We start from the raw sequence: 72,089 nt of genomic DNA, 5'->3' as shown, positions 1-72,089 counted from the left end.
AGACATTGACATATGAGGATCTAGACAGAAGGGGAAAAAAAGAAATGACTTTTTTGGTGATTCTAAATTTTGGCATCTTTCTACTTATTTCCATGTTATTTCTCCATGTTATATTATCTCCATGTTTTCCTATCTATAGCTTTCTATAACTACACCTTGTATATAGTTGTTTGCATTTTGTTTCTCACATCAGATTGTGTTCTTCTTGAGAGTCTTGTAAATTTCAATGACCTGCTAGTGCAAACTTTAGGTGAGTAAGTAATCCCTCCTGTAACCTATCATACATCAGAAATGATAACCCAGGTTCTTTCTGAACATACACAGTAATGAAAAATTCATTGTTTCAAGTGATGATATAATCAACACTGGGACAGCTAAGGGTATTTAGGAATGAAAGTTTTTTTTTTATTTCTTTGAGGGGGGTTCTAAAAACAAGTAGATGCTTTCTTCATATTAGCTCAAATTGTTTCACTTTTTGACTCAATTTCAGTTTTTATTTTATTTTATTTTTTATTTTTTTGGCAAAGATACTGGAATAGTTTCCTTCTCTGATCCATTTTATAGATGAAGAAACTGAGGCAAGGTTAAGTGATTTATCTAGGGTCACACAGCTAGTGTCTGAGAGCAATTTAGAACTCAGAAAGATGAATTTTTCTGGTTCCAGGCCCAAAATTATATCCACCATGCCACTTGTCGAAGTATAAAATCACTTCTCACTCTAAATCTATATTCCCATATGCTTTGCAATTTATTCTATACTTAAGTCTATAATGCACAATCTACCTTCTTGCCTACCACTCTATTACATCATTCCATTGCAAAACTTTTAATAGATGGCAATGGCCATATGAATTATGTGTATATATATGAAAATTTTCAGTATAATAAAATATGTATATAATACAATAATTTGTGTGTGTGTGTGTGTATTTGTGTATTCCATGCATTATGACTCTCTTCTACTTTTTCATCCTTGTTTCACACTGGTTCCCTTGCTGCATTCTCCCACTGTCAAAATTGATTAATTCAAAGAGGGTATAAAAGTAGTCCTAGGTTGTTTAATTGAGTCATATTTTTTCTTCCTGTTCAGATACATAGTCAAAATGTTGAGCCAATCTCTATGTCAGATTATTTTGGCAGTTACTGGTGCCTTCTGTGTAGATGTGTAGATTAAGATGTTCCCTAATAATGTGTTTAAAAAAGTATATATATATATTTGGTCTGGAGATACTTAATCATTGATGAAAAGTATAAGAAGACTCCTATGATAAATAAAATGTCTTTTTCATGATTCTATTTTATGGTACATGACATTGTTTGACCTTCTGTCTCTCATTGTAAAAATAAAAATCTGGTATAGGAAGTTCAGCAATAATATCTAAAGGTTTTCTTAATCTCAACTGGAATTGTTATTCTTTGCTGCTTTTGGCCAGGCAGTATGTGCTATACTATGATGTGAATTGTAAACATGGAGCAAAATGAAAGACACTTCTCTAATTGGGTCCATTAAAATAATCTCCATAATTTTAGATATCTAAATCTATGTGCCAAATTAACTTTCTTCCTTTCTATTCCCCTTTAAAAATCATTTTCTAAAGTTCCTAGTAAATGTTCAAAGTTGTTTGTGTTTCAAAAAATGGTTTGCTTTTTTCGATAAGTCAATTTACTAGATGTACAATATTTCAAATGGAAAATAATGAGATGGCCTAATTATCACTAACAAAGTTATGATAATTAACAAAATGTTGATAGTAATAAACCAACCTGCCATCTGAGTTATATTTGAATTTCTCAAAAAATGAATCCTAAGGAGAAATATAAGTTCATTAAATGAGACACAGAGTAATTTACTTTTATAATCAAGTTTAATGCACTAATTAGATTTTTAAGTTTCAGTATAATACAATATTTTTCATATTTTGTGGGATAATATTTCCCAAGAATGCTAGACTCATTAATAATGTATGCATAATTATAGCTATAGGATAAGAAAATAATTTTGGATGCATGTAAAGGAACAAAAACAAATGTAATTGTGATATTGTGATTATTTTATTTCATGATTAATGATACTGACATCTGCTTCATAATATTGTAAGACTTTTAGTGTGTAAAACAACCCTCTTCAAAGAAATTCAGATTACTTTTCATGTGCCACTAATTTAATTTTATAACTTGTATAAGAGGTAGGTAGTATGTAATTTCATCTTCCATTTACATACTTCGTTAAACACTAATCTTAAAAATCTTAAAAATCCTTAAATCTTTAAAAAAAAAAGGTATAATGTCTTATTCAAGGATGAAGTGGTGAAAAAAGTGGTGAATATAGTAGGTTTTCTCAGGAAAGTTCCAGATATGTTAAAAACAGTGAATGTCATGTGGAGGTTCAGTGTTCTATAATGAAATATCTCAAATGACATTCAAGTGATTATATTGTAAATTTCTCCATTGTTTGTAGTGGATAAACTAGCCAATACTCCCCATAGTAAATTATTTCCATAAATAAGGTATTGATGGATTATGCAATGTATATTATTACATGTTAAGAACCTTTTTAATTTTAAAACATTAAGGCTATTTGTTCATTTTTTTTTAATGAAGTATCTTTATCAAACAATGAATTGATGATAAAAATACAAGGAAAAAATATAAGGAAGTTATGGAATCATCAGAATTAGTTCAATGTAAATCCATGCTTAGATATTGAATCTCTTTTTAATAAATGTATTAGTTTATTTTTAACATTATTTTATTTTTAAATGCTGAGTTCTAAATTCTCTCCTTCCCTTCCAATTTTCCCTGACCCACTGAGAAAAAAATGATATTGGTTATATATATATGAAATCACACAAAACATATTACCATGTTAGCAAAAAAAGGAAGGCAAGAACTTTATGTGGCACTCAGAATTCATTATTTTTCTCTCCCTGGAGCTGAATAGCCCCCCCTTTTTTTTTCATCTCGAATACTTTGAAATTGTCTTGTACCATTGGTACTGATAAGAGTAGCCAAATTTTCCACAGCTGCTCATTATAACAATGTTGTTTCTAGTCACAAAGATATGGTTACCACTTCATTTTACTCAGTTTATATAGATCTAGCTATTTTTTGTTGTTGTTGTTGTTGTTGTTGTTGTTGTTGTTGTTCAGTTTTTGAAACCTCCGTTTTTTAGTTGGGACCTATTCTTTATGACTGCATCTGGGGTTTTCTTGGCAGTAATGAATCTTAAGTAATTCATTTTACAAATAAACAAATGGAGATGAAAATAGCCCAGGACTACATAGCTAGTAAGTGCTTAATGCCAGACTTGAACTCGGTTCCTACTAATTCCAGAACTGATACTTTATCCACTGTGCGATGTAGCTTCCCCCAGCACAAGTATACCATCATTCTTATATATCACAACTTAAGCAGTCAATTCTCCAATTGAAAAACATTCCATCAATTTCAATTCTTAAACACCCCAAAAGAATTGTCTCATATACATTTGCATACATAGGTTCTTCCCCTTTTCAATCTCTTTGGGGTGCAGACTTACTATTGGTATTATTAAGATAGAGGATATGTTTCAAATGTATCCAACAGGTTATTGTTCCAAATTATTATATGAAATGATTGGACCAACTCACAATTCCACCAAGAGTTGCTTGATATACCTTATTTTTTCACATTCCTCCCAGTATTTGATATTTCTGATAGATGTGAAGTGGTACCTCAGAGTTGTTTTAATTTTCATTTACCTAATTAATAGTGATTTACAGCATTTTATATAATAAAAGATAAATTTGTAGTTTTCTTTCTGAAAACGATCTGTTGCCTATTTGCTTGATGACATGTTTTTTTTTTTTCATTTTTTCTTTTTTTTAATTTTTAAAATTTTTCATTTCTTTTTTTTAAATTTTAAATTATAACATTTTATTGACAGAAACAATGCCAGGATAAATATCCCTTGCATTCAATTTTGTTCCAATTTTCCCCCTCTCTCCTTCCACCCCCTCCCCCAGATGGCAAGTGGTCCTATACATGTTAAATATGTCACAGTATATCCTAAATACAATATATGTTTGCAGAACCGAACAGATCTCTTGTTGTATTGGAAGAACAATGGAAGAATCATTGATCAATTGAAAATGAGTTAGATCTACTCTTTGTCAAAGAAATCTACTTCCATCAGAATACATCCTCATATAGTATCATTGTTGAAGTATATGATGATCTGTTGGTTCTGCTCATTTCATTTAACATCAGTCCATGTAGGTCTCTCCAAGCCTCTCTGTATTCATCCTGCTGGTCATTTCTTACAGAACAATAATATACCATAACATTCATATACCACAATTTACCTAACCATTCTCCAATTGATGGGCATACATTCATTTACCAGTTTCTAGCCACTACAGACAGGGCTGCCACAAACATTTTGGCACATACAGGTCCCTTTCCCTTCTTTAGTATCTCTTTGGGATATAAGCCCAGTGGTAACACTGCTGGATCAAAGGGTATACACAGTTTGATAACTTTATGGGCATAATTCCAGATTGCTCTCCAGAATGGTTGGATTCTTTCACAACTCACCAACAATTCATCAGTGTCCCGGTTTTCCCGCATCCCCTCCAACATTCATCATTATTTTTTTCCTGTAATCTTAGCCAATCTGACAGGTGTGTAGTGGTATTTCAGAGTTCTCTTAATTTTCATTTCTCTGGTCAATAGTGATTTGGACACTTTCATATGAGTGGAAATAGTTTTAATTTCATCATCTGAAAATTGTCTGTTCATATCATTTGACCATTTATCAATTGGAGAATGGCTTGATTTCTTATAAGTTAGAGCCAATTCTCATATATTTTGAAATGAGGCCTTTATCAGAACCTTTAACTGTGAAGATGTTTTCCCAGTTTGTTATTTCTTTTCTAATCTTGTTTGCATTAGTTTTGTTTGTACAAAGGCTTTTTAATTTGATTACATCAATTTTTCTATTTTGTGATCAATAATGGTCTCTAGTTCATTTTTGGTCACAAATTTCTTCCTCACCCACAAGTCTGAGACATAAACTATCCTATGTTTCTCTAATTTATTTATAATCTCGTTCTTTGTGCCTAAATCATGGACCCATTTTGATCTTATCTTGGTACATGGTGTTAAGTATGGGTCCATGTCTAATTTCTGCCATACTAATTTCCAGTTATCCCAGCAGTTTTTGTCAAATAATGAATTCTTATCCCCAAAGTTAGGATCTTTGAGTTTGTCAAACACTAGATTGCTATAGTTGACTATTTTGTCTTGTGAACTTAACCTATTCCACTGATCAACTGGCTATTTTTTAGCCAATACCAAATGGTTTTGGTGACTGCTGCTTTATAATATAGTGTTAGATAGGGTATAGCTAGGCCACCTTCATTTGATTTTTTTTTCATTAATTCCCTTGAGATTTTCGACTTTTTGTTCTTCCATATGAATTTTGTTGTTATTTTTTCTAGATCATTAAAATATTTTCTTAGAAGTCTGATTGTTATAGCACTAAATAAATATATTAGTTTAGGGAGTATTGTCATCTTTATTATATTTGCTCTATCTGTCCAAGAGCACTTAATATTTTTCCAATTATTTAAATCTGACTTTATTTGTGTGAAAATTTTTTTTTATAATTTTGCTCATATAATTCCCAACTTTCCTTTGGTAGATAGATTCCCAAATATTTTATGCTGTCGACAGTTATTTTGAATGGAATTTCTCTTTGTATCTCTTGCTGTTGGATTTTTTTGGTGATAAATAAAAATGTTGGACTTCCGGCCAAGATGGCGGAGAGGAAATACACTTCTGTGTAATCTCCGTGTTTTTCTCTCACTATTCATTTCATTTCATGCCTCTGAATTAATGCTCGACTGAAAAAAAACCATACAATTACTTACCAAGAGAAACCATCCTTGAGACTCGTCAAGAAAGGTCTGTTTTTGCGCGAGGGCGGGGACGGTATTTGGAAGCAGTCTGCGGGCAGCAGCGGCAACCAAAGCACAGATAGCAGCTCAGAACCGGGTGGAGCGGAGAGGTGGTAGGACGCGATCGCAGCCGTCTCTGCGGTGAGAGCTTTGCTATAGGAGCAAGTCAGCAGCCCAGCAGAGAAGCTAAAAACACCGGGGGTGAAGAATACAATCCCGGACAGCTGGAGTTTCTCGGGACCTGGCCACCCCTCCCCCACAGTGTCTTAACCCGCTCGGATCTCAGAGCGCTTGGATCTCAGTGCGCAGGCGCCATAGCACAGTAGGCCCTGTGCCTCACAAATACCCTGCCCCTCCCCCAAAGAAAGCAGCCTCCATTCAAGGGGTTTTTTTTTTCCTTCTGTTTCTTTGATAGTTTGTCTTTGATAAATAGACAGAATGAGCAAGAAACTGAAAAAGAATTTAACCCTGGACAGCTTTTATACAGATAAAGAGCAGACTCCAAACCCTGAGGAGACTAAAAACAAACAGTCCCCAGGTGAATCCCCGAAGGAAGAGACCTTATGTCCCTCAGCACAGATGAATCTCATGGAGGAAATTAAAAAGGCTCTCACAAGGGAGCTAGAAGAAAAATGGGAAAAGGAGAGGGAGGCTCTGAAAAAGGAGAGGGAGGCTTGGCAAAAGAGCCTGGAGAAGTCAGTTAAAGAGAGAGTGGATAAAGAAACCAAATCCTTGAAAAACAGGATTAGTGAACTGGAAACAGAAAACAGCTCTCTAAAAAACAAAATTGGCGAAATGGAAAAAAATTCCACAGAACAAAAGAACTCAATTGGACAATTAGAAAAAGATCTTAAAAAAGTGAGTGAAGAAAATACCTCACTGAAAATCAGGGTCGAACAATTGGAATTGAATGACTCCAGGAGACAAGAAGAATCAGTCAAGCAAATCCAAAAAAATCAAACAATGGAAAAGGATGTGAAATACCTTCTGGGGAAGACAACAGACCTGGAAAACAGATCCAGGAGAGACAACCTGAGAATCATCGGACTTCCAGAAAAGTATGATGAAAAAAAAAGCCTGAACACTATCTTCCAGGAAATTATCAAAGAGAACTGCCCAGAAGTCATAGAAACAGAAGGTAAAATAGACATTGAAAGAATTCATCGATCCCCTACTGAAAGGGATCCTAAAATCAAAACACCAAGGAATATAGTGGCCAAATGCCAGAACCCTCAGGCAAAGGAAAAAATACTGCAAGCGGCTAGAAAAACCCAATTCAAGTATCAAGGAGCCACAATAAGGATCACCCAGGATCTGGCAGCATCCACATTAAAGGATCGAAGGGCCTGGAATATGATATTCCGAAAGGCTAAGGAACTTGGTATGCAACCAAAAATAACTTACCCAGCGAGATTGAGCATCTTTTTCCAGGGAAGAAGATGGACATTCAACGAAATAAGCGAATTTCATCTATTTCTGATGAAAAAGCCAGAACTTAACAAAAAATTTGATCTACAAGCACAGAACTCAAGAGAAATCTAAAAAGGTAAAGATTAATCTTGGGAACTATATTTCGGCTGTAAAGATGTATAAAGAATACATGTATACCTTGTTCTAGAAACTAGTTGTGGAAAGGACATTGTACTAGAAAAAAGGGAAAGTGGGGGTACTACATTTCATGAAGAGGCAAAGAAAACCTAGTAAATCTGAGAGAAAGAATGGAGAGGAATGAAAATAGTGAGTATTTTACTGCTTTCAGAATTGGCAGTAAGAGAAGAATTTTAGACATATTCATTCTATGGTGAAACTTCTCCCACCTCATTGAAAAGTGAGAAGGGAGAAGTGAAAAAGGAAGGAATAAGCTAAGTGGAAGGGAATACGGTAACTGGGAGGGAAAGGGGTAAGTTGGGGGGGGGGGAACTCTAAGGGGGGGGAGGGATACTGAAAAAGGGAGGGCTGTGAGAAGCAAGGGGAGCTCACAAGCTTAATACTGGGAAGGGGGGTAAGGGAGGGGGTAAGGGAGTAAGAAGGGAGAAAAGCATAAACCGGGGTTAACAAGATGGCAAGTAATACAGAATTGGTCATTTTAACCATAAATGTGAACGGGGTAAACTCCTCTATAAAGAGGAAGCGGTTAGCAGAATGGATTAAAAGCCAGAATCCTACAATATGTTGTATACAGGAAACACACCTGAAGCGGGGTGATACATGCAGGTTAAAGGTAAAAGGTTGGAGCAAAATCTACTATGCTTCAGGTGAAGCCAAAAAAGCAGGGGTAGCCATCCTGATCTCAGATCAAGCTAAAGCAAAAATTGATCTAATCAAAAGAGATAAGGAAGGGCACTATATCTTGCTAAAGGGTAGAATGAATAATGAAGAAGTATCTATATTAAATATATATGCACCAAGTAGTGTAGCATCTAAATTCCTAAAAGAGAAATTAAGAGAGCTGCAAGAAGAAATAGACAGTAAAACTTTAATAGTGGGAGATCTCAACCTTGCACTCTCAGAATTAGATAAATCAAACCACAAAATAAATAAGAAAGAAGTCAAAGAGATAAATAGAATACTAGAAAAATTAGATATGATAGATCTCTGGAGAAAATGTAATGGGGACAGAAAGGAGTACACCTTCTTTTCAGCAGTTCATGGAACTTATACAAAAATTGATCATATATTAGGACATAAAAACCTCAAACTCAAATGCAGTAAGGCAGAAATAGTGAATGCATCCTTTTCAGACCATGATGCATTGAAAATTACATTCAATAAAAAGCCACAGGAAAGTAGACCAAAAAATAATTGGAAACTAAATAATCTCATACTAAAGAATGATTGGGTGAAACAGCAAATTATAGACATAATTAATAACTTCATCCAAGAAAATGATAATAATGAGACATCATACCAAAATGTATGGGATGCAGCCAAAGCGGTAATAAGGGGAAATCTCATATCTCTAGAGGCCTATTTGTATAAAATAGAGAAAGAGAAGGTCAATGAATTGGGCTTGCAACTAAAAATGCTAGAAAAGGAACAAATTAAAAACCCCCAATCAAACACTAAACTTGAAATTCAAAAAATAAAAGGAGAGATCAATAAAATTGAAAGTAAAAAAACTATTGAATTGATTAATAAAACTAAGAGTTGGTTCTATGAAAAAACCAACAAAATAGACAAACCCTTAGTAAATCTGATTAAAAAAAGGAAAGAGGAAAATCAAATTGTTAGTCTTAAAAATGAAAAGGGAGAACTCACCACTAACGAAGAGGAAATTAGAGCAATAATTAGGAGTTACTTTGCCCAACTTTACGCCAATAAATTCGACAACTTAAATGAAATAGAAGAATACCTCCAAAAATATAGCTTACCTAAACTAACAGAGGAAGAAGTAAATATCCTAAACACTCCTATCTCAGAAAAAGAAATAGAACAAACTATCAATCAACTCCCTAAGAAAAAAACCCCAGGACCAGATGGATTTACATCTGAATTCTATCAAACATTTAAAGATCAATTAACTCCAATGCTAAATAAACTATTTGAAGAAGTAGGGATTGAAGGAGTCCTACCAAACTCCTTTTATGACACAGATATGGTACTGATACCTAAACCAGGTAGGCTGAAAACAGAGAAAGAAAATTATAGACCAATCTCCCTAATGAATATTGATGCTAAAATCTTAAATAAAATATTAGCAAAAAGATTACAGAAAATCATCCCCAGGATAATACACTATGACCAAGTAGGATTTATACCAGGAATGCAGGGCTGGTTCAATATTAGGAAAACTATTAACATAATTGACTATATCAACAACCAACCAAACAAAAACCATATGATCATTTCAATAGATGCAGAAAAAGCATTTGATAAAATCCAACAGCCATTCCTAATAAAAACACTTGAGAGCATAGGAATAAAAGGACTTTTCCTTAAAATAGTTAGGAGCATATATTTTAAACCTTCAGTAAGCATCATATGTAATGGGGAAAAACTGGAACCTTTCCTGGTAAGATCTGGAGTGAAGCAAGGTTGCCCACTATCACCATTATTATTCAATATTGTATTAGAAACACTGGCCTCTGCAATAAGAGTCGAGAAAGAGATTAAAGGAATTAGAGTAGGCAATGAGGAAACCAAACTATCACTCTTTGCAGATGATATGATGGTATACCTAGAAAACCCCAGAGATTCTACTAAAAAGCTATTAGAAATAATTCATAATTTTAGCAAAGTAGCAGGATACAAAATAAATCCCCATAAATCCTCAGCATTCTTATACACCACCAACAAAATCCAAGAGCAAGAGATACAAAGAGAAATTCCATTCAAAATAACTGTTGATAGCATAAAATATTTGGGAATCTACCTACCAAAGGAAAGTCAGGAATTATATGAGCAAAATTACAAAAAAGTTTTCACACAAATAAAGTCAGACTTAAATAATTGGAAAAATATTAAGTGCTCTTGGATAGGCCGAGCAAATATAATAAAGATGACAATACTCCCTAAACTAATCTATTTATTTAGTGCTATACCAATCAGACTTCCAAGAAAATATTTTAATGATTTAGAAAAAATAACAACAAAATTCATATGGAACAATAAAAAGTCGAGAATCTCAAGGGAATTAATGAAAAAAAAATCAAATGAAGGTGGTCTAGCTGTACCTGATCTAAAATTATATTATAAAGCAGCAGTCACCAAAACCATCTGGTATTGGCTTAGAAATAGATTAGTTGATCAGTGGAAAAGGTTAGGTTCACAAGACAGAATAGTCAACTATAGCAATCTAGTGTTTGACAAAGCCAAAGATTCTAAATTTTGGGATAAGATTTCATTATTTGATAAAAACTGCTGGGATAACTGGAAATTAGTATGGCAGAAATTAGGCAAGGACCCACACTTAACACCACATACCAAGATAAGATCAAAATGGGTCCATGACCTAGGCATAAAGAACGAGACTATAAATAAATTAGAGGAACATAGGATAGTTTATCTCTCAGACTTGTGGAGGAGAAAGAAATTTGTGACCAAAGATGAACTAGAGACCATTACCAATCACAAAATAGAAAATTTTGATTATATCAAATTAAAAAGCCTTTGTACAAACAGAACGAATGCAAACAAGATTAGTAGGGAAGTAACTAACTGGGAAAACATCTTTACAATTAAAGGTTCTGATAAAGGCCTCATTTCCAAAATATATAGAGAACTGACTCAAATTTATAAAAAATCAAGCCATTCTCCAATTGATAAATGGTCAAAGGATATGAACAGACAATTTTCAGATGAAGAAATTGAAACTATTACCACTCACATGAAAGAGTGTTCCAAATCACTATTGATCAGAGAAATGCAAATTAAGACAACTCTGAGATATCACTACACTCCTGTCAGATTGGCTAAGATGACAGGAAAAAACAATGATGAATGTTGGAGGGGATGCGGGAAAACGGGGACATTGATGCATTGTTGGTGGAGTTGTGAACGAATCCAGCCATTCTGGAGAGCGATCTGGAATTATGCCCAAAAAGTTATCAAACTGTGCATACCCTTTGATCCAACAGTGTTTCTATTGGGCTTATACCCCAAAGAGATACTAAAAAAGGGAAGGGGACCTGTATGTGCCAAAATGTTTGTAGCAGCCCTGTTTGTAGTGGCTAAAAACTGGAAAATGAATGGATGCCCATCAATTGGAGAATGGCTGGGTAAATTGTGGTATATGAATGTTATGGAATATTATTGCTCTGTAAGGAATGACCAGCAGGATGAATACAGAGAGGCTTGGAGAGACCTACATGGACTGATGCTAAGTGAGATGAGCAGAACAAGGAGATCATTATACACTTCGACAACGATATTGTATGAAGATGTATTCTGATGGAAGTGGATTTCTCTGACAAAGAGACTTAATTGAGTTTCATTGGAGAAATGATGGACAGAAACAGCTACACCCAAAGAAGGAATACTGGGAAATGAATGTGAACTATTTGCATTTTTGATTTTCTTCCCGAGTTATTTTTACCTTCTGAATCCAATTCTCCCTGTGCAACAAGAGAACTGTTTGGTTCTGCAAATATGTATTGTATCTAGGATATACTGCAACATGTTTAGCATATATAGGACTGCTTGCCATCCTGGGGGGGGGGAGGAGGGAGGGAGGGGGAAAAAACGAAACATAAGTGATTGCAAGGGATAATGTCGTGTAGAAATTATCCTGGCATGGATTCTGTCAATGCGAAGTTATTATTAAATAAAATAAAATTTATTATAAAAAAAAAAAATAAATAAAAAAAAAAAAAATAAATTTACAAATAAAAAAAAAAAAAATAAATAAAAATGTTGAGGATTTATGGGGATTTATTTTGTATACTGCATCGTTGCTAATTATTTCTAAGAACTTTTTAGTAGAATCTCTGGGGTTCTCTAAGTATACCATCATAGCATCTGCAAAGAGTGATAGTTTGGTTTCCTCATTGCCTACTCTAATTCCTTTAATTTTTTTCTCAAATTTTATTGCCAAGATTAGTGTTTCTAATACAATATTGAATAATATTTAAGTTCACTTCATTTAAGTTGTTGAATTTATTGGCATAAAGTTGGGCAAAGTAACTCCTAATTATTTTTCTAATTTCCTCTTCATTAGTGGCAAGTTCTCCCTTTTCATTTTTAAGGCTAACCTTGAATAATAATGGTGATAGTGGGCAACCTTGTTTCACTCCAGATCTTACGGGAAAGGTTCTAGTTTTTCCCCATTGCATATGATACTTACTGATGGTTTTACATGTATGCGCCTGACTATTTTAAAGGAAAGTCCATTTATTTCGATCCTCTCAAGTGTTTTTATTAGGAATGGATGCTGGATTTTATCAAATGCTTTTTCTGCCATCTATTGACATGATCATATGGTTTTTGTTAGTGTGGTTATTGATGTAGTCAATTATGCTAACAGTTTTCCTAATATTGAACCAATCCTGCATTCCTGCTATGTCCTAGTTGGTCATAGTGTATTATCCTGGGGATGATTTTCTGTAATCTTTTTGCTAATATTTTATTTAAGATTTTAGCATCAATATTCATTAGGGAGATTGGTCTATAATTTTCTTTCTCTGTTTTTAACCTACCTGGTTTAGGTATCATTACCATGTCTGTGTCATACAAGAAATTTGGTAGAACTCCTTCAATCCTTATTTTTTCAAATAGTTTATATAGCATTGGAGTTAATGGTTTTTTAAATGTTTGGTAGAATTCAAATGTAAATCCATCTGGTCCTGGGGATTTTTTTCTTAGGAAGTTTGTTAATAGCTTGTTATATTTCTTTTTCTAAAATGGGACTGTTTAGTCTATTTACTTCTCCTCTGCTAATCTGGTCAAACTATATTTTTGAAGGTATTCTTCTACTTCATTTAAGTTGCCCAATTTATTGGCATAAAGTTGGGCAAAGTAACTCCTAATTATTGCTCTAATTTCTTCTTCGTTAGTGGCAAGTTCTCCCTTTTCCTTGTTAAGACTAACAGTTTGATTTTCCTCTTTCCTTTTTATAAATCAGATTTACTAAGGGTTTTTTTTTTTATTTTGTTGGTTTTTTCATAGAACCAACTCTTAGTTTTATTAATTAATTCAATAGTTTTTTTTTAACTTTCAATTTTATTGATTTCTGCTTTTATTTTTAAAATTTCAAGTTTAGTGTTTGATTGGGGGTTTTTAATTTGTTCCTTTTCTAGCATTTTTAGTGGCAAGCCCAATTCATTGACCTTTTCTTTCTCTCTTTTATGCTACCCTTTAGCAAGACAAAGTGCCCTTCCTTATCTCTTTTAATTAGATCAATTTTTTTTTTTTGCTTTTGCTTGATCTGAGATCAGGATGGCTACCCCTGCTTTTTTGACTTCACATGAAGCATAGTAGATTCTGTTCCAACCTTTTACCTTTACTCTGTATGTATCTCCCTGCTTCAGGTGTGTTTCCTGTAAACAACATATTGTAAGATTCTGTCTTTTAATCCATTCTGCTAACTACTTCCTCTTTATGGGAGAGTTACTCCATTCACATTTATGGTTAAAATGACCAATTCTGTATTACTTGCCATCTTGTTAACCCCTGTTTATGCTTTTCTCCCTTCTTTCCCTCTTACTGCCTTCTTAAGTATTAAACTTGTGAGCACCACTTGCTTCTCACAGCCCTCCCTTTTTAGTATCCCTCCCACCACCTTAGAGTTCTTCCCCCTGTTTTACTCCTTTCCCTCACAGTTTCCGTATTCCCTTCTACTTAGCTTTTTCCTTCCCTTTTAACTTTTCCCTTCCCACTTTTCAATGAGGTAGGAGAAGTTTCACCATAAATTGAATATGTCTAAATTTTTTTCTCTTTAAGTCAATTCTGATGGTAGTAAGATACCCACTATATTCTTCCCCCTCCATTCTTTCTCTCAGATATAATAGGTTTCCTCTGCCTCTTCATGAGAGGTAGTATCCCCACTTTACCCTTTTTCTGGTACTACGTCCTTTCCACATCTAGTTTCTAAAACAAGGTATATATGTAGTCTTTATACATCTTTATAGCAGAAATATAGTTCCTCTTGAGTTCTATATTTGTAGATCAAACTTTTTGTTAAGTTCTGGTTTTTTCATCAAAAAAATAGGTGAAATCTGCTTATTTCATTGAATGTCCATATTCTTCCCTGGAAAAAGATGTTCATTCTGGCTGGGTAAGTTATTTTTGGTTGCATAATAAGTTCCTTAGCCTTTCAGGATATCATATTCCAGGCCCTTCGATCTTTTAATGTGGATGCTGCTAGATCCTGGGTAATCCTTATTGTGGCTCCTCTATATTTGAATTGGGTTTTTCTAGCTGCTTGCAGTATTTTTTCCTTTGTCTGAGTGTTCTGGCATTTGGCCACTATATTTCTTGGTGTTTTGATTTTAGGATCCTTTTCAGTAGATGATCGATGAATTCTTTCAATGTCTATTTTGCTCTCTGGGCAGTTCTCTTGGATAATTTCCTGGAAAATAGTGTCCAGGCTCTTTTTTTCATCATATTTTTCAGGGAGTCCAGAAATTCTCAGATTGTCTTTCCTAGATCTGTTTTCCAGGTCTGTTGTTTTCCCAAGAAGGTATTTGACATTTTTTTCCACTGTTTGATTTTTTTGGTTTTGCTTGACTGATTCTTGGTGTCTCCTTGAGTCATTCAATTCCACTTGTTCGATTCTGATTTTCAATGAAGTATTTTCTTCACTTACTTTTTAAATATCTTTTTCTAATTCTCCAATTGAGTTTTTAAGTGAATTTTTTTGTTCCATGGAATTTTTTTCCATTTCACCAATTTTATTTTTAGAGAGCTATTTTCTATTTCCAGTTCACTAATTCTATTTTTCAACAATTTGATTTTTTTATCCACTCTGTCTTTAAATTGGTGGGATGACTTCTCCAGACTCTCTTGCCAAGTTTTCCTTTTCTTTTCCACTTTTCTTCTAGCTCTCTTGTAAGAGCCTTAATTCTGCTTAATTCTAATAAATGTGGTTCTTTTCAACAATGAGATGTTTCAGGTTAGTTCCAATGGTCTTATCATGGAGAGAGCCATCTGCATCCAGAGAGGGGACAATGGGAACTGTGGATGACAATACATTATTTTCACTTTTATTCTTGTTGTTTGCTTGCATTTTGTTTTCTTTCTCATTTTTTCCATTTTGATTTGATTTTTCTTGTGCAACATATTTGTGAAAATATGTGTAGAAGAATTGAACAATGTTTAACATATATTGGAATACTTTCCATCTAAAAAAGGGGGTGAGTGGAAAGGAGGGGATAATTTGGAACACAAGATTTGCAAGGGTGTATGTTGAAAATTATCTATGCATATGTTTTGAAAATTAAAAAAAAATTTAATAAAAAAATTAAATATAAGGAATTGGTAAGAATTGTTGTGCTGGTTGAAGAGAAAAGTGTAATCTCTGAGTCACTGAAAATAAGTATCAGTGGCATAGATTTAATCAGTTGCCAGATTAAATAACTTCTCAGTCTTGATATTCCTAGAAAATCAACATACAAAAACATGCATGAAATTAGAAGACAGATTTAAAGTAATTATAACATATTACACAAGAAAAGGAAGGCAGAACCCTAACAAAGTAAAATACTTAGAAATTGATACCAAAGAATTGATAATTCTTAAAGCATTCCTGACCCTTCCTCAACTGGACTCCACTCTTACCCTAGTAATAATGTATACTTGACAGTCAGACTTGGAAATGGTTTTGGTTTCTCTCCTTATAGCTGAGACTCTCACAGCACATATCTCCCACTTCTAAAGTATTTCCAAAAAATCAAATCATTTTAATGTACCATGTTTCCTTCTTTTATGGACTTCCCTTCCTTTCAAATGAATCTAACAAGAGAGATTCAGTGTTTCATCATCAGTTCTCTTGAAAAATTATTAATCATTGTATTTGATCAGAGCTCTGAAATCCTTCAATGGTATTTTTCTTTACAATATGCAAATTATGTTCACATATATATTCATATATGATTACATCTATGTATTGTGCATGTATTTAGACAGATACAGGTTTTTGTCTTACACATCTTTTTTATATGATTCATTTTCCTTTTTCTTTGTTCTCATTGGATGATAAATTTTGGAGCATGTAATTTGTTTAAGCTTCACAAATTTGACATTTGGAAGCAGAGGGAAGTTGGACCAAATTTAAATGGAGCAAGCCAAATCTTCCCTGCAGATGTACAATGAGATTGGCCCATAGGTAGCTGCTGTACTTCTAGAACAAGATGAAGTCTTTACAAAAAGGGAAAAAAATATTGTATATAGGACATACAGAATATTTATCATAGGTAAAGAAAATAGCAACTAGGTAAATGAGAAAAGTCTTCCAAAGCACTCATTGTGTATTTGGGGAAAAGCATATACTATGCATATAAGAGAAATATTTGTTACAAAATTTGAATGGAGCTATTAGGTGATCATTGCCATTATTTTTTATCTCTAAAAAATAAATTACTAGTTGGTGAATAATTGAAATGAAATAGTTTTGGGTATTAAGGATTTTTAAGTTAAATAAAAATTGTTCTTATTCTTTGGTTAATCAATCTGTACAGAAACATTGATTTGCTTTCATGAAGACAATTATTTTTCTTTGTCATACGGTTAACAACTTTCATATTTTTGTCTCTCTTTGGGTTCATGGACAAAATTATAAAGCATTTCAAGAAATTATTTGTTATCTGGTGTTAGAATAGGATAACTTCATTTTAATTAGGAATCCACTCAGCATTTTTTTTTTCATAAATTGCACCATAAAAATACAAGTAACTATTCATAAAGCAAAGATTTTGCCCAGAAATGATTATAATCAGAGATTGTTGGAGACCTTAACTGCACAGAGATAAATGAATCTGTTTCCATGGCGAGAAATCTTTGTTATTGAGAGAATGTGCCTGCAGTAAAATGTATTGAATCTTGGAAAATGGATGTGTGATAAAATAACTACCTGTGTCCCAGTGGGGATCTGAGGTCTTGCTGAAGCTTGGGTGAGGCAGCCAGGAATGTCCATCAGAAAAATGTCTGTCAGGAACAAAATAGAAAGGCACTACCACTCAAGACTTTAAAAAGTGTATTTAATGATAGGCTTCTTTTGAAATCTAGACAGTTTCTGAATCATTGTGTATGTGTAAGGCAATGCAGAAAGAGATAAATGTCAGAAGAAACAAATAGGACTAAAAGTAAGAAACAAAGAAAGAAAAAAATATTGATTACAATGGAACAATAATAATTAATAAAGATAAAATTATTAAAATAGCATTATTTAAATAAAGTTTGTTTTTTAAAACATGATTAAATATAATCTAACACCTACTAGCATGACATATTTTTATTGAATTCACACTAAATTTAAACAAAAACAAAGAGGAGTCCTTTTTAAGTCTTTAAATGTAATTGACTACAAGCAAATATACCTGCTTATACAAATATACTTCGCATGCATATGCATTTGTTATAATGAAAAATCATCATTTTATACAGAAATTCAGATGTTGTTATAACAATAAGTGATCAAGATTTTATTCTGTACAATTATAATATAGGAGACATTTTATATATTTCCATGATCTAATCATCTGAAAATTGGCATTTTCATTTTAAAAATAGTTTGATTTAACTTTACAGATCTGATATTTAGGACTAACTCACCTGACTAGTTATTGAGCTCTACTAATAAACAAGCAATGTACAAATGTGTCATAGGTGAAGGGAAATATTTCTCCCAATGGTTTAGTCTTCCTTTCTCTTATTGTATTACCAATGTAGGAATGAGATTTTAAAAAGTACTTTCATTATTTCATACTTTTGTCTATTATTATTATGAATTCCTCATATAAACTAAAACAATTCCCACTGTTTTTAAAGGATGAAATTGAAAGGTTTATCCCATTAAGAAACAAAACTGGAACATAAAAGTAGGAATCTTTCAGATACTACAATTATTTTTTTCCAATAGAAGTTTCAATAAAATTATAATCATGCACTTTTTATCACCTTAAATGGACTTTTTCACTATCTCATTTCAAATTGTTATTTTACCTTTTCTCCCTTCCAATTGTTTCTTTTCAATGAATTGTCTCATTAAAAGAGAAAATATTTTACCTCAGTGAAATGGATTGTTTTTAAAACTATGAAACATGCAAATTCCAAAATTTAATGTGATTTTTCTGAAATTATTCAGATCTTTCAGAATATTTATCTGTACTTATTAGAAATTCTTACTAGTTTTGTCATTTCCTGTTGCTAACATCTTATTATAGTTTACAAACTAAAATCTGAGAAAAAGAGTAAAAGAACCCCCCTTTTTAGCAAAAACATAAGTTAGAATAATTTATAATATCTATAGGATTTTATTTCTTTCATTTTTAGTCTTTATATAAAATCAGTTGTCCTTTTGAAGATACAGTCTTCTGTGGACCTAAAGCAAAAGTGTTATCTCTATTCTTTATTAGCACTTGTTTTTCTTAATGGGAACCCTAAGCCCTTGATAACATTTTATTTTATAATGTTTTGTTTTTACCAGTCAAAGAAAATATTTTATATTTTATATTTGTTTTTAAAATTTTGAGTTTCAGAATCTTTCTTTTCTCTCTCCTCCCCACCTCTTCTCCAATAGAATTGGTATATGTGAAGTTATGCAAAGCTTTTCTATCAGTCATATTCCAAAAGAAAACATAGATTCCCCCTTCCCCTCCAATTCTCAAGGAGAAAAAAAAGTAACAAAAGTTATGCTTCAATTTATATTAAGACACTATCAGTTCTTTCTCTGAATATAGATATTTTTCATTATTTCTTGAGCGTATTATTGGATAAATTGCATTACTGAGAATAGCAGTTATTCATAGTTGATCATCCCACAACATTGCTATTACTTTATACACAGTACATTCACTTTGCATGAACTCTCAGAAGATTTCTAGGTATTTCTGAAAGCATGCTGCTCATATTTTTTCCCCAGAACAACAGTATTCCAATAAATGACATAACTTGATGGGCATTGCCTCAATTTTCAGTTCTTTGCTATACTTTTTGTACATATAGGTCATTTTTCTTTCATTTTAAAAATCATTTTGGGATACATGCATACTAGTGGTATTGTTAAGTCAAATGATGTGCATTATTTCATAGCCCTTTGGGCATAAATCATCTTTTGATCATTTGTCAATTGGGGAATGGATCATTTTTTAAAAATTTTTATAAAATTCACCAAGTTACCTCTAGATCTGAGAAATGAGGCCTTAATCTGAGAAACTTGCTGCAAAATTCTTTTCACAATTTCTATTGCTAAATATATCTCTTGCCTGTATATTTAGTTTTCTTTTTCCTTTCACCCTATCCCTCCTCAAAATAATGGGAAAACTTTTATGAGTTGCAAGTATTATGCTGTCAATATGTATTATGTATGTATGAATGTAAATAAATTAACATTTAGTAAGTGCCTTATGATTTCCCTTTCCTGATTATCACCTTATACATAGTCTGAGTTTTGTATTCGAAAGTAAAATTTTCTATTCAGCTCTGGTCTTTTCATCATGAAAACTTGAAAGCCCTCTCTTTCATTGAGTGTCAACTTTTGGCCCTAAAAGATTAGACTCTTTTGGGTGGGGAAATGATTCTTGATTGTAATTCTAGTCTCATTGCTCTCTAGAATATAATATTCCAACCTCTCTGATCCTTTAATGTAGAAGCTGCTAAATTTTATGCTATTCTGACTGTGATCCTGCTATACTTGAATTGTTTCTCTCTGGATGCTTGAAATATTATCTCAGTGACCTAGGAGTTTCAGAATTTAACTATAGGGGCAGCTAGGTGGTGCAGTGGATAGAGCACCAGCCCTGAATTCTGGAGGACCTGAGTTCAAATCTGGTCTCAGACACTTAACACTTCCTGGCTGTGTGACTCTGGGCAAGTCACTTAACCCCAACTGCCTTAGCAAAAAAAAAAAAAAAAAAAAAAAGAATTTAACTATAATGTTCCTTGAATTTTTCATCGATAATTTGTTCCACAGAAACCATCTGTAGATTATTTTAATTTCACACAGCTTTCCCTCTTTATTATCTCTCCCTCCTCTCTTTGAATCCCTTCTCCTTTCTTGTACCCTTCCCTTATTACTCTTTTTCCTTCTCCCTTTTCCTCTCCCACTTTTTAATGAAGTGAGAGAAGAATCTCTGTAAAACAAAATGTAAATTGTTTCCTCTTTGAGCCAACTCTGATGAGAGTAGGATTCACACCATGTTCCTCCCCCTCTCTAAGTTCCCTCATATATGATAGGTTTCCTTTGCCTCACTGTCACATGTAGTTTTCCTCTTTTTATCTCCCCTCTTCCCTTTTTCTGACACTATCCCCTTTCCATTTCTACTTCCCTTTTTTATGTTATAGATTATTTTAATTTCTATTTTACCTAGTGTTTCTAGATAATTAGGATGATTTTGCTTTGTAATTTATTTAAAGTTGATGTTGAGACTCTCTTTTGGGTCATGGCTTTCAAGTAGAGCAAAAATTTTTAAACTATATTTCCTGGATCTATTTTACAAGTCATTTTTTTTTTTCTGATGAGATGTTTCACATTGTTCTCATTTTTTTTTTCATTCTTTTGGTGTTGTTTTAATGTTTATTTTTATAAAGTGATTAGCTTCAATTTGCTAAATTCTAATTTTTAAGGAATTATGTTCCTTAGTGAATATTTATATTTCATTTTCCATTTGGCAATATTTTTGATTTTTAAGGCATCTCCTCACTAGCTTTTTTTAAAAAAATTCTGTATAAATCTCATTTCTCTTTCCAATTTTCCTTTTACCTCTTTTACTTGATTTTTAAAATTCCTTTTGGGTTGTTTCATAACCCAAGACAAATTATTTTTCTTGGACTCTTTAGACATAGCACTTTTGACTTTATCTTCTTTTGATTGTATATTTTGATCTTCCTCGTCATGATAGTAATTTTCTATGTTCAGAATCTTTTTCTGTTATATCTTCATTTTTCCAGCCTATTATTTTGTTAAGAGGAGTTGTGCATCCAAAATGAAGAGTGCAATGTGTCAAGCTTAAAATGTTTTGTGCAGCTGTTTTCAGAAATCTTTTTAAGGACGAACACTTTGAGCCCAGCACTGCTACCAAGATCTGTCTATGGACAAAACAATGTTTTGCATCAGTATCAGCTGAGAACCCTGTAATCTCCTTTTAAATAGCTCTTTAATTCCCTTACCAGTGATCTAAGACTTTCAGACACCACCACTGTTGTTGCAACTGCTCCTGACATCACTATTAATTAAACGAATCCCAATGCCTGTTTCTGGTTTACTGAGGTTCTCTTCACAGCCAAGTGTGACTAAAATTTCCTCATACACTTCCAAGTCTATGGTCTAAGAAGTCTGGAAATCTCTGCCACTGCAATTGATTTTGAAAATCCTAAGCTCCAAAACCCATTTCTGATTTGCTGTGCTGGGAGGCAGAGCCATGATATGGAGAGCAGGCATGATTTTCTGTGACCTTCTCTGAGGTTCTCTCAAACCAACAGCAAATTAAGTCTCTAAATTGGTCTTGGAGTCAAAGAACCTACAAATATTTGTAGTACAACACATTTCCAGAAGATGATGCCTTGAAAGAAATTCAGAGCAGGTCTGTTCCAAACATAGATGGGCACAGTCTGCCAAGCCCAGTCCTCAGCACAGGGAGCCCAGGGCAAGGAGTCAGCTTTGCAGCTTCCCTGAATAAGGGAATATTTTGTGAGCTTCTTAGTCTACTCTGTCCTGGTTGCAAGTGGGTGATCTAGCAAATTTGCTCTCAAAGGCAAATTGTGAACCACTGAGCCCTGGAAGAACAGAGAGACCTAGGTGCAATTACCCAGAACTGGAAGTTAATAAGCAGAACTGCCCCAGGGCAAACTAAAGCAGCTGTCACTCCATTTCATTAAAAGAAGATAAAAAAAAATTATCAAATTGTACATATACATTGATCCAGCAGTATTTTACTGGGATTATATCTCAAAGAGATCTGAAAGGAGAGAAACAAAAATGTTTGTGGCAGCTCTTTTTGTAGTGGCAAGAAAATGGAAACTGAGTAGATTCCCATCAACATGAGAATGGCTGAATAAATGTTGGTATATGAATGCAATGGAATGCTCTTGTTCTATAAGAAATGACTAGCAGGATGATTTCAGAGAGACCTATAGAGATGTATATGAACTGATGATAAATGAAATGAACAGAAGCAGGACATCATTATACAAGGCAACAATAAGATTACATACAGGTCAATTCTGATGGACATGGCTCTCTTCAACAATGAGATGATTCAAACCAGTTCCACTTGTGTAGTGATGAAAAGAGCCATCTCCATCCAGAGAGGATTATAGGAATTGAGTGTAGAACACAACATAGCATTCTCACTCTTTCTGTTGTTATTTGCTTGCATTATGTTTTAATTCTCAGTTTTTCTTTTTCTTCTTTCTTGATGTGATTTTTCTTGTGCAACAAAATAATTGTATAAATATGTATACATATGTTGGATCTAACATGTATTTCAACATATTTAACATGTATTGGACTAGCTGCCAGCTAGGGAAAAGTAATAGGGAAGAAGAGGAAAATTTTGAACAAAAGGTATTGTAATGGTCAATGTTGAAAAAATTACCTGTGCATATGCTTTGTAAATAAAAAAAAAAGTTTTAATTAAAAAAGAGCAGACCAAAAGCCCTTTAAAATGAGCAAAAAACCAAAAAGAACTCTCATCATAAACAGCTTTTATACAGAGAGAAGAACAGATCTATCATGAGGTTCCTAAAGCAAAATAAACTGCAAATTAAGGTCTAAAGTGAGATATGAGCTGGTCCCCATTTCACGAGGTTTAATTGGAAAATTTCATAAAGAATCTTAAAAGATAGTAAAGAAAAATGGGGAAAGAAAATTAGTTCTTTGCAGCACAAGATGAGAAAAGCATATAATTCCCTACAAAATAGATTTGATGAAATGGAAAAAAAAAAAACAAAAAACATATAACTCCTTACAAAATAGACAAGAAAAAATATTGATTCATTGAAAAACAAAATTTGTGATGTGGGAAAAAAAGTACAATGAACAAAACAATGCAATTACTCAAATGCAAAAGAAGCTAAAAAATGTAACTGGAGAAAACAACACATTAAAAATTAGAATTGAAAAAATGGAAGTAAATGATGCAATAAAACTTCAAGAATCACAAACAAAAACAAACAAAAAAAATGAAAAAAAAAAAAAAAGAAGAAAATATCAATTACCTCCTAGGAAAAACAACTGATCTAGAAAATAGGTCCAGGAGAGACAAACTAAGGATTATTGGACTTCCTGAAAGCCATGAAGAAAAAAAGAACCTAAACATTATATTACAAGAAATCATAAATGAAAACTGCCCTGATGTTTTACATTAAGAAAGTAAAACAGTCATAGAAAGAATTAACCGATAATCTCCCAAAAGAGACCCCAAAATTAAAACCCTAAGCAATATCATGGCTAAATTTCAGAACTATCACACCAAGGAAAACATATTGCAATCATCCGGAAAGAAATAATTTAAATATCATGGAACTGCAATCAAGATAACCCAGGATATAGCAGCTTCCACCTTAAAAAGATCGAAGGGCCTGGAATCTGACATTCCGAAAACAAAGGAACTTGAATTACAGCCAAGAAGAAGCTATCCAGCTAAAATGAGCATTATCTTTCAGGAAAGGAGATAGACATTCAATGATATAGATGCATTTTATCTATTTCTGATGAAAAGACCAGAACTGAATAAAAAACATCATCTTCCAACACAGAACTCAAGAGAAGAATAAAAAGGTAAAAAGGAACCATATTTCTCTTATGAATATACTTAGATAATGTGGATATAATTTGATGTTATTATGATAACATGAAAAAATAAATTAGAATTGGAAAGGGGAGCCTACTGGAAACAGATGAAAAAAAGAGGTAAAAATAAGGGAAATTACATCTCATGAAGAGGCATAGAAGACCTATTGTAATTGAGGGAAATAAGGGAGGAGATGAGCATTTTGTGAATCTTACACTCATGAAATTTGGCCCAAAAAGAGAATATCAGACATATATGTTTCACAGAGAAACTTGCACCACCTCAAGTAGGAGGGGAAAGGAGAAAAGAAAAAGAAAGACTAATAGAAAAGAAAACCAAAGTGTTAGCACAAAGGTGTAAAACAGGGGAAGGGGATTTAAAAGGGGAGGGCTGTTTGAGGGAGGGGGGGATCAGAATAAAATACTGGGGAGGACTGGGAAAAGAAAAAGATAACTATAATTTAGAGTAAATGAAATGGCAGGAAATACAGAATTCGTTGTTTTAACTGTGAATGTGAATGGTATGAACTCTCCCATAAATCAGAAGAAGATAGCACACTGGATTAAAAGCCAGAATCTTACAATATGTTGTTTACAAGAAATATGTTAATAGCATAGTGATATATACAGAGTGAATCTAATGGAATGGAGTAGACTTTATTATGCATTAGGTAAAGTAAAAAAAGCAGGCCAGCAATCCTGATCTCAGATTAAGTAAAAGAATGATAGATCTAATTAAAAGATATAAGAAAGGAAATGATAATTTATTAAAGGGTACCATAGAAATTAAAACAATATTAACACTAAACATGCATGCACCAAGTGGTATAGTATCCAAATTCCTAGAGGAGAAGTTAAAAGAGATGTGAAAAGAAAGAAATAGCAAAGCTATACTAGTGAGGGATTTCACCCTTGCTCTCTCAAAACTAGTTAAATCAAAAAAACATAATAAATAAGAAAGAAGTTAAAGAGGTAATTAAATGTTAGAAAAGTTAGGTATGATAGACCTTTGGGAAAAATGAATGGAGATAGAAAAGAGTTTACTTTTTCTCAGCAGTTCATGGAACTTATATGAAAATTGACCATGTGTTAAAGCATAAAACCCTCAAAATCAAATGCAGAAGGATGAATACAGAGAGGGTTGGAGAGACTTACATGAACTAATGCTAAGTGAAATGAGCAGAAAGGAGATCATTATACACTTCAACAATGATATTGTATGAGGATGTATTCTGATGGAAGTGGATTTCTTTGACAAAGAGACCTAACTCAGTTTCAGTTGATCAATGTTGGACAGAAGCAGCTACACGCAAATAAATAACACTGGGAAATGAATGTAAACTATTTTCATTTTTGTTTTTCTTCCCGGGTTATTTTTACCTTCTGAATCCAATTCTCCCTGTGCAACAAGGGAACTGTTCGGCTCTGCAAACATATATTGTATCTAGGATATACTGCAACATATCTAACATATATAGGACTGCTTGCCATCTAGGGAAGGGGGTGGAGGGAGGGAGGGGAAAAACGGAACAGAAGTGAGTGCAAGGGATAATATTGTAAAAAAAAAATTACTCTGGCATGGATTCTGTCAATATAAAGTTATTATAAAATAAAATAAAATATATTACAAAAAAAAAAGAAAGAAAAAAAGAAAGAAAACCTCAGATGAGACTGCAAAGAGCCACATATAACTGAACAACAACTTACTAGCTGTGGAATCCTGGATGAAGTACTTATCCTCTTTTAGCCCAAAATGGAGATAATAATAGCACTCTCTTCTCAGGTTTGTTAAGAGGATCAAATAAAATTATTTGTAAAGTGCTTAGCACAATGACTGGAATACAGTAGAGCTATACAAATGCTTATTCCCATTTCCTTTTCACTTTCCCTTCCCCACCTTCAAAAAGAGAGGCAGTTTGAACTCAGGTTCTGTGACTACAAATTTAGTATAGCATGATTTTAGAAAGTGACTTGGGATAGTCACAGAGCAACCAAGAGTCAGGGGTAAGGCTTGAACCCCCATATTTCAGACAGCAAAATTGGCCCACTATCCACTGATTTGTCAGAAGATAGAGGGAATTATAGATTTAGTGAATCAACAAGCATTTATTAAGTGCTTGCTCTGCGCCAGGCCCTATACTGAGCATTAAGAACACAAACACAAACAAAAGGAAAGATAGATTCTGCCCTCTAGGAGCTTACTTTCTAAAAAGGGAAGATAACAACCTAAAGGGAAGCTGAAAAGGAAGTGTTGGGGGGAAGGGGAAAGTGGAGAAGAACGATACACTGCCTAGGGGCTTGATGGAGAAATCTCAAGTGTAACCTAGTGAGAAATGACCACTTGGCTAACCTAGGAACTCTCCTTTAAAGAGCCCTTCTGGGAGGAGTAATCTAATCAGAGGTTTTAGCAGTCTAGACAAATAAAACACTCTATCCATGGTAATAAATATAGATTTGAACTTGGGACTTCTGACTTGGAACTTTCTGCTATACTATTTTGTCTCTCAATGGAGATTTTGAGTTTTGGTTCTGTTTGTTGTTTTGTTCTTTGAAATCATTTAAGTAGGTCCTGCCTCCCTTCAAAATAATTTATTTTAGGGTGGTGCTCAGATATGAAAATTGCATTGCTAATTACTTCATAATTATCAGCAGAAGTTGAAATAATTATTAGTCTTAAAACATATTGAAGAACTAAAAAAGTATGTCCATAAGTTATGAAGGACCTCACCCATATATCATACTGTATTGCCAAATTGATATTCCAAAAGTACAGGTCAGACCATGTCACACCTCTGCCCAAGAAACCCCATTGTTTCCTTTTGCTCCGATTAATACGAACTTCTCTGTTTTGCCTTTTTACAAGTGTGCTTTTAGCTTACCTTTCCAGGCTTATTGTCTATTACTTCACTTTTTCTCCTTCTTTCTTTGTCATTGCGGCTGGCAATTGGGGTTAAGTGACTTGCCCAGGGTCACTTAATAAGTATCAAATATCTGAGGTCGTATTTGAAAGTGGGTACTCTACCCGCTATGCCTCTTTGATATCCCCTATTCCTTATCTTCTTGTTTCTATTCAAATCAAACTATCCAGTTTGCTGTTCTTTAAATAGGACATTATTTCTCTCTTGCCTTTTCTTAGGTTGTTCTTCTTGGTTGGGATACAACCCCTCCCCCCACACACACACTCATCTATATTTGTTTTTACATTTCTGAAAAAAAAAATTTTAAATTTATATTTCTTAAAATCTTTTAACTTCCTTCAATGTTATCACTTCCTACTAGAAGCTTATTCTTATTTTCTCAGTTTCTTGGGCACTGCCCCTACCCTAGGCAAATTACTTTGTAGGGTACATGATTTGTGTTAAATTTTTGTGGCGCCTCTCTTCTTCACCTATACAGGAGAGCTAGGTGGTGCAATGGACAGAGGCCCTGGATTGGAGTCAGGATCAGCTTCTAGAGTTCAAATCTGGTCTCAAACACTTACTACCTGTGTGACCTTGGGCAGATCATTTAACCCTGTCTGCCTCAGTTTCCTCATCTGTAAGAAATGGCAAACCATTCCAGTATGTTTGCCAAAAACCCAAAATAGGGTCAAGAAGAGTTGCACGTGATTTAAAAAAATAAATGAACAACATTTTTTTTTATAATAATAGCTTTTTATTTTTCAAAATATATGCAAGGATAATTTTCAGCATTCACCCTTGGAAAAACTTGTGTTCCAAATTTTTCTCCCTCCTTCACCATCTCTTCCCTAGACAGCAAGTAATCCAATATAAATTAAACATATGCAATTCTTCTAACCATATTTCCACATTTATCATGCCACACAAGAAAAATCAGATCAAAAAAGAAAAAAATAAGAAACAAACAAACAAAAACAACAACAATAACAATAACAAAGGTGAAAATACTATAAACAATAAGACATTTTTAACAGCCAGGTGATACAGTAAATAAAGTAATGGAATTAATTAAGAAGATGTAAGTTTGAATCTTGCCTTGAAGACTTTACTAGCTGTGTGATCCTGTGTCTGTCACTTAATTCTCTTTGTTTCTCCCAGCACTTTTTATATAGGTGAAGTTATGTTAAAAGGAATATATATATCAACCCTAGGTAGAACATGTGGGTTACGCATACACATATGCATCCACACACAAAGGATATGCAAACAAAGGGTTGTATGTACAAGGATGAAGAAAGATTTTTATTCTGTAACTAGTTTCAGTCCAGATTTAGGATTTAAGAGGCAGGAAACATTTACTGGTCATATGGATCTTTACCTCAGTGTGGACTTTCAGTGTGCTTCCTTGACCATCTGCTCAATAAAACTCTCTCTTTCTGAAAAAAAAAATAAAATGCAGAAAGGCAGAAATAGTAAATGCATTCTTTTCAGATCACATTGCAATAAAAACTACATTCATTATAAAACAGGGGAAAATAGACCAAAAAGTAATTAGAAACTAAATAATCTGTTCCTAAAGAATAAATGAATGAAATAGCAAATTATAGACACAATTAATAATTTCATCCAAGAGAATGACAATAATGAGATAACATACCAACATTTGTGGGATACAGCCAAAGCAGTTATAAGAGGAAAATTTGTAATTTCCTAAATGCTTATTTGCATAAAATAGAGAAAGAGAAGATCCATGAATTACAACTTATAACTAAAAAAGCTAGAAAAAGAACAAATTAAAAACCCTCAAAAAACAAATTGAAATTCTAGAAATAAAAGGGGAGATTAATAAAACTAAAAATAAGATAAGTATTGAATTGATAAATTTAACTAACTTAATTTAATTTTATTATTTTATTTAATTTACTTACCTAAGACTTGGTTTTATTAAAAAAAATAGAGAAACATTAATTAATTTGATTAGAAAAAGGAAAGAAGAAAATCAAATGTTAATCTCAAAAATGAAAAGGGAGAACTTTCCACTAATGAAGAGGAAATTAGTGCAATAATTATAAATTATTTTGCTTGTCTATATGCCTATAAATTTCATAATCTAAATGAAATGGAGGGATATCTACAAAAAATAAAGATTGCCCAGGTTAATTGAAGAGGAATTAAATTATTTAAACAGTCCTACATTAAAAAAAGAAATAAACCAAGCTATTAAACAACTCAAATCCTCAAGGCCAGATGGATTTATATGTGAATTATACCAAACATTCAAAGAAAAATTAATTCCAATATTACATAAACTATTTTTAAAAATAAGGAAAGAAGTCCTATCAAATTCCTTTTATGACACGAATATGGTGTGGATATATGAAAACAGAAAAAGAAAAATATAAACCAATTTCCTTAATGAATATTAATGCAAAAATCTTAAATAAACTATTAGCAACAAGATTACAGAAAGTCATCCCCAGGATAATACACCATGACGAAGTAGAATTTATACCAGGAATACAAGGCTGGTTATAGATTAGGAAAACTATCAGCATAATCAACTATATCAATAACCAAACTAACAAAAATCATATATTTATCTTACTAGATAAAGAACCATTTGATAAAATCCAATACCCATTCCTATTAAAAACACTAGACAGTACAGGAATAAATGAATTATTTCTTGAAATGTTCAATATCATTTATTTAAAACCATCAGCAAGCATCATGTGTAATGGGTATAAATAGAACCATTCCCAATAAGATCAGGAGTGAAACAAGGCTGCCCACTATCATCATTGCTAGTCAATATTGTATTAGAAATTTTAACTTTGGGCTCAGCTAGATAGTGCAGTGGATAGAGCATTAGCCCTGAAGTCAGGAGGACCTGAGTTCAAATCTGGCCTCAGACACTTAACACCTCATAGCTGTGTGACCCTGGGAAAGTCACTTAACCCCAATTGCCTCAGGGGAAAAAAAAGATAGATTGTCAATAAGAGAAGAAAAAGAGATTAAAGGAATTTGAATGGGTCATGAGGAAACCAAATTATCACTTTTTGCAGATGATATGATGGTATACTTAAAGAGCCCTAGAGAATCAACTAAAAATCTACTAGAAATAACTCACAATTATGCAAAGTTGCAGGATGTAAAATAAATCCACATAAATCATTAGCATTTCTATATGTTACCAACAAAGTTCAGCAGCAAGATATACAGAGAGAAATTCCATTTAAAATAACTTTCTATAATTAAAAAAATATATAGTTGGGAATCTATCTGCCAAGAGAAAGTAGGGACTATAGGAACACAACTACAAAACACTTTCCACACAAATAGTACATAATCAATTGGAAAAACATCAAATGCTCATAGGTAGATGTAAAGGGCTGAAAATATGAAAAGGTGTACTTGAATCAGACAACCAAGTACTTAAGGCTAATTACCTATTCTATGTGAATCTATTAGTATATGTTTTAGATAAATGGCTCTTCTCACTGTTTGGTGCTTGCTCAATGTTTGTTATTTAAATAATCATAGGCAAGGATTAGAGGGTGGGGTGAGACAGACCAGAGTCACTTTGCAGCAGGATGAGGAGAGAAGTTTGTGACTTTGGCCTCGAGAATTGAGGATACATTTTTGGCAAGCCTATGGCAATTTGTTTGTCTCCTTCACTTCTCCCCTTAAAGACCAAGAACTTTAATTTATCCTGACTCTGGCTGACTCCAAGGTCTCCAGGGAGCTAGCTTGGACTTAACAGGTAGGTCTTGTGAATATAATAAAAATGACAATAATACCTGAATTAATCTACATATTTAGTGCCAAACCAATCAAACTCCCAATAAATTATTTTACAGTTCTAGAAAAATAACAAAGTTCATCTGGAAGAAAAAAAAAGGTCAAGAATTTTAAGGGAATTAATGAAAAAAAAATACTAATGAAGGTGACTTAGGTGTCCCAGACCTAAAACTATGTTATAAAGCAGTGGTCATCAAAACCATTTGGTGCTGGCTAAAAAATATAGTAGTCAATCAATGGAATAGGTTAGAATCACAGGACAAAATAGACTATACCAATCTAGTGCTTGACAAACCCAATGACCCAGCTTTTGGGATAAAAACTCAATATTTGACAAAAACTATTGGGAAAATTGGAAAATAGTATGGCAGAAACTAGTCATTGACCCACACCTAACACCACAAACAAAGATAAGGTCAAAATAGGTTTAAGATTTAGACATAAAGAGTAATATTATAAACAAATTAAAAGAACATAGGATAGTTTACCTCTCAGATCTGTGAAGAAAGAAGGAATTTGTGTCCAAAGAAAAACTGGATTTCATAATTGAACATGAAATAGATAATTTTGATTATATTAAGCTAAAAAATGTTTTTGTGCAAACAAAACTAATGCAGGCAAAATCAGAAGGGAAGCAATAAATTGGGAAAGCATTTTTATGTGTAAGGGGTCTGATAAAGGCCTCATTTCTAAAATATATAGACAACTGATCAAATTAATGCAAATCCAAACAATTCTCAAATTGACAAATAGTCAAAGGATAGGAACAGACAATTTTCAGATGAAGAAATTATAACTATTTCTAATCATATGAGAGGGTGAACTTAATCACTATTAATTATAGAAATGCAAATTAAGACAACTCTGAGATACCACTACATACCTCTCAGATTGGCTAAGATGACAGGAAAAGATAATGATGAATTTTGGAGAGGGTGTAGGAAAACCAGAATACTAAAACATTGTTGGTGAAGTTGTGAATAGTACCAGCCATTCTAGAGATTAATTTGGAACTATGTTCAAAAAGTTATTAAACTGTGAATACCTTTGACTTAGCAGTGTTTCTACTGGGGCTTAGATCTTAAAGGAAGGAAAGGGATCCACATTTCCAAAAATGTTTGTGGCAGCCCTTTTCAAAGTGGCAAGAAAGTGGAAATGGAGAGAATGCCCATCAATTGGAGAATGGCTGAATGTGTTATGGTATATTACTATTATGGAATATTATTGTTTTATAAGAAGTGATCAACAGGATGATTTCAGAGAGATTTAACATGAACTGATGCATACACAAGGGGCCCTGATGTTCAAAGCCAAGGCTATGGTCTATACAGAAAACTTGAGACAGTATGCCCTTTACCCCAAAAGTAGAGTTCCACCTTAAAAGTAAAAACAGAGGAAATAACAAAAGTAAAGAAAAGAAAATGATCAAAAAACAGAAAAGAATCTATTATGGTGACAGGCAGACCATAACACCAACTCAGAAAAGGCCAGAATGTCCACAGAAGAAATCTCAAAGAGTCAGATAAACTATTCTCAAGCCCAAAGAGGTTCTTGTAAATGCTCATAAAAGACTTCAAAAGGAAAATAAGAGAGGTAGAAAAAAAATTAGAGTCAACATTTTGAAAAAGGAAGGAAACAAATTATTTGAATATAACAACTACTTGAACAGTAGAATAACCCAAATTTAAAAAGAGATACAAAAGCTACCTGAAGAAAATCACACATTACAAAGTAGAACAGAGCAAATAGAAACTAATGACTTTGTGAGACAACAAGCATAAGTCAAACAAACTAAAAAGCTTGAAAAAATGTAAGAAAATGTGTAACACTTCATTGAAAAAAACAGCCGACCTGAAAAATAGATCCAAAAGAAACAATTTTTAAAAATAATTGGCCACTTCCGGCCAAGATAGAGAGGAGACACACAACTGCGTAAGTTCCACATTTTCTTTCAGAATTCATTTCATGACAAGCCTCTGAATTAATGCTTGACTGAAAAGAAAATCGCACAAATAATTACCAAGAGAAGACATCCTTGAAATTCACCAGGAAAGGTCTGTTTTAGCTCAAGGGTGGGGAAGGTTTTAGATCAGGCACAGGCTGAGGGCAGGCAGGCAGCAGCGAGAGCAGAGCAGGCAGCTCACACCTCAGCAGACCTGAGGGAGCTGAGGTGTGATCTCAGCCTTCTCTTTGAGGAAACCTTTGCTACAGGATTGAATACTTTGTCCTGGCAGCAAGCCAGCAGACAAGCAGAAAAGCTAAAAACACAAGGGGTGAAGAATAAAACCCTGAACAGCTGGAGTCTCTCAGGACCTAGCCACTCTTCCCTCACAGTGTTTCAGCATGCTCTCGGAGTCTCAGAACACAGGCACAGCACAGCCATTGCTGTCCTGTTAGGGCCTTGCTGCTACGCTACCCCCCACCCCACTTCCTGCAGTCTGTAAAGGAAGCTTGGTAACACCACCCAGCCCCTCCCCCAAAAAAAACAGATTCCATTTTTTTTCTTTTTTTATTTGCTAGTTTGTCTCTGATTCTTCTCTGACAAAATGAGCAAAAAATTGAAACAGACCTTAACCATTGACAGCTTCTATATGGAGAGAAGCAAACTCTAAATCCTGAGGAGACTAAAAACAGACTGTCTCCAGGTGAATCCCCAAAGGAGGAGATCACCTCTTCCTCAGCACAATGAATCTCATAGAAGAAATTAAAAAGGCTCTCACAAGAGAGCTGGAAGAAAAATGGGAAAAGGAGAGGGAGGCTTGGCAAGAGAGTCTGGAGAAGTCATGCCACACATTTAAAGACAGAGTGAATAAAGAAATCAAATCATTGAAAAATAGCATTAGTGAACTGGAAACAGAAAATAGCTCTCTAAAAAATAAGATTGGTGAAATGGAAAAAAAAAAAAATCATAGAACAAAACAAGTCAATTGGATAATTAGAAAAAGATATAAAAAAGTGAGTGAAGAAAAGCCTTCATTGAAAATCAGAATCAAACAAATGGAATTGAATGACTCAAGGAGACACCAAGAATTAGTCAAGCAAAACCAAAAAAAATCAAACAGTGGGAAAAAATGTCAAATACCTTCTTGGGAAAACAACAGACCTGGAAAACAGATCTAGGAGAGGCAATCTGAGAATTACTGGACTCCCTGAAAAATATGGTGAAAAAAAGAGCCTGGACACTGTTTTCCAGGAAATTATCCAAGAGAACTGCCAAGAAGTCATAGAAACAGAGGGTAAAATAGACATTGAAAGAATTCATCAATCACCTACTGAAAGGGATCCTAAAATCAAAACACCAAGGAATATAGTGGCCAAATGCCAGAACACTCAGACAAAAGAAAAAATACTGCAAGCGGCTAGAAAACCCAAATCAAATATAGAAGAGTCACAATAAGGATTACCCAGGATCTAGCAGTGTCCACATTAAAAGATTGAAAGGCCTGGAATATGATATTCCTAAAGGCTAAGGAACTTGGTATGCAACCAAAAATAATTTACCCAGCTAGAATGAGCATCTTTTTCTAGGGAAGAAGATGGATATTCAACAAAATAAGCAAATTTCACCTATGTTTGATGAAAAAACCAGAACTTAACAAAAAGTTTGATCTACAAATATAGAACTCAAGAGAAATCTAAAAAGATAAAAAGAAATCTTAGGAACTATATTTCTGCTATAAAGATGTATAAAGAATACATGTATACCTTGTTCTAGAAACTAGAGGTGGAAAGGACATTGTACCAGAAAAAGAATAAAGTGGGGGTACTATATCTCATGAAGAGGCAAGGGAAACCTATTATATCTGAGAGAAATAATGGAGGGGGATGAATATAATGGGTATCTTACTGCTATCAGAATTGGTTTTAAGAGAAAAAATGTAGACATATTCAATTTATGGTAAAACTTCTCCCACCTCATTAAAAAGGGAAAAGGGAAAAGGGAAAAGGGAAGGAATGAGCTAAGCAGAAAGGAATATGGAAAATGTGAGGGAAAGGAGTAAAATAGGGGGAGGAAATCTAATGTGGTCAGAGGGATACTAAAAAGGGAGGGCTGTGAGAAGGAAGTGGTGCTCACAAGTTTAATACTAAGGAGGGAAGTAAGAGGGAAGGAAGAGAGAAAAGCCTAAACAGGGGTTAACAAGATGGCAAGTAGTACAGAATTGATCATTTTAACCATAAATATGAATGGGGTATACTCCCCCATAAAGAGGAAGTGGTTAGCAGAATGGATTAAAAGCCAGAATCCTACAATATGTTGTTTACAGGAAACACACCTGAAGTAGGGAGATACATGCATGTTAAAGGTAAAAGGTTGGAGCAAAATCTACTATGCTTCAGGTGAAGTCAAAAAAGCAGGGATAGCCATCCTGATCTCAGATCAAGCTAAAGCAAAAATTGATCTAATTAAAAGACATAAGGAAGGGCAGTATATCTTGCTAAAGGGTAGCATAGATAATGAAGCAATATCAATATTAAACATATATGCACCAAGTGGTGTAGCATCTAAATTCTTAAAAGATAAATTAAGAGAGCTGCAAGAAGAAATAGACAGCAAAACTATAATAGTGGGAAATCTCAACCTTGCACTCTCGAATTAGATAAATCAAAACACAAAATGAATAAGAAAGAAGTCAAAGAGGTAAATAGAATACTAGAAAAGTTAGATATGATAGATCTCTGGGGAAAATGACATGGAGAAACAAAGGAGTACACTTTCTTTCCAGCAGTTTACAGAATCTATAAAAAAAAGAAACTGACCACATATTAGAACATAGAAACCTCAAACGCAAATGCAGTAAGGCAGAAATAGTAAATGCATCCTTTTCAGACCACGTTACAATTAAAATTATATTCAACAAATAGGCAGGGGAAAATAGACAGTTCTTCCAGGTTCCCTCCAAAACCACATGAAACGAAGCCTCTTAATAGATCATGAACAAAACAAAGAGCTTGGACAGCATTCTACAAGAGATCATTATGAAAAATTACCCCAATTTTCTAGAAACAGAAAGGAAATTACTCATTGAAAGTATCAGTCAGTCACTCTGGAAAGAGATTTCAAAAAGAAAATTCCTGGGAATATTGTTGACAAACTCCAAATCTATAATCTCAAGGAAAATAAAATACTGAAAAAACAAAACAAAACACAAAACAAAATAACAGTACCAATTCTGATCTCAGGCAAAACAAAAGTAAAAATAGATATTATTAAAAGACAAAAGAGGGAAAGAACATCATGACAAAGGGAACTATGAATAATGAAGTAAATAACAATAAGAAGAGATAAATATATCACTCTTTGCAAATGATATGGTGATATATTTGGAGAATCCTACTGGAAATAATTAACAATTTTTGTTAAATTTAGAGGATACATATTAATCTCTCATAAATCATCAGCATTTTTATATATTACAAAAAATATATAAAATTACATTATTTACAAAATTACAAAATTAAAATATAAAAAAAATATAAAATTACAAAAAATGTCCAGGAACAAAAGAGAAAAAAGAGATATACTTTTTAAAATAACTGTAAATAAAATAAAATATTAGGTGTTTACATTTTAGCACAAATCCAGGAAGTTCATGAACACAATTACACACTTCTTACACAAATAAAGTCAAATCTAAACAATTGGGAAAATATACAGTCCTCATGATTAGTCTAAGTTAATATTACAAAAATGACAGTGCTACCTATATTGCTCTACTTGTTCAGTACTATACCAATCAAATTGCCAAAAATTATATTATAGAGCCCCAAAATAATAACATAATTTATCAGTTAGAACAAGTAATGGATATAGGAGAAAGAAATTTGTGACCAAAGATGAACTAGAAACCATTACTGATCACAAAATAGAAAATTTTGATTATATCAAATTAAAAAGCCTTTGTACAAACAAAACTAATGCAAACAAGATTAGAAGGGAAGCAACAAACTGGGAAAACATCTTCACAGTTAAAGGTTCTGATAAAGGCCTCATTTCTAAAATATATAGAGAACTGACTCAAATTTATAAGAAATCAAGCCATTCTCCAATTGATAAATGGTCAAAGAACATGAACAGACAATTTTCAGATAATGAAATTGAAACTATTACCACTCATATGAAAGAGTGTTCCAAATCATTATTGATCAGAGAAATGCAAATTAAGACAACTCTGAGATACCACTACACACTTGTCAGATTGGCTAAGATGACAGGAAAAAATAATGATGAATGTTGGAGGGGATGTGGGAAAACTGGAACACTGATGCATTGTTGGTGGAGTTGTGAACGAATCCAACCATTCTGGAGAGCAATCTGAAATTATGCCCAAAAAGTTATCAAACTGTGCATACCCTTTGATCCAGCAGTGTTACTTCTGGGCTTATATCCCAAATAAATACTAAAGAAGGGAAAGGGACCTGTATGTGTCAAAATGTTTGTGGCAGCCCTGTTTATAGTGGCTAGAAACTGGAAATTGAATGGATGCCCATCAATTGGAGAATGGCTTGATAAATTGTGGTATATGAATGTTATGGAATATTATTGTTCTGTAAGAAATGACCAGCAGGATGAATACAGAGAGGCTTGGAGAGACTTACATGAACTGATGCTAAGTGAAATGAGCAGAATCAGGAGCTCATTATACACTTCAACAACGATATTGTATGAGGATGTATTCTGATGGAAGTGGATTTCTTTGACAAAGAGACCTAACTCAGTTTCAATTGATAAATGATACAGAAGGGGCTACATCCAAAGAAAGAACACTGGGAAATGAATGTGAACTATTTGCATTTTTGTTTTTCTTCCCTGGTTATTTTTACCTTCTGAATCCATTTCTCCCTGTGCAACAAGAGAACTGTTCAGTTCTGCAAACATATATTGTATCTAGGATATACTGCAACATATCTAACATATATAGGACTGCTTGCCATCTAGGGGAGGGAGTGGAGGGATGGAGGGGAAAAATGGAACAGAAGTGAGTGCAAGGGATAATGTTGTAAAAAAAAATTACCCTGACATGGATTCTGTCAATATAAAGTTATTATAAAAAAAGTTTATTACATTAAATTTAAAAAAAAAAAGGTTTTGCACAACTAAAACCATCAGAAACAAGATTAAAAGGGAAGTGCAATGCTATGTTGTTTTTTGTTTTTTTTTTTAACAGTAAGAGTTTCCAATAATGGTCTCTTTGTACAATATTTAAGAACTGTGTCAAATTAATAAGCATACAAGTAATTCCATAATTGATGTGCTCAAAGGCTATCAACAGACAATTTTCAGATGAGGAAATTAAAGCCATCTATAGTCATATGAAAAAATGTTCTAAATCACTATTGATTATAGAAATGCAAATTAAAACAACTTTGAAGTACCACCTCATATCTCTCAGATTGATTGAGATGGCAGGAAAAGATTTACAAATGTTGGAGGAGATGTAGGGAAACTGGACACTAAAGCATTTTGGTGGAATTGTGAAATGATCCAACCATTCTGAAGAGCAATTGAAACTTTGCTGAAAAGACTCTAAAACTGTGTACCTCTTCATCTAGCTGTACCATTACTTTTCCTTCCAAGGAAATCATAAATGAAGAAAAAGGACCCACATGTGTAAAAATATTTGTAACAGCTCTTCTTTTGGTAGCAAAGAATTGGAAAATGAGTAGATGCCCATCAATTATGGAATGGCTGAAGGTAATGGATTATTATTGTTCTATAAAAAATGATGAAGCAGCTGATTTTAGAAAGATCTGGAAAGGGTTACAAGAAAAGTTTCTAAGCAATACAAGCAGAACCAGAAATACATTGTACATAACAACAGCAAAATTATGCAATGATCAGCTGTGAAAGATTTGTTTCTTCTCAGTTGTTCAGTCTTCCAAAGTAATCCTAATAGACTTTGGATAGAAAAAAACATCTTCTTTCCAAAACAGTACTACCAAACCTGAATGTAAATTATCACACGCTGTGTTCACTTGTTTTTTTTTTTTTTTTTTTTCTATTTTTTTCTCTCTAGTGGTTTTTCCTTTTGGTTCTGATTTTTCTATCCCAACATGATTCATTAAAATGTTAATATAGCTATATAAGCAGAAAACGCAATTAAAAATTGAAAACAATAAACTGACAAGCCTTCAATATGTCTAGAAAATATCCTCCACCTTTGGAGGTACTTGAATCAAAAAGACTGAGAATACTGTTATAAAATGCCATAGAATGAAATTAGATGTTGCTATATTGTGAGAAATGATAATACAACAAAGAACATGAATGCTTAAGTAAATAGAACCAGAAGACACTAGATATTACAACACAATAAAATAAATTCAAGTGAAAAGTGAGTCAAAACAGAATTATATGAAAGAACAAAACTTGATCTTGAAATTAAATGTGGGATTTCCAAACAATAAAATTCTCTATGGCTTGAAGCAATATTACTTAATTTTCATAGATTTTGAATACTTTATAGTATTTTTAGGGGAATTAAAAAAAGCTATAAAGCTAAATGACAATTTTAGCAATTGTTTTGGATTTTTGGTGAAGGATAAAGACTAGTGCTACTGGTTATTTTTTCCACATTTGATTTGATAGGATAAAACTAGCATAGTGTATAATCCGTGAAGATTTGATTATGTTCAAATTAGGGGCAGACAGCACAAAACAATCAGATGAAATAGTCTCTGGGACATGCATTTTTCTCTACTACTCATCACTCATCACTATTTGTTGAAGTCCTCCACAAGTTGAAGCCTTGTTATTTCTGATGATTATATTTTCTGACTAGATTCTTGTTATTTAACAACCCAATACTTTATTAATCGTCACAGTGATATACTTTGACTTTACATTGTATCCAGATATTCTGGATGTACAAATACACTTCTCCAATGTTGTAAATATGTTTATATATAACACCAATATCGTTTTCAACAGACTGACAATAACCAGTGTTATTCTTAAGTTTAAGTCCAACAATGCTTTCTAATCAGTTTCTTTTATTCTGCCTTGATAAACTATAAAAGGATCTATCTTTCAATTTCACTTATTCCTTTTGAATGCATTATTCCTGTGAAATGGAATATGTTTCAACTATTATTCAGGAATAATTGGATGAAAATAATGTATTCTTGAAGATAGTCTTAGAATTCACCCAAAAAATGGAATAATAAAAGCAAAAAAAAAATCAGACAAACGATAATCCACTGATTTTTGATGTCCTCCATATCTTTCCATCCTGCAAGATCACTTCTTATTCAATTTCTAGCCAATAGATTTCTGAGGCACTGACCAACTTTATATTTTAGAACTTTGTATATATCAATGTATTTCCCATGGATTAAATTATGTTTGGATAACTCAATAAAATCTGTATTTTAAGAATATTCAATTGGAATTTTGGTGGAGGGAAGATTTCAGTGCAAAGAATGGAAACAACAAGATCAGTCAGTAAGCTATTGAAATATCCTAATAGGTCATTTAGAAGGCTGTTATAATCAAAATGATAAAGGCTTGAATACGTGGGTGAAGATTTAGAAACTTATCAAAGAAATGTCATGAAATTAAATCAAGACTTGGCAATTCATTAGATGGGAGAGTGAGATAAAAGGGAAGAACCAAGTTTGTTTGCCTGGACTGACAGATGGATGGATGTTGGTTATATCAACAAATACTGGGAAATTGAGGACAGGTCTAGATTTTAATTTATTAAGGCTTTAATTTATTTCTTGAAAAAAGTTAAGGTAAAGAAGCCTAAAAGCAAAGGGCCCTTCCGGGTAAGTTATTATGTACAATCCACATTTCTCTCTTGTTTTTCTCAGCTTTTTACAACAGAGTTACATTTGACTAGCAGGGGCTGACAGATTTTCTTTGTTTCTTTATTTCAAGACTGTTCTTCAAATACAATATGGGCAATATAGGCAATGAGTATACCATTGTGCTTGGATTATTCAATTAAACAGGTATTTATTAAGTGTCATCTTCTGTACTAGGCACTTGGGATTCAGAATAGAATAAAAAACATTTTCTGCTCCAAGCAACTTACATTCTACTAAGGGATTTCCACAAGTAAACACAAACAAAGACAAGATATTTTAAGAAAGGAAAAAACACTAATGATTATGAGTATCAGAAAGGAATTTGGAGAGCATGTAGAATTTAAGGTGGATCTTGAAAGTAGCTAAAGAATCTAAGAAGCAGAAATGACATAAAATTTAATTATAGGTATTAAAGAGAGTCCTGGAAATGGTACAAACTTGGAAGTTAAATGTCAAATTCATGAAACAACTACTAGATCCATTTGACTGAAACATAGAACATGCAGGGGGTAATGTGAAATAAGCCTGAAAAAGTAGCCTGGCACCAAATTATGAAGGCTGTCAAATGCCAAGGTGATGGGCTTGTATTTATCCTAGAGGCAATAGGGACTATTGGAAATTCTTTTCTTTTCTTTTCTTTTTTTTTTTTAAACAGGGGTGGGAGTGGGTAAATGATATAGTCATGCCTGTTCTTTAAAAACATTATTTTGGAAGCTATTTAGAGAATGGGTTAGAGCTGGATACCATTTCTCTAGTCCAACTTTAAAAAAAAGCTATATCATGAAATAGACAAAGAGCTATGTGAGTAAAGAGATGAGATAAATTTGTTAATTTATAAGAGAGATTTTTTTAAAGATAGAGGTGGAAAAGAAGTTCGAATGATAAGATAAATCCTGAATTTGTAAACACAAGTGACTGAAAGATGGTAGCTTTAACATAAAAAGGGAAGTTTGAAGGAGACCTTCCCAGATTAATTTACATTCTTAAGGTTTTGTTCTGTTAACAATTGTCTGATATTTTCCAAGTGGTGTTCTCTGGCAGAAGACCTGCCAACATTCATTGCATTTGTAAGATTACTCTACAGTAAGAATTCTATAGTGAGAAAGAATTGCTAAGACTGTCCCAAATGTATTAAGTTCATAAAGTTACATTCTGATACAAGTTTTGAAGTAATAACTTTGGGAATGAGAATGAAAAGATGAAGTGGAAATGTAAGCTTCCAAATGGAGAGGAATATAAATATTCATTGAATGAACAATGGCTGCATCAATGGCATTCAAACTCTTAAGGGTCCTGTGTGTTTGTCCAGTTCAGCTATTCCTTTTACTATACATTTAGGGATGTTTAATACCAAGAAATTCTCTTCACGAATTTGGGGCAGTAAAATAATTGGTAAACTTTGGCTGGTGACTAGTTACTAAAACATGCAAAATTTTAAAACCAATATGTTATGGAGAATCTGTGAAAGTAAAGTAAGTTATTTTTAATATGTCTAAAACTTCAAGCCTAATTCCTAGGTTCAACCCCTATATTCCTCCTTTGTTCAGAAAATACCTCTCATTTATAACTGAAGCAAACAAGAAATCATACAATTACAACCTCCAACTTTTGCCAATAATCAGAAACTGCTTATTGTAGCCCAACTCTATCCCATATGAAGACCTGTTTTTATTTTTCTTGAAAAGTTGGTTAAAACATTTATTTTGGGGATTCTTTTCCAGATTGTCATTCTCTTGTGTTTATTTTCATGTTCAGTGAGTTATTATTTCTTTTGCTGTTTTTGCCATTTTGAATATGAGTTGTTTTTTTTTTCTTTATGTATATATATATATATATATATATATATATTGGGCAGGCCACAAATTTTACTTTCATAATTCTTATTTTTCTTTTGAACAATTTATGAATATTCTATTATGCTAAAGAACCTAGCAACAAGAATGCTAGGGAACAAAATAACAAGAGTCTGCATTAACCTTGAGACCCTTCATCTTGTACCTTGCACACAATGCCTCATTTGCATAGGCAACAAGTCTGTGCAAAGACAAGTCTTATGTGCAAACTTGGCCCTTGTGATCTTTGGCTGGTTGGATCTCAATCAGCACACTCTTGCGAATGGATGTAGAGGCCTCAGCTGTGAGTTCTGCTTCACTGGCTAAAGGTCTGGAGTACACACTCTGTAGACACACTAGGACATGCATCGAGCATGCACCAAATCGAGATCACCCCCACCGTCTCAGGAGTTGGGCTCCTGGATACACAAGCTAAACACATACTTGTTGCTGGAGCACGTTGGCAAGGGAGATGAGAGGGGTATAAGTATAGGACAGCAGGGAAGCAGAAGAAGGAACAAGATGATGTAACCAAGCAATAAAGCTTCTCTAACTGCATTAGTGGTGTCAGCCTGCTCTGTCATATTTGAAGAAGTCCAAAGGTCATAGAGGCAACAATAATTGGGTAGGTATTCAGACTCTAGCTGGTGTCAGCAAGTCTGCACTAGCTGAGGACCCCAACACTATTATTATTTCTTAAGAATTCATAGAATTCTCTTACTTGAATCAGATATCATATTCTCTTCTGTAATTTGTATCTTTCCTCTTAATTATCTTATAATCAAGGTCCTTAGTTAATTTTTCTTCATTCTAAGATTTTTGTAAATTTTAAATTTATTTTTTCCTCTGCATATTCATTTTCTTTCTTTTTCCCTTATGAGTGGTTTCCATGGGGGCTGGTATCTCACTGACACAAAACAAAATTAGTATCTTCTAAAGCTCAGCAATTTATGAATGTCACAGATCCATGCACACACACATGTGAATAAATGAATAAAGCATTTATTGAGCAAATCACTGTGCAGAATTCTAGGTTTACAACTAGAAAAAAATACAAGAGTTCCTGCTCTCAAGGAACTCACATTCTAATAGCTGAAGAATACACAATGAAGCCTCATTTGTAAATCAGATAACTATGATCTTTAGGTTTGGGTTCTATTTCCTATAATTCTGTTTCTGTTTGAGCTCATTTTCAGTACAGAGAGTTGCTATATTATTGTGCAAGCCTAATCAAGCTTCATTTTTGGCTTTTCATAGAACATACAGTGTGGGAACTGTGGAATTTGAGTTTTGTAGCAAGCTTGTGTGCCTTTGCAGACCTGCTGTTATAGTGTTTGCTTGTTAAACTTTTACCTTCTCGGAATTCTTGGTGACAGGTAAAGGAAGTCCCTGAAATTGCTTCATCAACTGTAAACAATTTTTTGATGTATGGAAATTTGAGTTTGTGGGTTTTGTAATAATATCTACTCTTCCAAATTGTTGGTCTTATAATCCAGAATCCATCAAACATTTACAAAGTGTCTCACATGTTCAAGGCAAGAACACTGTGGTAAGAGGAAAAAAAGACAATTAGGCATAGAAAAATTCTTATTAATCAAGGTGTTATAGAAAAATTGGCAGTATTTGGTTAGTACTGCTTCAAATAAAGTACCAATAAGGAGTTGACACTCAGTTGCCATGTCAGCAGCCCACTTCAAAGTGAAATAACCTTTGAACCAGTTCAACTTAAATTGATTAATTTTCTAATTCCATTTAAAAATTTTCTGCATTACTTTCCCACCACATTACAAAGACTTCTTTCTATTGGTTCCTGATTGCTAAAATTCCTGGTCTATGATAATGTCAAAACATAAATGGATCAAAAACCAGACAGTACTTCAAGACTCTCTTCTAAATTAACAATAAAAAGATGCATACTTTAAAGTAAAGATCATGACTGGGACATCAGCAGGAATTATCCTTGGTAATAATGGAACTTGGATCATTTGATAGCTGCAAGCAGTGACTGGATTATCACTTGTCAATAAAGTTGAAGAATGGATATTCCTTTTGTGTCTGTATAGCATGCAGCATTGAAGTGACCCAGTGCTAGACCTGGAGTCAGGAAAATGTGAATTTAAATCTGACCACAGATATTAGCTGTGGTACTTTTTTATGTCACTAAAGTCTATTTGTCTCAGGTTTCTCATCCATAAAATTAACTGGAGGGGAAGCTATATGGCACAGTGGATAGAGCACTAGCCTGAAATCAGGAGGACCTGAGGTAAAATCCAGTTTCAGATACTTAACACTTTCTAGCTGTGTGAACCTGGACACTTTACTTGATTCCAATTTTCTTCAAAAAAAAAAAAAAAAGAACAAAACCCAAAATATAATTAGTTGGAGAAAGAAATGCTTCTAGTATTTTCACCAAGAAAACCCCTAATGGCCAGATGAAGAGTAAGATAAGACTGGAAAATCAGAGGCAGTATGTACAGATTTGCCTTTCCTGGTGGCTTTTGTAAATTATTTTAAAACATTTTCTTCTGACTTTCAATATAACATTTTAAACTCTGTAATCATTTTTAGGTTAAACAGGTACAGTCATTTAAACACATTAACATATTTGTCATATGTATACAATATAGACCAAAAGAAAAAAAAATAAGAGAAAAAGCAAACAAATAAACAAACAAAAAGGTGAAAATACTATGCTTCTATCCACATTCAATCTCCATAGTTTTTCTCTGGATGTAGATGTAATTTTCCATTCCAAGTCTATTGCAATGTCTTAAATCATTGCATTGCTGAGAAGAACAAATTCTATCGTAGTAGATCATCACATAATTTTGCTGTTGCTGTATACAATATTCTCTTGGTTCTTTTCATTTCATTCAGCATCAGTTCATATAAATTTTTGGAGGCTTTTTCTGAAATCAACCTGCTCATCATTTATTATAGCATATTATATTCCATTACATACATATACTATAGCTTATTCAGCTATATCCAACTAATTGGCATCCACTCAATTTCCAATTCCTTGCTACTAAAAAAAAAAAAAAAAAGAACAAAACCAAAAAAAACAAAGAGCTGCTACAAACATTTATGCAATATAAATCGTTTTCCCTAGTTTCTATAAATGAAGAGACACTCCTGCATTGAAGTATATGCACAGTTTTATAGCCCTTTTGGCATACTTCCAAATTGTTCTCCAAAATGGTTGGATCATTTCACAACTCTACCAACAATGAATTGGTGTTCTAGTTTCCCCACTCAGCATTTATCATAATCTTTACCTGCCATCATAGCCAATATGTGAAGTTGGAAGTGGTACCTCAGCATTGCCTTAATTTACATTTCCCTAATCAATAGTGATTTAGAGCATTTTTCCATATGAATTTAAATGACTTAATTTCTTCATCTGAAAATTGTCTGTTCATGTTCTTTGATCATTTATTAATTGGAAAATGATTTGTATTCTTGTAAATTTGAGTCAGTTCTCCATGTATTTTAAAAATTAGGCCTTTATCAAAAAGTTTGGATATTAAAACAAACAAACCAACAAACAAAACTCCACCATTTTCTGATTTCCTTCTAAACTTAGTGGCATTGGTTTTGTTTGTACAAAATCTTTTCCAAATTCAATATAATTAAAATCATACATTTTGCATGTCATAATGTTCTCTAGTTCTTTGCCCACAAATTCCTTGTTTTTTTTACAGGTATGACAGGTAAACCATCCTTTCCTTTACTAATTTCTTATACTATCTCTCTTTATGTCTAAATTATGAACTAATTTCAATCTTATCTTGGTATAAGATGAGAGATTTTATTCAATGTTTAGTTTATGCCATGTATTTTTCCCCAATTTTCCCCCCAAATTTTGTCAAATAGAGAGTTCTCATTCCAAAAGCTGGAATCTTTGAATTTATCAAACACTAGATCACTATAGTCATTGCCTATTTTTTTTATAACATAACTAACATATTCTACTGATCCATTCCTCTGTCCTTGCAAGCAATAAAGGGTTTTGATGACCACTGCTTTATGATCTAGTTTTAGGTGTAGTATGGGTAGGCCACCTTCCTTGGCACATTTTTCATTAATTCCCTTTATATTCTTAACCTTTTGCTATTATTTTTCTAACTCTAAAAAGTAATGTTTTGGCAGTTTGATTGGTATGGCACTTTTATAAATCTTTTTTCATGCTATATGGACAGAATTTTTACTTTTGCTAATAGGCCTTCTAGTCAGTAATAGAACAAGAAGCATTGATAAATTTGGAAGGGCTGAGCTAGATTTGAATATGCATATCAAAAGTAAATTAATATTCTGAAATGATACTGCCCAGATGACCTTATGACTTCAATACATTCAGACATTCCATCAGAGGTCAGACATCCTTGGCTAGAGTCATTAGTACAGTTCATAGGTGGACATAATAATCAGGAAATAGGAGTTAATAGCAACAATCTGAACACAATCAGTTCAAGAAAGTGGCTAGCTGACATAACAAAATCCAGAGACATTTTAGAAAATCAGCTGAACAGCTTAGTCCAGCAATAGCCAACTCCTGTGAGAAATTTACATAATAACTAAGAAACGGCTGATATTTTCTCCTTCCCCAGCAGCAATTTATATGTGGGGTAAGGCATTAAAACAGTACTGGTAGCAGGCAGAGCCAAGATGGCAGAGGGGACATACATGCATCTATCTAAGCTCTTCCTTGCCCTCAGAATATTTCTTTTGTGAAAGGCCTTGTAATTAGTGCTTGACTGTCAAAACCCATGAATATTGGGACTGCAGGATATTACCAACAGAAGATATTCTTGAAATTGTCCAGAAAAGGTTTGTTTTAGCTCATGAACAGAGATAGTTAGGCTAGGCCCAGCATCAGGAAAGTTGGCAGTGAGCACATGGAAGGCAGCTCACATGGAGCAGAGCAGAAGGGGGCAGGGTATGGTCTCAGCCAAAAGAAAATTTGCAGGGAGAACTTTACCACACTGTGAGCTACTTTGCTCATGCAACAAGCCAGTAGATCATCAGAGAAGTTATAAGCACAAAGGGTAAACATAATAACCCCAAAATGCTAGAGTCTCTCACGACCTGGTCACACCCACCCAGTACCCAGAGTGACTCAGCAAAATCTCAGAGTGCAACCACTGTTCACAGAGCAGATGCAGATACCAACACAGCCATTGATGTGTCACTGCTGCTTCACTGCTACTTCCTGTTGTCTATAGAGAAAGCTTGGTAATACCACACTGAGCAAAAAGCATACTGCAGTTGTTTTTGTCTGTCTATCTATCTATTTTTTTTATTGTCAAAATGAGTAAAAAGTTAAAGCAGGCTCTCAGCTTTTATACTGGTAAAGAGCAGACTTTAAATGCTGAAGAGACTAAAAACAGTTTGTCTCTAGATGAAATTCCAAAAGGGGGAAATAATCTGCTCCCCACCATACAAGGCTCTCATGGAAGAAATTAAAAAGGCTCTTACAAGAGAGCTAGGAAAAAAATGGGGAAAGGAAAGGGAATCTTTGCAAGAGGGATTGAATAAGTCATCCTACTCATTAAAAGATAGAGTGGATAAAGAAATCAACTTGCTGAAAAAGAGAATTAGTGAATTGGAAAAAGAAAATTGCTGTCTAAAAATAAAATTGTTGAAATGGAAAAAAAAAAATCCATAGAACAAAACAACTCATTAAAAACTCAATTAGACAATTACAAAAAAAAAAAAGTAAATGAAGAAAATAATTCATTAAAAATCAGAATTGAACAAATAGAAATGAATGACTGCAGGAGACACCAAGAATCAATCAAGCAAAACCCCCCCCCCCAAAAAAATGAAAAAAATGAAAAAAAAATGTTAAATACCTACTTGGGAAAAAAAAAAAACAGACCTGGAAAATAGCTCTAAGAGAGATTATTTGAGGATTATTGGACTTCTTAAAAATTATAATGAAAAAAGTGCCAAGACACTATTTTTTCAGAAAATCCTCAAAGAGAACTGCCCAGATGTTATAGAAACAGAGGAGAAAATAGACATTGAAAGAATTCATTGATCAGCTACTGAAAAAGATCCCATAATCAAAACTCCAAGAAATATTGTGGCTAAATTCCGGAACTATTAGACCAAGGAAAAATATTACAAGCAGGTAGGGAATAACAAAAGCAAAAACAAAAACAATTCAAATACAAAGGAGCCACAATAAGAATTACTCAGGATCTAGCAATGTCCACATTAAAAATCGAATGGCCTAGAATCTAATATTCTGAAATGCTAAGGAACTTGGAATGCAGCCAAGAATAACTTACCCAGCAAAAATGAGAACTTTTTCCCCCACAAAAGAAGATGGACATTCAATGAATTAGGTGAGTTTCATATATTTCTGATTAAAAAAAAAAGAACTGAACAAAAATGTTGACCTCCAAATATAGGACTCAAGAGAAACATAAAAAAATTAAAAAGAAATTTTGGGAATTATATCTCTGTTATGGGTATACATAAAAATACATGAATAATTAATTTTTACTGTTATAATATAAAAAAGAAGCTAGAGGTAGAAAAGAAATTGTATCAGGAAAAAAAGGAAAAGTGGAGGTACTACATCTCATGAAAAGACAAAAGAAAGCTATTATATCTGAGGGAAAGAAGGAAAGGGGATGAACATAGTGTGCATCTTACTCTCATCAGAATTGGCTTAAAGAGAAAAAAATATTAGACATATTTGACTTACAGGGAAACTTCTCTGACCTCATTGAAAAATGGGAAGGGAAAAGTGAAAAGGGAAGCAGTAAGTTAAGTATAAGGGAATACAGAAATTGTAATGAAAAGGTTTAAGAAAAGAGGAGAGACTCTAAAGTAGGGGAAGGGATCTTAAGTAGGCAGGGCTATGATAGGCAAGTGGTACTCACAATTTTAATACTGGGTAGGGGAGTAAGGGGGAAGAAAAGAGAAAGAAAAGAAAAGAGAAAAAAAAAAGAAGGGAAGAGAAGAGAGAAAAGAAAAGGAAATATAGAATTAGTAATTATAACCATAAATGTGAATGGAGTAAACTCCCTCATAAAGTGGAAGTGGTTAGCAGAATGGATTAAAAGCCAGAAGCCTACAATATGTTGGTTATAAGAAACAGACTTGAAACAGGGTGATACATAAAAAGTAAAGATAAAAGGCTGGAGCAGAATCTACTATGCTTCAGATAAAGTAAAAAAGCAGGGGTAGCCATGCTGATCTCAGATCAAGCAAAAGCAAAAATTGATCTAATTAAAAGAGATAAGGAAGGGCACTATATCTTGCTAAAAGGTAGCATAGATAATGAAGCAATATCAATATTAAACATACATATACCAAGTGGTATAGCATCTAAATTCTTAAAAGATAAATTAAGAGAACTGCAGAAGAAATAGAAACCAAAATTATAATAGTGGGATGTCTCAACCTTGCACTGTTAGAATTAGATAAAATAAAAATAAAATAAAAAAAGAAAGAAGTCAAAGAGGTAAATAGAATACTAGAAAAGTTAGGTATGATAGATTTTTGGGAAAAAACAAAACAAAACAAAACAAAAAACTAAATTGAGACAGAAAGGAGTACACTTTCTTCACAGCAGTTCATGGAACTTATACATAAATTGACCATATATTAGGACATAAAAATGTCAAATTAAAATGCTGAAAGGCAGAAATAGTAACTGCATCCTTTTCAGATCACAATGCAATGAAAATTACATTTAATAAAAAGCCAGGGGGAAATAGACCAAAAATTAATTGGAAACTAAATAATCTCATCCCAAAGAATGAATGGGTAAAACAGCAAATCATAAACACAATTAATAATTTCACCCAAAAGAATGACAATAATGAAACATCATACCAAAATGTGTGGGATACAGCCAAAGTGGTAATAAGGGGAAATTTTATATCTCTAAAGGCCTACTTGCATAAAATAGAGAAAGAGGAAATCAATGAATTAGGTTTGCCACTGAAAAAGCTAGAAGAGGAACAAATTAAAAATCCCCAGTCAAACACTAAACTTTAAGTTCTAAAATTAAAAGGAGAGATTAGTAAAAAAAAAAAAAAAGTAAAATATATATATATATATATATATATATATATATATGTATATATATATATATATATTGAATTAACAAATAAAAGTAAATGTTGGTTCTATGAAAAAAACAATAAAATAGATAAATCCTTGGTAAATTTCATTAGAAAAAGAAAGGGGAAAATCAAATTGTTAGTCTTAAAAATGAAAAGGGAGAACTTGCCATTACTGAAGAGCACATTAGAATAATAATTAGGAGTTAGTTTGTTCAACTTTATGCAAATAAATCCGATAACTTAAATGAAATGGATGAATACCTTCAAAAATATAGCTTGACCAGATTAAGTCTGGAGGAAGAAGTAAATTAGTTAAACAGTTCCATTTAAGAAAAAGAAATAGAACAAGCTATTAATCAGTTCCCTAAGAAAAAATCCCCAGGACCAGATGGATTTACATGTGAATTCTACCAAACATTTAAAGAACAATTAACTCCAATGCTATATAAACTATTTTAAAAAATTGGGATTGAAGGAGTCCTACCAAATTCCTCTTGTGTCATAGACATGGTACTGATACCTAAACAGGTAGGTTGAAAACAGAGAAAAAAAATTATAGACTAATCTCCCTAATAAATATTAATGCAAAAATCTTAAATAAAATAGTAGCAAAAAGACAATAGAAAATCACCTCCAAGATAATACACCATGACTAAGTGGGATTTATACCAGGAATGCAGAGTTGGTTCAATATTAGGAAAACTATTAGCATAATTGACAATATTCATAACCAAGTTAGCAAAAACTATATGATCAAAAAAGGCATTTGATGAAATCCAACATCCATTCATATTCAAAACACTTGAGAGTATAGGAAAAAGTAGACTTTTTCTTAAAATAGTCAGTAGCAGCTATTTAAAACCATCAATAAGCATCATATGTAATGGTGGTAAACTGGAACCATTCCCAATAAGATTAGGAGTGAAACAAGTTTGCCCACTATCACCATTACTTTTCAATATTGTATTAGAAATGCTAGCTTCAGTAATAAGAGTTGAGAAAGAGATTAAAGTAATTAGAGTAGATAATGAAGAAACCAAATTATCACTCTTTGCTGACAATATGATGGTATACTTAGAGATACCCGAAGATTATACTAAAACATTATTAGAAATAATCCACAACTTTAGCAAAGTTTCAAGATACAAAATAAATCAACCCAAATGCTCAGCATTTTTATGCATCATCAAAAAAAATCCGACAGCAAGAGATAGAAAGAGAAATCACAATTAAAATAACTGTCGATAGCATAAAATATTTGGAAATCTATATGCTGAAGGAAAGTCATGAAATATATGAGCAAAATTACAGAACACTTTCTGCACAAATAAAGTCAGATCCAAACAATTGGGAAAATATTAAGTGCTCATGGATGGGACGAGTGATAGGCCAAAGGAAAGATGACTAAACTAATCTATTTATTTAGTGCTATACCAATCAGACTCCCAAGAAACTATTTTAATGACTTAGAAAAAATAACAACAAAATTCATATGGCAGAACAAAAGGTCAAGAATTTCAAGGGAACTATTGAAAAAAAAATCAAATGAAGGTGGCCTAGCTGAATCTGATCTAAAACTGTATTATAAAGCGGCGGTCACCAAAACCATTTGGTATTGGTTAGGAAATAGACTAATTGATCAGTGGAATAGGTTAGGTTCACAGGACAAACTAGTCATAACTATAGCAATCTAGTGTTTGACAAACCCAAAGATCCCAACTTTGGGGATAGGAATTCACTGTTTGACAAAAATTGCTAGGAAACCTGAAAATTAGTATGGCAGAAATTGGGCATGGACCCACACTTAACATCATATACCAAGATAAGATCAAAGTAAGTTCATGATTTAGGTGTAAAAATGAGATTATAAATAAATTAGAAAAAGAACATCTAAGACTTGTGGAGGAGGAAGGAATTTGTAACCAAAGAAGAACTAGAGATTGATCATAAAATAGAAATTTTGATTATTATCAAGTTGAGCTTTTGTAGAAACAAAACTAATGCAGAGAAGATGAGAAGCGAAGCAATAAATGCATTTTTACAATTTACAATAAAACATTTTTTACAATTTAAGGTTCTGATAAAGGCCTCATTTGCAAAATATATAGAGAATTGATTCTAATTAATAAAAAATCACGTGATTCTCCAATTGATAGTCAGATTATATGAATAGGCAATTTTTAGATGATGAAATTGAAAGTATTTCTACTTATATGAAAGAGTGTTCCAAATCATAGTTGATCAGAGAAAAGCAAATTAAAACAACTCTGAGATACTAATATACACCTATCAGATTGGCTAAGATGACAGGAAAATATAATGATGAATGTTGGAGGGGATGCGGGAAAACTGGGACTCTGATACATTGTTGGTGGAGTTGTGAACAGATCCAGCCATTCTGGAGAGCAATTTAGAATTATGCTCAAAAAGTTATCAAACTGTGCATATCCTTTGATCCAGCAATGTTACTACTGGGTTTATATCCCAAAGAGATTATAAAGAAAGGAAAGAGACCGGTATGTGCAAAAATGTTTGTGGCAGCCCTTTTCGTAGTGGCTAGAAACTGGAAATTGAATGGATGCCTATCAATTAGGGAATAGTTGGGTAATTGTGGTATATGAATGTTATGGAATATTATTGTTCTGTAAGAAATGACCAGCAGGATGAATACAAAGAGTTTGGAGAAACTTACATGACCTGATGCAAAGTCAATGAACAGAAAGAGGAGATCATTATACAATTCAACAACAATACTATATGAAGATCAATTCTGATGGAAGTGGTTAACTTGGGCAATGAGAACATCCAATTCAGTTGCAATTGATCAGTGATGAACCAAACCAGCTATACCCAGAGAAAGAACACTGTGAAATGAATGTGGATTTCTTGCGTTTTTGTTTTTCTTCCCAGGTCATTTTTACCTTTCTAAATCAGATTTTTCTTGTGCAACAAAAAAGCTGTATAATATGTACATATATATTGTATCTAACATATACTTTAACATATTTAACATGTATGAGACTGCCTGCCATCTAGGGGAGGTAGTGGAGGGAAGGAAAGGAAAGGTTGGAACAGAAGTGATTTCAAGGGACAATGTTGAAAAATTACCATATATATGTTCTGTCAACAAAATTAAATAAATAAATAAATTGAACAAAAGAAAACAAACAAACAAAAAAAGTACTGGTAGCAGAAGAGGATTTGACCCACCATGAACAATGACTACATAGAACTTCATTAGCTATTCATAAATGCAGAAAAGAACTCAATGGATATGTGTGCTCTTAACATGTATGACAAATTTCAACACTAATGGGTTCACAGATCCTAAAGTTTTAGAAAAAAAATCTTACTCTTAATAATGTCATCCTCCAAAGATCTGGTAACCACTTAGAATTGTAATTGGGGGAGTAATCACAGATCCATTTCTGAATATATTCCTCCCTTCTTAATCCAGTAACCCACTAGGTTGTGGATGTCATCATTATCATCATCATTATCATCACTATGTACTTTAATGTTATAAATCACTGTATTAAAATTATCTCATTTTATCCTACAGTAAGCCTGGGAGTTAGCTACTAATATTATCTCATTTTTATGGGTAAGGTCACTGAAGCAGAGCCTAAGTGACTTGTCCAGAATCTGAATCCAATTTGAGCTCAAGTCTTCCTAATTTGTCATCAAGTGCTCCATCAACAGCAGCACTATGCATTATTTTTTTTTTCATACTCTTTTCCCCTCATTCTCTAGAGTGTCAACTGTGTCTAATAATATGTGCAATATCATACACTTAATTCATGGTGTAGTAAAAAAAAAAAAAAAAAAGCATTCCAGACAACTGATTTTTTTTTCTTTCTTTTTTCCCCTCAATTCTAGCTTCTTTTCATACATGGCTACATTGGCTAAGTTATTTTTTTAATTCTCTGGGATTTATTTCTAATTGAAAAGTGGAAATTTTGGAGTAAATGATGCCTAAAGAATCAGTAAGCCATAAATCTTTGATCCTATGACCACTGAAATGTAATGAGGGAGGATATATTTCTTCAAATGTTATCATTACTGTGTTTTCTTCTTAATGTTATGAAGACTCTTTGTATTTAATAATGTGACCAATTTTAATATTAAGGAAAGATATAACAGAAGAAATAAATAACAAATGGAGAAAAATGACATGATCAAGAATGTATCATGGGTAATTAGTTGAGGGAATAGTGTCCTGTCAAATCTGAGTGAGAATGAGTAATTTTAAATGATTTCATTAGAATAAAATAGCATTTTTTGGTTTCTTTAAAAATAATTAAACATAAAATTATAAAGAATATAGTTGCATGATTATGACTATAGATCAAATTGTTTGACATGAAGAATCATAAGTTATAAAATATCAAAACATTTAATTAGTAATTCTGTATTATTGTTCTGTTAGGAATGACCAGCAGGATGAATACAGAGAGGACTGGTGAGACTTCCATGAACTGATGCTAAGTGAAATGAGCAGAACTAGGAGATCATTATATACCTCGACAATGATATTGTTTGAGGATGTATTCTGATGGAAGTGGATCTCTTCGATAAAGAGAGCTAATTCAGTTTCAATTGATCAAAATTAGGCAGAAGCAGCTACACCCAAAGAAAGAACACTGGGAGATGAATATAAACTGCTTGCATTTTTGTTTTTCTTCCCGGATTATTTATACTTTCTGAATTCAATTCTCCCTGTGCAACAAGAAAACTGGTTCTGCACACGTATATTGTATCCAGGATATACTATAACCTATTCAACATGTAAAGGATTGCTTGCCATCTGGGGGAGGGGGTGGAGGGAGGGAGGGGAAAATCGGAACAGAAGTGAATGCAAGGGATAATGTTGTAAAAAATTACCCTGGCATGAGTTCTATCAATAAAAAGTTATTAAAAAATAATTAGTAATTCTGATTTAAGTACCATGAATGATATTCTGTGAGAGGAGGGAAAATTACACAATATAACCCACCAACACTATTTTGAGCTTAAACTAAAATCTCTGTTTTGAGTTTTAAGAAACATCTTTTTACTTAGCTTTTTTCCTTTCATATTTATCCTTCTATTTGGCCTAGTTGATTAAGCTAGAGCAGGTAATGATTCACTATCAAAACTTATGCTGTTCACTTAACCTGCCAAAGAAAATCAGATTTAGGGTTAGGTAGAAGAGAAAATGTATCTTAATAAGCTGATATCATCTCAGAAAGAAGTCTTTACAAAACCAAGATATCTATTCTTTGTGGCTTGAAATTAAGACTATTTACATCAAGAAACTGTTAAATAATCTATCATTTTTATTAATTTTTTTAAAACAAGATTTCTATATAATTATTACATTATAGAGTTTGGATTATTGGTGAATTAGCCTTAGTAAAAATTTCAGGAAATGGGGCCTTGTCATTGTCAGTGAAACCTCATATTGTGTGAACAGCTCCTAATGAGACTTAAAGGATTTGCCCACCAAAGAGAATCAACTAGTGTTTGTACCTGAAGTGGGTCCCTGCTGGGTCCATTATTCTTAAAAGAGAGGGAAGAAATTCTCCTACTGTGCCAGTCGATCAACTGAAGAGCCTCACTTAACTTTAGGTTCTCTTCATGGTTTTTGTAATTATTATTTTCTGTCTGATAAGTCCAATGCCAGCTGTGAAGCATTGAATTGCAGATCTGTGTGAGTTTCAAGACACTAACTAGTGTGAATTAATGATGTGGTGCATTCTTCAGTGCTCTACAATATGTTTTGCATGAAGATTAATTTTTAATAGAAATCGATGTATTTTAACTGATAATTGGAGTTGCTGTCAGAATGTTTATGTTCAAGTGCTACTGGCTCTCATCCTTACAATGCATCAAAAAGAGCTCTAAATTTGGAATCAAGAATCTTGGACTTGATTCTTAGGTCTGACAACTGACTGCATGTACGTGACCTAGAGCAAGCAAATTAATTTTTTTCTTTGTCTCCATTATGCCTTATCTATAAGGAGAAGAATGGACTAGCGATCTATAAGGTTATTTCTCTCTTTTTTTTAAAAAATAATAACTTTTTATTGACAGAACCCATGCCAGGGTAACTTTTTTACAACATTATCCCTTGTACTCCCTTCTGTTCCTATTTTTCTCCTCCCTCCCTCCACCCCCTCCCCTAGATGGCAAGCAGTCCTATATATGTTAAATATGTTGCAGTATATTCTAGATACAATATATGTATGTAGAGCCGAATAGTTCTCTTGTTGCACAGGGAGAATTGGATTCAGAAGGTAAAAATAACCCGGGAAGAAAAACAAAAATGAAAATAGTTTACATTCATTTCCCAGTGTTATTTATTTGCATGTAGCTGCTTCTGTCCATCATTGATCAACTGAAACTGAGTTAGGTCTCTTTGTCAAAGAAATCCACTTCCATCAGAATACATCTTCATATAGTATCGTTGTTGAAGTATATAATGATCTCCTGTCTCTGCTCATTTCACTTAGCATCAGTTCATATAAGTCTCTCCAAGCCTCCCTGTATTCATCCTGCTGGTTATTTCTTACAAAACAATAATGTTCCATAACATTCATATACCACAATTTACCCAGCCATTTTCCAATCAATGGGCATCCATTCAATTTCCAGTTTCTAGCCACTACAAACAGGGCTACCACAAACATTTTGGCACATACAGATCCCTTTCCCTTCTTTAATATTTCTTTGGGATATAAGCCCAGTAGTAGCACTGCTGGATCAAAGGGTATGCACAGTTTGATAACTTTTTGGATATAATTCCAGATTGTTCTCCAGAATGGTTGGATTCGTTCACAACTCCACCAACAATGCATCAATGTCCCAGTTTTTCCACATCCCTTCCAACATTCATCATTATTTTTTCCTGTCATCTTAGCCTATCTGACAGGTGTGTAGTGGGTATCTCAGAGTTGTCTTAATTTGCATTTCTCTGATCAATAGTGATTTGGAACACTCTTTCATGAGTGGTAATAGTTTCAATTTCATCATCTGAAAATTGTCTGTTCATATCCTTTGACCATTTATCAATTGGAGAATGGCTTGATCTCTATAAGGTTATTTCCATAAGTCAATCTATGATACTATATATGTGTGACTGTGAGCAAATCACTGAATTTCCTTAAACTTCAATTTATTTGTGCACTGTGGATAATAGTATTCACATTACTTAATTCACAACATACTGATGAATGTAAAGAAAAAACAATGATTTCTGGAATGAAATATGGTACATTTAGTGGAAATTAAGTTGAAAAACACTGGTATTGATTGATGAATTTAATTAAAACAACAGAAAATTAACCTACTTAAGATCATTCTTTCTGCATTATTATCTGGATCCACTATTGCTTAAAGAAATGTAAATTAGAATAAATCTGAGATATCACCTCATACCTCACATATATTAGATGGTCTAATATGACAGAGAGGAAAAATGACAAATTTTGAAGAAGAGAAAGTACAATTGGAACACTAATATATAAATTGGTAGAATTGTGAACTAATGCAAGTATTCTAGAGAGCAAGTTGAGACTATGTCCAAAGGGCTATAAAATTGAGCATAGAAATACCTCTTATAGGAAAACGTACTCATAGGAATACTTCTACTAGATCTGTAGCTAAAAAGATCATTAGAATGGGGAAAAAAATTCACAGGTATAAAAAATTTATAGTAGCTCTCTGTGTGGTGACAAAGAATTAAAAATTGAAGGGATGCTCATCAATTGGAGAATTAATGAATAAATTGCAGTGTATTAATGTAATGGAATACAATTGTTTTTCTATAAAAATGATTAGCAGGCAGACTTCAGAAAAACTTTGAAAAAGTTACATGAACTGATACTAAGTGAAGTAATCAGAATTGATAAAACGTTGTTCACAGTAAATTTGACAGACTTTCTTCTATGATCTAAGACTATTGCAAAAGACTCAATGGAAAATGCTACCAATGCCCAGAAAAAGAAATATGGAGTCTGAATGCAGATATAAGCATAATATTTTCAATTTTGTAGCTTAATTTTCTTTCTCATGTTTTTTTTTTTCTTTTCTTGTTCTAATTCTTCTTTGACCTGACTAATTTGGATATATGTGTTTTTTTTTTTTAATATTGTCTGATTCCTTCTAGCCCACTCAAGATAGCATGAGATACATGTTGTCTTTCATTTTGTTTTTACATGTATTTATGATATAAAAAGAAATGATCATAAAACAAAAGTATATGCTAATTTCTGGCTATGTATAAGACAGCGCACATTTTCATGAAACACACAAAGAACTCGTCAAATACAAAGATTCTCTAATTGTTTTCACTATAAAATATAATTTCCAAAAAATTTCTCCACAAGTTTTGGCTTAAGCCAAAAATGAAATCTATCACTTAAGATTCAGAGTTTCTTCTATTTGTGCAGGTTACTATATACATATAGTTTTCATCTTATGGAATTATTCTTCAAATCTTATACAAACTTTCATCCAATGTAATAGATATATAGAAGCCTTCTGGATTTCTTAAGATTTTCTTATTACAATAGTTATAGCCAGGTTCTCCCTCCAAATAAATAGCATCATTTCATTAACTGACCAGCCTACATCCATTTCTAGCCATTCAGGTCCTTGATTGTGTGTTATCTAGTATTTCTTCACAAAAGTCAGCATTATTAGTAACTGATACTCAACTCATATCCATTATATACATTTACATTATCCTTTTGATTATCTGTAAGTTTTGTGATCAATTATTAACAACTATGCATTATAGGCTCAAAAGGAGAACTGTTGTTTTTATATGTGTGTGTGTGTTTGCATCAGTAATCAGAATAGGATAACTGAAAATGATATGTAATTTTTTTAAATGCAATATAGTGATCTTTTAGATTGTTATGGTTTTAGTTTATTGAACATTGAAAATTCCTGTTGAAAATATATACCGATGAAATAACTTATTTAGCCGAATGTCATGATTTTGGAAAGAATTATTCTTCTTTTTGAAGACTGATAAGGCTAATGCTCTTTAAGTGACAATGGCTCACAGTGAGGAAGCCTTGAAGTGTAATGGAATATGATAAAATTACAATAGCCCCAATAAATAGAAATAAATGTGGAAGTCTGTTACATAATTGTCTCATAGTATATATATATATATATATATATATATATATATATATATATACACACACACATATGCATTAAAGTATATTTTAATGAAGATATATGCATTATTTAATGAATAGTCTCCTGTTGACAAGCCTATCTGTATTAAGCTACTTCAGTCTTCAAAAATATTCATAATTATTTTGTTCTTTTACAAATTTTATCAGTGCCTTTGCAAATTGGTGGAACATGCCATAGTTTATACTCTATTGGAAAGCCTTGAGGAACAAATTGTCATTTTTTTTTTAACCATGATTAGTATCAGAGTAGGAAATCTATTAATGAAATTTACCAGATTATATATAAAGTTATGTTTTTTCCTTAGCAAAATGTGATATTTTGTAAGTAATTATATAATTACTCTATTGGGTAGCAAAAGTAATAAAAAAAAATCCTTTAAGCAATTATAGTACTTCAGAAATTCTAGATTTAAGAAAATAATAATTATAATACTTCATCCTTATACAGCTAATTGCCCTGCTCTATAATAAATCAAATGATTCTTAACTTTTTTTTTTATTTTTATTTAATAATTACTTTATATTGACACTCGTTTCTGTTCCGATTTTTTTCCCTCCCTCCCTCCACCCCCTCCCCTAGATGGCAAGCAGTCCTTTATATGTTGGATATGTTGCAGTATATCCTAGATACAATATATGTTTGCAGAACGGAACAGTTCTCTTGTTGCATAGGGAGAATTGGATTCAGAAGATATAAATAACCCGGGAAGAAAAACAAAAATGCAGATAGTTCACATTCGTTTCCCAGTGTTCTTTCTTTGGGTGTAGCTGCTTTTGTCCATCGTTTATCAATTGAAACTCAGGTTTCTTTGATAAAGAAATCCACTTCCATCAAAATATGTCCTCATACGATATCATTGTCGAAGTGTATAATGATCTCCTGGTTCTGCTCATTTCACATAGCATCAGTTCATGTAAGTCTCGCCAGTCCTCTCTGTATTCATCCTGCTGGTCATTTCTTACAGAACAATAATATTCCATAACATTCATATACCACAATTTACCCAGCCATTCTCCAATTGATGGGCATCCATTCATTTTCCAGTTTCTAGCCACTACAAACAGGGCTGCTACAAACATTTTGGCACATACAGGTTCCTTTCCCTTCTTTAGTATTTCTTTGGGATATAAGCCCAATAGAAACACTGCTGGATCAAAGGGTATGCACAATTTGATAATTTTTTGGGCATAATTCCAGATTGCTCTCCATAATGGTTGGATTCATTCACAGCTCCACCAACAATGCATTAGTGTCCCAGTTTTCCCGCATCCCCTCCAACATTCATCATTATTTTTTCCTGTCATCTTAGCCAATCTGACAGGTGTGTAGTGGTATCTCAGAGTTGTCTTAATTTGCATTTCTCTGATCAATAATGATTTGGAACACTCTTTCATATGAATGGTAATAGTTTCAATTTTATCCTCTGAAAATTGTCTGTTCATATCCTTTGACCATTTATCAATTGGAGAATGGCTTGATTTTTTATAAATTTGAGTCAGTTCTCTATATATTTTGGAAACGAGGCCTTTATCAGAACCTTTAACTGTGAAGATGTTTTCCCAGTTTGTTGCTTCCCTTCTAATCTTGTTTGCATTAGTTTTGTTTGTACAAAGGCTTTTTAATTTGATGTAATCAAAATTTTCTATTTTGTGATCAGTAATGGTCTCTAGTTCATCTTTGGTCACAAATTTCTTTCTCCTCCACAAGTCTGAGAGATAAACTATTCTATGTTCCTCTAATTTATTTATAATCTCGTTCTTTATGCCTAGGTCATGGATCCATTTTGATCTTATCTTGGTATATGGGGTTAAGTGTGGGTCCATGCCTAATTTCTGCCATACTAATTTCCAATTATCCCAGCAGTTTTTATCAAATAATGAATTATTTTCCCAGAAGTTAGGGGCTTTGGGTTTGTCAAACACTAGATTGCTATAGTTGACTATTCTGTCTTGTGAACCTAGCCTTTTCCACTGATCCACTAATCTATTTCTAAGCCAATACCAAATGGTTTTGGTGATTGCTGCTTTATAATATAATTTTAGATCAGGTACAGCTAGGCCACCTTCATTTGATTTTTTTTTCATTAATTCCCTTGAGATTCTCGACTTTTTATTGTTCCATATGAATTTTGTTGTTATTTTTTCTAGATCATTAAAATATTTTCTTGGAAGTCTGATTGGTATAGCACTAAATAAATAGATTAGTTTAGGGAGTATTGTCATCTTTATTATGTTCGCTCGGCCGATCCAAGAGCACTTAATATTTTTCCAATTATTTAAGTCTGACTTTATTTGTGTGGAGACTTTTTTTATAATTTTGCTCATATAATTCCTGACTTTCCTTTGGTAGATAGATTCCCAAATATTTTATGGTATCAACAGTTATTCTGAATGGAATTTCTCTTTGTATCTCTTGCTGTTGGGTTTTGTTGGAGATGTATAAAAATGCTGAGGATTTATGGGGATTTATTTTATAGCCAGCTACTTTGCTAAAATTATGAATTATTTCCAATAGCTTTTTAGTAGAATCTCTGGGGTTCTCTAGGTATACCATCATATCATCTGCAAAGAGTGATAGTTTGGTTTCTTCATTGCCTACTCTAATTCCTTTAATATCTTTCTCGACTCTTATTGCCGAGGCTAGTGTTTCTAATACGATATTAAATAATAATGGTGATAGAGGGCAACCTTGCTTCACTCCAGATCTTACTGGGAAAGGTTCCAGTTTTTCCCCATTGCATATGATGCTTACTGATGGTTTTAAATATATGCTCCTGACTATTTTAAGGAAAAGTCCATTTATTCCTATGCTCTCAAGTGTTTTTATTAGGAATGGATGTTGGATTTTATCAAATGCTTTTTCTGCATCTATTGAGATGATCATATGGTTTTTGTTTGTTTGGTTATTGATATAGTCAATTATGCTAATAGTTTTCCTAATATTGAACCAGCCCTGCATTCCTGGTATAAATCCTACTTGGTCATAGTGTATTATCCTGGGGATGATTTTCTGTAATCTTTTTGCTAATATTTTATTTAAGATAGTCTGTTCCTGGCCCTTCAGCACAAACCTTTCCTGGTGAGCTTCCAGATGGACTTCGGCTGGTAAATTGTAGTTCTTCTAATCTTCATGAATTTAAGCAGTGAAGAGTTATTTTTGAGGCTGGATTAAATAGTTGGTTATGAGGGGAATGAGAGGAGCTTAGAGAATCATGTGTGCCTGCTCCGCCATCTTGGCTCTGCCCCCCAAGAAATGTCTTGAATAAAAATCAAAATATTTTTCTACACAAATATTTGAATTAAATTGCTCCTTGAACATATTGACTGAAGATTTCTTTCTACTTCTCTGATTTTCTCACTCTTCTTTTAATCTGTTCCAGGATTTAAGTATAATTTTTGAAATAAAAAAAAATCCAGCTATTTTGGTATTACTCCTGATCATATTACTGAACTAGACTTTTAGTTACATGTCAATTTTTTTTTCTAACCTTCCCCTGAGAATTGAACTAAAAAGGTTGTTTTTTTTTTTTAATATTAGTTTTCATTTCTTTGTCTGTCTAAAACTCTGTACTGAAAAATGTTGCATACCCTAAGACTGGAGAGGTTGCAGTATACAAAGAGATAAGAACACAAATGATATTTTGAGAAAAGAAAAAGCAATTAAAAATAAGGAAATGAAGAAAAGTTTATTGCAGGAGATTTGTTTATGAAAAGAGATTTTGATGTCACAAGGGACTCAAAGGAATGGGAAAAATACAAATGAGTGGGATCCACAGGCAGATTGGTTTGAAAAGAATATAGTGTATGTGGAAGAAAATTATTTAAAATGCTTGGAAATATAAGCTGGAGCTGGACTTGAAAACCTTTTAATATGATTAGTTTGCATTTTACTCTTGAGGAAATAGGTATTTATTGGAAATTCTCATTCAAAAAACTGATCGCCAGAGTTACACTTTAGTATTAGTATTTTGTCAGATTATGACAAAGATTATGACTCTATTTCAATGGTCAATATGCGATTCAATTAGAATTTCAATTAAGGTGGTAGTTTATGTTAGTTTCAAAATAGTATAGTTATATCTAAAGGCATAGAAATACAGAAAGAATTGAGAAAACAGTAACTAATGAGATGGAAATTTAGGATTATTTGAAATGATCATGCATGACCAATATCTTGGGCAAATTCAGAGTCATTCTCCTGCTTTAAGGTTCCTCCTTTTAAAAAGTTCATTTTTTTTCTCTAAGTATATTATTAATAATAAAATTTCAATAATTCTCCTAACCTTGGTCAGACCCCACCCAATGATGCAAGGAATTTAATCTAGGGTGGAAAAGCCCATTGTGTTCTACTCAAGTTTGGATGGAGAGAGACCATTTTGTCTACATGGTCCAAGTCTGGGAATACTCTGTTATACCTACAAATTATCTGGTATAGAGACACTTTGTCTCTCGAAGTGTAACTTTATGATGGCTTACATCAGGCCCTAATTGCTTCAAAGAATATGCAAAATCTATGCCTCACCACCATGATTATCCTTGGTCTAAGAGAGATGATCAAAAATCCATCCTTTGTTATTTCTGTTGCTGTAGTAAATTTATTTATTTTTAATACACATTGTTTTATGAATAGTATTGGTAGAGAAAAATCAGAGTAAAAGGGAAAAACCATGGGAGAGATAATAAAAAGAAAGCAGAAAAAAATAAGTGAACATAGCATGTGTTGATTTACATTCAATCTCCTTACTTTTTTCTGGATACATATGTCATTTTCTGTCCAATGTCTATTGGGATTGCTTTGAATCAGTAAAAAAAAAGTGAGAAATAAGGCTTTCATAGATGACCATGGCAAAATCTTGCTGTTACTGTGTACAATGTATTCCTGGTTTGCTTGTTTTGCTCAGCTTCAGTTCATAAAAATCTTTCCAGGTCTTTCTATAATCAGCTTGTTCATCATTTTTATAAAACAATAATATCCCATTACCTTCATGTACCATAACTTGCTCAGTCATTCCTCAATTAATAGGCATCTAATCATTTTTCAATTCTTTGCTACCACAAAAAAGAGCAGCTAGAAACATTTTTGCATATGTGGGATATTTTCTCTCCTTTATGATTTGAATTACAGATTCAGTAATGATGCTATTGGGTCAAAAAGTATGCACAATTTTATAGCCCTTTGGGCATAGTTCTAGATTGCTCCCCAGAATGACTGCATCATTTCACAAATCCACCAACAATGCATTTGTGTTCCAGTTTTCCCACATCCTTACCAATATTTATCATTATCTTTTCCTTTTATCTTAGTCACTCTGAGAGGTGTGATGTAGTACCACAGAGTTGTTTTACTTTGCTTTTATCTAATCAATAATATTTTAGAATATTTTATATAACTTTAAATGACTTTAATTTTGTCATCTTAAAATTGTTCATATCTTCGCCCATTTATCAATTGGGGAATGACTTACATTCTTATAATTTTGACATAGTTTTTTATATATTTTTGAAATGAGATATTTATCAGAAATACTGGCTATAAACTTTTCCCCCAGCATTATACTTCCCTTTTAATCTTGTTTCTGTTGATTTTGTTTGTACAAAACCTTTTTAATTTAATGTAATCAAAATTCTCCATTTGCCTTTTGTACTGTTCTCTAGTTCTTCTTTGGTTGTGAATTCCCTGCTTTTATAAAGATCTAATAGATAAATTGTCCCTTTTTCTCCTAATTTCTTTATGGTATCATCCATAACCATCTTTTTGTTTATAAGCTGCTGATGTATTGATACAATAATAAAATACTCAGAAACTATAAATCTCTAAATTTTTAAAAATGTCACAGGATGAATGAAGACTCAAGGATGATTTCAAAGTTGTGAACTGAGATGACTGAAGGATAGTGCTGACATTCATATTATAGAGAATTTTTGAGGAGGATGGATTTGTGTAAGAAGATGATAATAGGTAAATGAATAATTCATTAAACAAAAGAAAAAAGTTACATGCAATTATAAGACTATTACTAACCTCAAAATTTTAATGGAGAAAATACATGGAAGGAAACTGGAAAAAAGAAAAGGTGTGTCCATTGTGGTATGATTTCAAAATTGTGACTAGGGTGGTTCCAGCCAAGATGGCAGAGAAGAGGCACATAGCTGTGTAAGCTCCAAGTTTTCTCTCAGAATCCATTTCATGACAAGCCTCTGAATTAATGCTTCACTGAAAAAAAAATAGCTATCAAGAGAAGACATCCTTGAAATTTGCCAGGAAAGGTCTGTTTTTCCTCAAGGGCGGGCATGGTTTTAGATCTGGCGCAGGCTGAGGGCAGGCAGGAGCAGTGAGAGCCCAGCAGGCAGCTCACAGCCAAGTAGACTGGAGAGGTGTGGGGTGTGATCTCAGCATATCTGTGGGGAGAGCTTTCCTACAGCATTGGATACTTTGCCCTGGCAGCAAGTCAGTAGCCCAGCAGAGAAGCTAAAAATACTGGGGGTGAAGAATATAACACCAAACAGCTGGAGTCTCTCAGGACCTGACCTTCCCTCCCCCAAAGTGTCTCAGCACCCTCTGGGAGTCTCAGAGCGCAGGCGCAGCACAGTCCTGCTTGTGCCTCGCTGCCAGCCGCTCCCCCCTCCCCCCACCCCAGTCTGTAGAGGAAGCTCGGTAACGCCACCCAGCCCCTCCCCACAAAAAAGAAGATTCCATTTGGGTTTTTTTCTTTTTTTCTTTGCTAGTTTGTCTTTGATTCTTCTCTGACAAAATGAGCAAAAAAATTGAAAAGGACCTTAAACATTGGCAGCTTCTATATGGATAGAGAGCAGAATCTAAAACATGAGGAAACTAAAAATAGACTGTCTCCAGGTGAATCCCCAAAGAAGGAGATCATCTGTTCCTCAGCACAGATGAATCTCATAGAAAAAATTAAAAAGGCTCTCACAAGAGAGCTAGAAGAAAAATGGGAAAAAGAGAGGGAGGCTTGGCAAGAGAGCCTGCAGAAGTCATTCCACTCATTTAAAGACAGAGCAGATAAAGAAGTTAAATGCTTGAAAAGTAGGATTCGTGAACTGGAAACAGAAAATAGCTCTCTAAAAAATAAAATTGGCAAAATGGAAAAAAATTCCATAGAACAAAACAACTCAATTGGACAATTACAAAAGGATATAAAAAAAGTGAGTGAAGAAAATACTTCATTGAAAATCAGAATCGAACAAATCGAATTGAATGACTCAAAGAGACACCAAGAATCAGTCAAGCAAAACCAAAAAGATCAAACAGTGCAAAAGAATGTGAAATACCTTCTTGGGAAAACAACAGACCTGGAAAATAGATCCAGGAGAGACAAACTGAGAATTATTGGACTCCCAGAAAAATATGATGAAAAAATGAGCCTGGACACTATTTTCCAGGAAATTATCCAAGAGAACTGCCCAAAAGTCATAGAAACAGAGGGTAAAATAGACATTGAAAGAATTCATCCATCACAAACTGAAAGGCATCTTAAAAACCAAACACCAAGAAATATAGTGGCCAAATGCCCGAACACTCAGAAGAAGGAAAAAATACTGCAAGTGGCTAGAAAAACCTAATTCAAATATAGAGGAGCCACAATAAGGATTACCCAAGATCTAGCAGCATCCACATTAAAAGGTCAAAGGGCCTGGAATATGATATTCCAAAAGGCTAAGGAACTCGGTATGCAACCAAAAATAACTTACTCAGCTAGAATGAGCATCTTTTTCCAGGGAAGATGATGGATATTCAATAAAATAAGCAAATTTCACCTATGTTTGATGAAAAAACCAGAACTTAACAAAAAATTTGATCTACAAATATAGAACTCAAGAGAAATCTAAAAAGGTAAAAAGAAATATTGCCATAAATATTTCTGCCATAAATATATATAAAGAATACATGTATGCCTTGTAGTAGAAACTAGACGTGGAAAGGAAGTTGTACCAGAAAAAGGGTAAAGTGGGGGTACTACATTTCACAAAGAGGCAAAGGAAACCTATTATATCTGAGAGAAACAATGGAGAGGGATGAACATACTGTATATCATACTCGCATCAGAATTGGCTTAAAGAGAAAAAATTTAGACATATTCAATTTATGGTGAAACTTATTCCACCTCGTTGAAAATTGGAAGGAGAAAACTGAAAAGGGAAGCAGTAAGCTAAGCAGAAGGAAATACAGAAATTGTGAGGAAAAGGGGTAAGATATAGAAAGGAACTCTAAGAAGGAGAGAGGGAAACTTAAAAGGGAAGATTGTGAGAAGCAAGTGGGCTACAAGTTTAATACTGAGGAGGGAGGTAAGGAGGAAGAAAAGTAGAAAAACATAAGCAGGGGTTAACAAGATGGCAAGTAATTCAGAATTGGTGATTTTAACCATAAATGTGAATGGGGTAAACTCCCCCATAAAGAGGAAGCAGATAGCAAACTGCATTAAAAGCCAGAATCTTACAATATGTTGTTTACAGGAAACACACCTGAAGCAGGGCAATACATACAAATAAAGGTAAAAGGCTGGAGCAGAATCTACTATGCTTCAGGAGAAGGAAAAAAAAAAAAAAAACAGGGGTAGCCATCCTGATCTCAGATCAAGCAAAAGCAAAAATTAATCTATTTAATACTGTCAGTAAGTATCATATGTAATGGGGATAAACTGGAACCTTTCCCAGTAAGATCAGGAGTGGACCAAAGTTGCCCACTATTCAATTTGAATTGAATTTTTATTATTCAACTATTCAATATTGTATTTGAAATGCTAGCTTCAGCAATGAGTCGAAAAAGAGATTTAAGGAATTAGAGTAGATAATGAGGAAACCAATTTATCATTCTTTGCTGATGTTATTATGGTATACTTAAAGAACCCCAGAAATTCTACTAAAAAGTTATTAGAAATAATTCACAGCTTTAGCAAAATTGCAGGATACAAAATAAATCTACATAAATCCTCAGCATTTTTATACATCACCAACAAAATCCAACAGGAAAAGAAACAAAGAGAAATTCCATTCCAAATCACTGTCAATAGCATAAAATATTTAGGAATCTATCTACCAAAGGACATTCAGGAATTACATGAGCAAAATTACAAAACACTTTCCACATAAAAAGGTCAAAGGGCCTGGAATATGATATTCCAAAAGGCTAAGGAACTCGGTATGCAACCAAAAATAACTTACTCAGCTAGAATGAGCATCTTTTTCCAGGGAAGACGATGGATATTCAATAAAATAAGCAAATTTCACCTATGTTTGATGAAAAAACCAGAACTTAACAAAAAATTTGATCTACAAATATAGAACTCAAGAGAAATCTAAAAAGGTAAAAAGAAATATTGCCATAAATATTTCTGCCATAAATATATATAAAGAATACATGTATGCCTTGTAGTAGAAACTAGACGTGGAAAGGAAGTTGTACCAGAAAAAGGGTAAAGTGGGGGTACTACATTTCACAAAGAGGCAAAGGAAACCTATTATATCTGAGAGAAACAATGGAGAGGGATGAACATACTGTATATCATACTCGCATCAGAATTGGCTTAAAGAGAAAAAATTTAGACATATTCAATTTATGGTGAAACTTATTCCACCTCGTTGAAAATTGGAAGGAGAAAACTGAAAAGGGAAGCAGTAAGCTAAGCAGAAGGAAATACAGAAATTGTGAGGAAAAGGGGTAAGATATAGAAAGGAACTCTAAGAAGGAGAGAGGGAAACTTAAAAGGGAAGATTGTGAGAAGCAAGTGGGCTCACAAGTTTAATACTGAGGAGGGAGGTAAGGAGGAAGAAAAGTAGAAAAACATAAGCAGGGGTTAACAAAATGGCAAGTAATTCAGAATTGGTGATTTTAACCATAAATGTGAATGGGGTAAACTCCCCCATAAAGAGGAAGCAGATAGCAAACTGCATTAAAAGCCAGAATCTTACAATATGTTGTTTACAGGAAACACACCTGAAGCAGGGCAATACATACAAATAAAGGTAAAAGGCTGGAGCAGAATCTACTATGCTTCAGGAGAAGGAAAAAAAAAAAAAAACAGGGGTAGCCATCCTGATCTCAGATCAAGCAAAAGCAAAAATTAATCTAATTAAAAGAGATAAGGAAGGGCACTATATCTTGCTAAAGGTAGCACAGATAATGAAGCAATATCAATATTAAACATAAATGCACCAATTCTTAATTCTTGAATTCTACAATTCTTAAAAGAGAAATTAAGAGAGCTGCAAGAAGAAATAGGAAGCAAAACTATAATAGTGGGAGATCTCAATCTTGCACTCTCAGAATTAGATAAATGAAACCACAAAATAAATAAAAAAGAAGTCAAAGAAATAAGTAGAATACTATAAAAATTAGATATGGTAGATTTTTGGAGAAAACTAAATGGAGACAGAAAGGAGTATACTTTTTTCTCAGCAGTTCATGGAACCTATACAAAAATTGACCATGTATTAGGACATAAAAACCTCAAACTCAAATGCAGTAAGACAGAAATAGTAAATGCATTTTTTCAGACCATGATGCAATGAAAATTACATTCAATAAAAAGTCAGGGGGAAATAGAACAAATTAATTGGAAACTCAATAATCTCATCTTAAAGAATGATTGGGTGAAACAGCAAATCATAGACATAATTAATAACTTCACTCAAGAAAATGACAATAATGAGATGTCATACCAAAATATGGGGGATGCAGCCAAAGTGGTAATAAGCAGAAATTCTATATCTCTACAGGCCTACTTCCATAAAATAGAGAAAGGGAAGGTCAATGAATTGGACTTGCAACTAAAAATGCTAGAAAAAGAACAAATTAAAAACCCCCAGTCACACGCTAAACTTGAAATTCTAAAAATAATAAGAAAGATTAATATAAATTGAAAGTAAAAAAAAAAAAACTCTTGAATTAACTAATAAAACTAAGAGTTGTTTCTATGAAAAACCCAATAAAATAGACAAACCATTAGTAAATCTGATTTTAATAAGAAAAGAGGAAAATCAAGTTGTTAGTCTTAAAAATGAAAAGGGAGAACTCTCCACTAAGGAAAAGGAAATTAGAGTAATAATTAGGAGTTACTTTGCCCAACTTTATGCCGATAAATTCGACAACTTAAATGAAATGCAAGAATATTTTCAAAAATATAGCTTGCTCAGATTAACAGAGGGAGAAGTAAATTGGTTAAACAGTCCCATCTTAGAAAAAGATATAGAACAACCTATTAATCAACTCCCTAAGAAAAAAGCCCCAGCACCAGATGGATTTATATATGAATTCTACCAACCATTTAAAGTACAATGAACTCCAATGCTATATAATTTTTTTGAAAACACAAGGATTAAAGGAGTCCTACCAAATTCTTTATGACACAAACACAATACTGATACCTAAACTAGGTAGATTGAAAACAGAGAAAGAAAATTGTAGAACATTCTCCCTAATTAATATTAAATTAATCTTAAATAAAAGACTAACGAAAAGATTACAGAAAATCATTCCCAGGATAATACAGTATGACCAAGTAGGATGTATACCAGGAATGCAGGGCTGGTTCAATATTAGGAAAATTATTAGCATAATTGACTATATCAATAACCAAATTAACAAAAAAAATGATCATCTCAATAGATGCAGAAAAATCATTTGATAAAATTCAACATCCATTCCTAATAAAAACATTTGAGAGTATAAGAATAAATGGACTTTTCCTTAAAATACTCAGAATTATCTATTTAATACTGTCAGTAAGTATCATATGTAATGGGGATAAACTGGAACCTTTCCCAGTAAGATCAGGAGTGGACCAAAGTTGCCCACTATTCAATTTGAATTGAATTTTTATTATTCAACTATTCAATATTGTATTTGAAATGCTAGCTTCAGCAATGAGTCGAAAAAGAGATTTAAGGAATTAGAGTAGATAATGAGGAAACCAATTTATCATTCTTTGCTGATGTTATTATGGTATACTTAAAGAACCCCAGAAATTCTACTAAAAAGTTATTAGAAATAATTCACAGCTTTAGCAAAATTGCAGGATACAAAATAAATCTACATAAATCCTCAGCATTTTTATACATCACCAACAAAATCCAACAGGAAAAGAAACAAAGAGAAATTCCATTCCAAATCACTGTCAATAGCATAAAATA

The sequence above is a fragment of the Antechinus flavipes genome, chromosome 1 (genome assembly GCF_016432865.1).
Source record: "Antechinus flavipes isolate AdamAnt ecotype Samford, QLD, Australia chromosome 1, AdamAnt_v2, whole genome shotgun sequence".
NCBI classification, from domain to species: domain Eukaryota; kingdom Metazoa; phylum Chordata; class Mammalia; order Dasyuromorphia; family Dasyuridae; genus Antechinus; species Antechinus flavipes.
This window is presented reverse-complemented; position numbering follows the sequence as displayed.